This window comes from Hydra vulgaris, chromosome 10, assembly GCF_038396675.1.
Source record: "Hydra vulgaris chromosome 10, alternate assembly HydraT2T_AEP".
NCBI lineage: Eukaryota > Metazoa > Cnidaria > Hydrozoa > Anthoathecata > Hydridae > Hydra > Hydra vulgaris.
In genome coordinates, this window is record NC_088929.1 from 46,815,483 (window position 1) to 46,887,571 (window position 72,089).

At 28.4% G+C, this 72,089-nt stretch overlaps 1 protein-coding gene and 1 long non-coding RNA gene across 2 annotated transcripts; both read left to right on the plus strand.

The window, feature by feature from the left end:
- Positions 1–4,946: 4,946 nt before the first annotated feature.
- On the plus strand, positions 4,947–7,128 carry LOC136086620 (uncharacterized). Its single transcript, XR_010641474.1, has 2 exons — positions 4,947–5,312; positions 5,595–7,128. It is a non-coding gene; the product is annotated as an uncharacterized LOC136086620 (long non-coding RNA).
- A 3,974-nt stretch (positions 7,129–11,102) lies between these two features.
- On the plus strand, positions 11,103–39,257 carry LOC105843104 (uncharacterized). The gene is made up of 7 exons (XM_065808161.1): positions 11,103–11,176; positions 23,272–23,547; positions 27,409–27,438; positions 27,552–27,654; positions 28,385–28,508; positions 28,637–28,766; positions 38,874–39,257. Exons 1-7 carry the CDS (start codon positions 11,148–11,150, stop codon positions 39,112–39,114), a joined length of 933 nt encoding a protein of 310 aa, XP_065664233.1. The 5' UTR covers positions 11,103–11,147; the 3' UTR covers positions 39,115–39,257.
- The last annotated feature ends 32,832 nt before the right edge of the window (positions 39,258–72,089 follow it).

Here is a 72,089-nt window from a genome sequence, read left to right on the forward strand (position 1 = left end):
ACAAACACACAAACATACACACACAAATACACACAAACATACACACACACAGACAAAAACACATAGATATATATATATATATATATATATATATATATATATATATATATATATATATATATATATATATATATATTTATATACACTATAGCATATTTATGTAAGCATTTGCTCACTTTTTTTGCTTATCTAAATTGATACAGTTTTTTTAGAAAAAAAAAGAAAAAAACGAAGAATAATGAATGGAAAGATTGCTGCCCCATGCCAAACCCGATGTAGCACTACGCTGCGAGTCAGACCATTTGTCAGTCGATGTATGCACTGAAGCCCCCGGCAGCAGGCTACTTCACTAACTGCTCACCTAAATCAGTAGTCCTTTTGGTGTTAGGTCTTCCCAAATGGCGATCACGTTTTTTTAACGGTGAAAGAGAAAAAGAAAAGAAAAGATAAATATAAAGATTGAAGGTAAAACCAAATAACTATAACAAGTAAATAATTATTTATTTTATATGCATAAATAATTTGTTAACAATTTTAAAAATCATCTTTAAACCAACGCACATAAAAGTCATACAAAAAGGAAGGAAAGAAAATTAAAAAAAAAAGGAAAAAACAACTTCAAATAAAAAAAAAAAAAGAACGCTTAATAAACTTAAATAAAGATAAAAAAAGAAAAAGAAAATAAAAGAACGAAATTGAAGTAAACAAATAAAAAAATAAAAAGTAAAAAAGTAAAGAAAAGAAAAAAAAAAGAAGAATTAAGTAAACTAAAAAAAAAGAAAGAAGTAAAAGCAATAGTAGAACTAGAAAATTGTAGTGAAATTTAAGAAGAATTTAGTTTGCTTATTTTTTAATACGCTTTTAATTTAACATAATTATTCTTATTTTATTTTTTTTTATAGCTTTGTTTTGTTTATTTTTCAATAATTTTTTGTTTCTTTTTATTTATCGTTTATTATTATATATACTTATTATTATTAATGCTATTATTGTTATTATTATTATTGTTATATATCTATATAGTTTGTAAGTATAAACTCTATAATTTATTGTTGTATATTTTCACCTTTTTCATAAAAAATTCTGTCGTCTGAATGATATGGAATTTAGGATATTGAAAAACTCTAAAACATCTTGATTCTGTAGTTCATGTAGAAAATATATTTTTCCATTTAGTTCTTTATCTGATAAGGAGCTGCGTCTGCAAACAAAAAATAAAGTGATTACTATTAATGAACTCTCAAGTAACATATCATCTTTTCCAAACACCATAGAGTCTAATCTTTATGAACTTAATGACTTTATTTCCCATCAACTTAATAAATACGATGAGAATGACGTAAACCTTGAAGAAAACCCTATTAATTGTAAATATATGGACATAAAATGTTTCAACTCTGCCAACATTGACAAATTAATTTTTCTCTTTTTTATTTTAATATTGCTTCTCTTATTAAAAATTTTGAAGAATTAAACTCACTTTTATCTCTTATTAACCATGAATTCTTATGAATCATGAAAAAGTTATTGGCATAACTGAAACTAAGCTAAAAAATGACATCCTACCAACTATCTCATTAATTTCTTACGGGTTATGTTTATGAGCACACTCCAACAAAATCTTACTTTGGATGAGCTCTACTTTACATATCTAATACATTAACTTACAAACCTCGAAACGATCTTAATATGCTCAAACCAAAGTTTTTAGAATCTGTGGTTATGGAAATCAACTTTCCTAAAAAATCAAACACCATTATTGACTGTATTTATCGCCATCCTATTATGAATATTTCAGAACTTATTAAATCTTATAAACTTATTAAATATGGAAAAAAAAAAATCTACTTTTTTAATGGGCGATTTTAATGTCGATCTTTTATTAGTAAACTCAGATAATTCTGTCTCTGAATTTTTAGACACCATTACTGTAAATAACTTTCTTCTCTTTATTTGATTGCCGACAAGAATCACGAACCACTCCAAACTCTAATTGATAATATATTTTCTAATGCAACTTCTACAAATATTTTTGCTGGTACTTTTACTTTTACGGTATCAGATCATTTGCCCCAATTTTTAATACATCCATTTTATAAAACCAAAGTTAATGCTCGTATAAGCTGCATTTTTCGTTGGAATTTAAAAACATTCAATTCCGAGGAATTATGTATTGTTTTCTCAAAAATTAATCGAACTACCGTAATCAATGTTAACGAAGGTAAGACTAATAAGTTATTTGAAGAGTTTTTCATAAGTTTCAATTCTCTTTTAGATAAACATGCACAAATAAAAAAAAGTCAGCAATTGCTGCTTATCAAGAGGTCTCAAACCTTGGATAACAAGAGGAATCTTGACTTCAATTAAAATACGAAATAAAATATTTTAAAAATTTCTTAAAACAAAGAATCCTAATAACAAACTCAATAGAAAAGTCAAATAAAAAGAAAAATCTTATAAAACTTATAGAAACTTGTTACACCGACCTATCACCTGTCACCTGTCGTAGTAAAAAGAACCATTACTCTAAGTTCTGCTCTAATGCAGAAAATTTGAAATCTACATGGGATGGTATTAGGAGTCTTTTAAAAATTAGTCCGAGACTTTACTTATTTCCTTCCTGCTTATTTTTTTACAACTCCGTGATATACGACCCCATTAAAATTTCGGAACCTTTTAATTCCTTTTTTGTTTCTGTTCCGGAAGTATTATAGAAAAATATTCACTCATCCAATACTGACTTTATTAAATATATTAAAAATCCTAATCTTAAATCAATATTCATAAAACCTACTGACAAAAACAAAGTGTTGTCTATTATTCATTCTCTTAATGACAGCAAGGCTTCGGGACCTAAGAGCATTCCAATACCTATTTTTAAAGCTCATGCAAATGATATTTCTCCTGTACTTTCTGAACTATTTAACCTGTCATTCATCACCGGTGTATTCCCTGATATTTTAAAATCTGCTTCTGTAATCCCAATTCATAAAAAAGACTCAAAACTTGAATGTAATAACTACAGACTAATTTCATTATTATCAGATGTCAGCAAACTTTTAGAAAAATTTATGTATTCTCGTATTTACAACTTTTTGAATAGTTCTGCTTGTTTTCATATTCGACAGTTCGGGTATCGTTTAAATCACTCCACTTCTCATGCTCTCATTAGCATTACTGAAATGATTCGTGGTGCAATTGGCAGTGGTTTCTTTGTGTGTGGTTTATTCTTCAAAAAGCTTTTGACAAGGTTGATCACAACATTCTAATGAAAAAAGTTAAACTACTACGGAATGCGTGGTATTGCTAATCATTGGTTTTCTTCATATATTTGGGATCGCACTCAGTTTCAATTAATGGATTTTAATCCACACATAAAGTTATTAAAATGGCGTTCCACAAGATTTAGTTCTTGGACCGTTATTGTTTTTATTATATATAAATGATTTAACTTGTTTATTAAAAAATTCTATGGTACATCATTTTGCTGATGATACCAATCTTTTATATACCAACAAATCACTAACGACTATTTCTAAAAAAGTCAATCAAGATCTTTCTTGCTTATATAACTGGTTAAATAATAATCGTATTTCCTTGAATGTCAATAAAACTGAATACATTATTTTTCATTCCCTTCAAAAAACTATTGATAATGTTAAAATTAAAATTAAAGCAAAGAAACTTTTTCCGTCAAAATATATAAATTATCTTGGAGTATACCTTGATGAAAACCTATCTTAGTATAATCAACTGTATCATCTTAAAAAAAAACGGTATGCTTTTTCTAATTCGTTATTATGTTCATATCCAAACTCTTCGAATGATTTATTCTTCGTTATTCTCTTCTCCCCCTCGCTATTGCTGTATTGTGTAGGGTCAAAAAAGTAACTTTTTACTTAATAGCATTGCTAGTTTAGAATGCGCATCTATTAGAATAATGACGTTTTCACCGATGAGATCTGATATCCAAAAAAATTTCTGAACTAAAAGTCCTAAAACTCTATGATTTTGTAAAGTTTTACAATTCGTCAGCCCGGAATACAAGTGTCGTATTCAACATTTTAAAAAAAAATGACTTATATATTTGAACTATCTATTTTTTGTGGACTTATTTAAAAAAAATTTATCCGATAGCTCAATACATTTTTTTCCCATATTGCTCAGTAGGGTGGAGTGAATTTTAGTTTTTTTTACAATTCGTTTAGCATGGGTGTGCAAAAGTTGTCTATTCATTTCAGAAATACTCTGGAAAAATATCAATGCTCTAGGAAATTATCTTGAGGTTCCTCAAGACCTTTAAAATTTTAATGGGTCCCTAATATTATGTAAAAAAAAGTTTTTTAAAAGTATGTGATATTGGGTCTCAAAAGAAGCAAAATTTCATAAAAATTTCAAAAATAACAATTATTTTTTAAAAAAAATTGTTATTTTATAGTTTATTGCAGAAAACATGACCTTTTAAACTAAAAATGAAAAAAGTTTATTTTTTTTAATTATAATTTCAAAAAAATCTTAATTAATAATTTTTGTATAAAATAATTGTTATTTTTAAATTTTTATAAAATTTTGCTTCTTTTGAGACCCAACATGACATACTTTTGAAATTTTTTTTTTACGTAATATTAGGGACCCATTAAAATTTTTTTAAGGTCTTGAGGAACCTCAAGATAATTTCCTAGAGCATTGATATTTTTCCAGAGTATTTCTGAAATGAATAGACAACTTTTGCACACCCAGGCTAAACGAATTGTAGAAAAAAATTCACTCCACCCTATTGCTCAGTAGATCATTGTCGTAAATAAACGTGTCTTAAATAAACATGTCTTAAATGAAAAGACCGCTCGAGGTACATTTGTTATACTTAGCGTAGACCAATAGTAGCGTTCTATTTGCTCACGTGACTTTAGACTAACTACGTATATTCATTCACTTGTTTACTTTTTAACATAAAGTTTTTTGTAAATAAAAACTTTTTAACATTAAGCTTTTTGTGAATAAAAAGTAATACATTCCATTTGTTTTTAATATTGAATTGCTTTTTTTTTCTTTGAATTGAATTGAAATTATTACTCGTAATCAAAAGAACTAAACAGTATTTGTAAATATATCGTTTTTTTGTAAAGTTAAGTAACAGATATGGAATATTTTATAACAAATATGGAGTATTTTATGGCTTCTGATGCTGACAATCCGATACCAATTGTATTTGAGCCTAACCACCAAATGGAGGAAGAAACTCTTAGATATATAGTGGAAAACTCTATTAGTTCATCTTTTTCTTTTACTATCATTTCTCCTAACAATGAAAAGTAAATATAAAATATTTGTTTACAAAGATTTGATTACAATACGTCTTGTTGCCGAATAATTTTAAAGAGATCATTATTTTTATATTCAAAATAAGTTCTTGAAATTTCTTTTATTATTATTACCTTTTATTTATTTTTACATCAACTGTATTTATGCATTGTTTTTTTTTTAATATTCTAAATTATAGTTTTAATATCATTAATTTTTCTACTTTTAATAGGCAATTTAATAAATAGTTTCCGATACAATAGATTTATTGTTACTTTAATTATATTTTGCAGAAAACTCACAAGAAAAAGACAAAGAAGTGTTAACAAGTGGAAAATAATGTCAGAAAAAAGTAAAGGCAGTGTGGCAAGGCCTACATAGATAGAAATGGTCAAGAGAGACCAGAGAGAAAAGTAAGAGAAGCTTGTTCTTCAGTGTGTAAACTAAAATGTTTTGAAGTTTTTATTTCTGGAACTTAAGTGACACTAAAAAACTTAACTTTTATACTCAAAATATAGAAAGGTGGGATTGTTAAAGAAAAAGTAAAAGTTTAAGAATTGAAAAACATAAGAAGTGTGTTTATAAATATCATTTTGAAAAGAACGATGTTAGAAGCAGAGTTTGTAAATTATTTTTTCTAAAAACATTAGGTATCAGTGAAAGAAGAATTTACTATAATTTTAATAACGTGGTAAATAAAGTAAGTGGAGTACCAAGGTCCCCGAAGAAAGGAAAAATGGTTTGTAGAAAAACTCCTAATCAAGTCTTAGATAAGATCAGAGAACATATAAATAGTTTTCCAACGGTTGATTCACATTATTGCAGACAGAATACTAACAAAAAATATTTAGAGCTGTCATTAAGTACAATTAAAATGTATGGGTTGTTTACACAAGCCTACCCAGAGTTCAATGTAAAAAAAGATGTTTATTATTCAACTTTTAATACAGAGTTTAATTTGACATTTCATAAACCAAAGAAAGATTTGTGTGATTTATGTCAAGAGTATAAAAACAAAGAAGATGATCAAAAAATACTGCAGCATAGAGAGAGTAAGAAAATTAAATTGCTATAATTTCACAGCCCACTGTTCATTGAATAATAAAAACTTATTGTGCAATATTTGGAATGAATCTATGGCTGGTAGAGGTGCAAATAAACTTGCAAGTTGTCTGTATAAACTATTTAAGTTAATTATTCAAGACTGTCCTAATATATCAATTAATCAAATTATTTTGTGGTCTGATTCTTGTGTTCCCCAGAATAAGAACTCAATTGTGTCTATGGTAATAAAAAATTTTCAGAATGAAAGCGAAATACTCATTGAACAGAAGTATAGTGAACCTGGTCATAGTTCAGTACAGAATATTGAGACTGCGCATAGTGTGATTGTGAAAAAATTAATACATTTTGAGATTTACGGTCCTCCTACCTTATTCAAATTACTGTTATCTATTGAAAAAACTTCTGGAGTAGAATTGAAAGCCATACAAATGTACAAAGATGACTTCATAATTTCAAACTTGCTTCCAAGTCTTTATATTTCCATAAAAAGTCTTTTTCAAAGGTAAAACTAATGTGTCATGAAAAACATCTACCTTTTCATATTAAATTCAAAAAATCGTTCTCTGGTCATTAATGAACAATTAAATATATCACTTTGTAAAATGTTTTAATAAACATTGTATATATTTATTTTTTTATTGTAAAAAAAAGGAACAATAATGGAAATGGTTTTTTATATTTAATGGAAATGGTTGTTTATATTTAAGGTTTAACTTATTTATATCATTTTTCATAGACAAATTAAAAGATATGTGTGATAAATTAGTTATTTTATTTTTAATTATTCGAAAATAAATAATATTAATAAAAATTGCTTAATGTAAAAAAAAGAAGTATAAGAAACTTATTAATTTCTATATAAGAAGCTTGAAGATTAAAAATTGTATAATTCTAAATATAATGCCGATGCGTTGGTTACCGGGAATGAATTAAAGAAAAAAAAATGCGACAGTGACAGTGAAGATAAAATTATACTAAAGTTATAGTCATTGTTAGTTACAACATAAGTAAATTTAACCTTAATTCACCTACTATCAAATTAATTGCATCTATGAAAATTGTATTGTCGACAAAATGTTCTGATTTCGAAATATATCGACAAAATGTTCTGATTTCGAAATATATCGATAAAATTTTCTGATTTCGAAAAACAGTGCTCTAAGTTACGGGCGAAGTTTTTTTTTTTTTAACAATTTAAACAAAAAACTATATTGATTTTAGTCAACTTTACTAAATTTCAACATGTAATTAAATTTACATAAAGAGATTCTGTACTTTAAACTTTGAATGCAAATTTCTCAATTTAAACACAGTGTCGTATACGACACTTGTATTCCGGGCTGACAAATTGTCTTTTTGTGTTTGACTTTCTCTAAAATAAACCGCCGAACTTTTTTTAAAATTTTTTTTATTAAAACAAATGAGATAATCATCACACCAGGAATACAGAAAATAGTTAGCAGTTTTTAAATTTTATAAAATTGGAGGTATAAATTGCATAATAAGTCGTCTTGCCCCGGTCACGTGACCAAATGACAAACCTATGAGCTTTATATTTTAATTTTTATTTCAAATTTTCTAATTTCAAACTAAAAAATCAGGCAATGAATAATTAAAGCAACTTAAACAAAGTATTACTGCATCATGACTGATAGTTTTGCGATAACTCAGGCCTTTCAAAACGTACGCCATTTTCCCCCATCTTCCCCAACATCATATTTCCCATACAAACAAAAAAATCTTTCTTAAATGGTTCGAAAATATTAAAGGAAATAAAAAAAAGGATTCATTTAAAAAATATTCACTTAGAAAATCAAATATAATAATTACAATATTCAAGATACAAGATATTTAAGAGTGGTAATACATTTTTCCATACAATATTTTTTCGAAATTCTAACATTTAGTTTTAGTATACAATAAAAGTTATTTTTTTTAGTGTTGTTACAACTTTTAAATAATTCGACCCTTGACTTAGCCGACTAATATATTTTCCAATGTCGACTTAAATCAAAATAAATTAGCAGCCGTAGCGCAGTACTAGAGATTCGTTCGATTCGTGGTTCGGGTTTTAGAAAATCGGTAAGAAGGAAGGCGTATACTTCCTTTTAAATGCTCTTCCACGGTGCTCTGTGATAAAAGCAGGATTTCATGGGTCACCTAAAACAAACAAAATTAAAAAAAAAAAAATCGACCAATAAATTTTTAAAATCGGAGTTTTAAGTCGACCAAAAGTCGATTTAGTCGAAATATGAGAAACTATTTTTTCGGAGTAAATTGTGAAATAAGTAATGAAGTAATTTTTATTTGCTTTTTATTTTTTTACCACCATATTTACGACCATTTTAATAATAATGGAACAAAACAATATGAGAGTAGGGCCACTCGACAACGGGACATTTTATTCCCAAGCCCCAATGATTTAGGGTTCGTGTTAAATACTTATTATATATCAAAAGTTTATGCAATCATATTTGTAATGAAATTGTATAAATGACATTTAGATTTTAGAGCTTCGCAATTTAATTTCACAATTTAGAAATCGTTAAGCTACAACTTCTTTCACAATTTAGAAATTGTTAAACCACAACTTCTAAATCCTTTTTAAAAATTTTAAAACTTTTGAATAATGAGCTAAAAACCATTTCTTTTTTTATACAGTTTAAAAATATACTTAAGCAAAAACATTTGATAAATGACAATGAATTATACTTTTTCTAAAGCTTTGATTACGTGTAATCACGTTTGTTGTATTCAATTTGTTTGTTTATTTAAAACAAATAAATCGAAAGACTCATTAGCTCTTGGTCTACGGACCAAGAAATAGATTTAGAAATAGAGGATAAAGATAGCGGACAGATATTGCACCGGATGTTAGAATATGCAATTATACATTAATCTTTTACAACTAACAAATATATTTTGTTTTAAGACTTTATTAAAATGATGGTATTGTGGTTTATCCACCTCCGGCTAAATGCTATATAGAGGCAGAATTAAATTAAATGGTTAAAGGTAGAGATAATGATAAAAAGGATTATTTTGTAAGATTCAGAGTGATAAGATATAGTATTTTCTTTGGTTACTTTATGAAATTAAACCTTTATACAGTATATTATTAATATTAGTATTATACATATATTAAATAAAGTATTGAGTTGTTTTCATCCGGAAAACCTAAAAACGCTTTCGTCATACTTGAGTAAATTTTAATATCTTGATGTTGTCTATATTATGTTGCATTTTATTACAACCTTTTATTAGAAACTGATTTTGAAGATATAAATTGTTTATGTGACGCCATAAACGATATGATCATTTTTTTTAGTTTTTTTATATATTTTGTATATATTTTGCTGTTAAAGAATATTTACAATTACAAATTAGGACATACATGAATAATAGATTTACATAACTGAGGCTAAAAGAGGACTATAGTTGTCTTATCACTAAGCCTTTAGTGTTATTAATATTATTATTTTTATTATATATTTACCTTTAATGTAATATAAAGAAAATGTAAATCTCATTGTTGTTAAACTGCATCAAAAGTTTCTCTATACGATTGCGTTTTGTTTGTTGTTGTTGTTTTCTTTCCTTTTTTTTTGAGAAAACTGATATTTATTGGAGCTCTAATTTCATCAGCAAAATTAGAGCTATTTGAAAAACATTAATGACAAATACATATCGTCTCAGCTGATTTTATTATTATCAGATACTTTTATTTTTTCGGTTTTTTTATTATACTAGTTTAAATATCTTTTGTTAACGATAATATTTTAATTTTTATTTAGTTTATTTCATTTGCATTCTTATCACTTTTATAATTTATATGGTTAATGTTGTTGTTATTATATTTTATATGGTTAATGTTGTTGTTATTATATTTTATATGGTTAATGTTGTTGTTATTATATTTTATATGGTTAATGTTGTTGTTATTATATTTTATATGGTTAATGTTGTTGTTATTAAATTTTCATTTTATAGTAAATGAATATCAAAGAAAAGCAAAAAGCTTTTTTTGTTTCTTGCTATTTGATTTTGATTTAATGGGTAGTAGTAACAGTATCAAAAAAAATCAAACTGAATTGATTCAAAAAAGGATTTCTCGGATTAATATCGAAAGAATAAAACAGAAATTGTGAAAAACGGTGTAGTATTGAAAACTCTAAAAGCAAAATAATATCGAAATAGCTCAAAAGAGAATAAGTTCAAAATAATTAAAAAAATTTTACTTTCTAAATTAACAGAAAAAGACTAGTATCAAAATAATTAATAATTGAATCTAGTCAAAAATTAAGAAAATGATTATGATTCAATTCTTTTTTAATTGATAGGCAACCTGCCTAAACTAAACCCTCAGTCAATATAGCAGCACTTCTTGCATGTTTTACCTATTTTTCACTCAATGTAGCAACACTCCTCCTAAGTTAATACATTGATCTGACATCATTTTTTCGAGCAGTCAATTGTCGATACTTTTCTGCTATCCCTGTTTTCTATAATGATCTACATTTGTTAACTTCAAAATAAATGCTTTTGACATTGATCAGAAAATCATAACTTGATTTATTAAAATGAGTTTCAGCAGTTTTTTTGACCCTAAACATTTTTTGGAGCATTTTATTTTCAGTACTATTGTTATGTTACCGCTTTTCCGATTTAATTACCTCCATTTTTAAAACGAGGCTGTTATCGCTTTTTAACAAGGCGCCGTAATCGCTTTTTCTCGGTTTCGATTTGAGGCGGGATAACGAAATTATTAGTAAACAAATAAAATGAAGCTTGCAAATAATGCTAAAAATGTGTAAGCCACTTTTATATTTTCGTTAAATTTTCTTAACTATTAATGATTTTTAAATATAATTTGTTTTTATTATATCAAAAATGGCATAACAAAACTCACATGACTTATGTGGATGTGAGTTAATCAGGATCGTGTACCCTTGTTCTTCTCAGAAATTACGGTAAAGCAGTGTATATTATTATAATTTTTACTTCAATTCTTTTCAGTTATGAACTTTGATCACTACTTTTAATATTACAGAAAATAAATAATTTTTATTTATGCAAAGTAATATGTTTTTGAAAAATGAAGAATTCAGTGGCATAAACTAGCACCACGTTTTCAAGAACTTTTCTTACTCTCTTTACAATAAGTAAAAAAATATTGAATTTAAACAGGAAATATTTTAATTGATTGACAACACATATTTCTTTTTGTACAAAAGAAATTTTATTCAGAAAAATTTCAAGTTGTAGTGAAAAATAAAGCTAAAATGTTACATCTAAAGATGACTTAAATTTTAAAAAATGGAGGCAATAATCAACAAAGCCATGTTTCTCGTAGAAATGCTATCCATTCAAAATATTAAATAGAAATTCAGTATTAAAGTGAATTTTAGGGATATTTATAAACAATCTCTTAGACATTCATCTAACTGCCATTTTACTTTGCTAAAATTTCTACCTTCATTTGCTCTATAAATATCAGTATTTTAACTCATTGATTACATACACAGATAGTTAAAAAGTTAAAAAAATCTATAAGTGCTAATTAAACATCAATGCCATAGAAACGTTTACAAAATGTTAGAATGGTAATAAAAAGTTTCCTTAGTTAGTCTCATTATGTAGAGTCTAATGTCCCTCTCTTTTATACAATAACATTAGATATTTTATAATATGAACTGAAGAAATGGGGCTTAATGCTCCCTGTTATCCTATTAAAATCATTTTGAAATTTTAATTATTAAAAATTTCAAAATTTGAAATTTACTCATTTATATTTAGAATAATTATTAATGCTTTATTTACAGTACTTAGAGTACAATATGAAAAAAATAACTTGTGCCATTATATCTAGTATATTATTAGAAAATAATACAATGAAAAAAGAGATTCATTTGATTAAAATATACTCATAATATATTAGAATTTTTTATTAGATAAATCTCATTTTAATAAAATGATAATAAGTTCATTTAAATGAACTTATTATCATTTTATAAGTAAGTTGTTTTTACACATGTAAAAAATTCTCATGGTTTATTTTCATGAGTAGATGATTAAAACTGTGAGGTAAATAGAACAGTAATTTTGAAAATTTTATGTTCTAAAAATTCTATCATGTCAAAAAATACGTGTTTAAAAAAATTTATGAATGCAATATATTTTTCTTGCACTTTTTTTAAAAGAGTAAGTTAATAAAATGTACTATTGTGAATTTGAAATAAAAAAAAAAAGATTGAAAAAACTGTAATGGTATTTGTCAGGGAATCATGACATTGGGAGAAAGTCCAATGTAGTGATTCCTGGGACATTTTTCAAGCATGAAGGAGTAGTCAAAGTAAAAGAATGCAACTTAGTTGGATGATGAGTCTAGCAAAATTAAGTTTTGGTTGTTGGAACATTTAGTATTTTAGACAGCTTGCTTGAGCAGCTACCATGGTAGTATTTGTAGAAAAGAGAAAGAGGTTTTGAAAGGTGCAAAATTTTTTAAAAAAGAGGAAGAAAAACAATCCCTTACAACCATTGGAAAGTAGTGGAATTGGTTTAATAACATTTACAATTTTTTGGACCAAATAGAGAGAGATCTAGTTAAAAGAAACAATTCAAACATGACAATAATATTGCGTACAAAGGCAGATAAGGTATTTAGAAATTGTAGAAAATGGAATCAAGAGTAAGAATATAATGAGCATAACATAAAATAGAGGACTCTTGTGTTGCCGCCCACAATATATGATTATCAACAGTATTGTGACAATTATTAGCAATTAATAACTGAATTTTATTTTGGTTACAGCAAGCTCAAAGCTGTCACAGAAGAGATATCGGATTTCAAGCCTGTACTAAGCATTCTGGTTGTGATCATCAGCAAATAGAGACACTTAGAGGTAAGATTATCAGGAATGTTGTTAATATAGATGAGAATTAACACATGACCATGGATGAAACCTTGTTGTACCCCAGAAGGTAGGAAGTGAAAAAGAGTGTTGTCCATTAAGGACAACATAAATACTATGATTAGACATCTATGATTCAATAGCTTTAAAAACATTCCTATATATAAGGCAAGCTCATCGAGAAGTCCCGCATGGCAGAATTTATTGAAAGCCTTCAATAATCAAGAGCAATAGCCCTTACCTCATCACTTCCATTAAATGCTAATGACATATATACTAAATTATGAAAGAGTAAGTTGTTAGACTCAATATATAGAATTATAAATATGGACCACAAAGTAACTTTAACAACAGAACCAGGATTGACTTGAATTTCTATCAATGGATTTGTTTCTTTAAGACGATAAATAAAAAGTAGAATGATGATTTAGTGAAGAGGAGTAAAATATAAGTACATAGAAACAAATTTGATTTTGCAACAAATAGGTGAACTTGTAAATAAATGTACAAGCCAAGCATGTGACTATTAGACTCTTTCAGTTTCGAAGACATTTGGGCTCAAAACCAAGACCAAGACTGAATGCTTCAAGACCAAGGGATCAAAAAATCAACCCAAGACTAAGGACCAAAACTTTGAAAATTTTTACAAGACTGCGATCAAGACTCTCATTGAGAGTGGGAAGTTGTGACGATCTACGGTTTGTTGTTAATAACTAATCCATTTATTGAGTTGATATTTTTTGTAAGAATTAAAAAAGTAAAAGACAGTAGAAGACCAAGACCAATAGCTTTCAAGACCAAGACTAAGACCAAGGCGTTAGGCTTCAAGACCAATACCAAGACCAAGACAGTTAAATATGAGTCTCGAGACCAAGACTTTGGTCTTGAGACCTACATCTCTGGTTATGAGCGTAGTGTATTGGTGAGAAAAATCTTCTCCTAGTATGGTGGTTATGAGATTTTTTATTGTCAAGAAAGTTTTACTCTTGATTTTTTAAAATGTTATTTCCCCCCAATACCAGATCCACTACAGTCAAGCAGGCTACTTTAATTGTGGTTACAATTGTCTCTTAACTCATTAACTCCAAAACAGGAACTTTGGAGAACAAGGCCACTGCGTGGAGAAACAAGTTGAGTGTAGTACTACCAGGGATCTGGTAGGAATTGAACTTGTAACTTCTCTCTTATGAAGTGAGTGCTCTACCACTACTCCACTACCGATTATGTACCAAGCATGTCACTGATAACCCAATAAACATAGAAAGTTAGAAAAAATTATGTATGAAAGACATTTGTTATAAAAATAATTTTTATTTTTCCATTCTTAAGGGGTAAACAGATTCTATCTGTTGACCAGCCTCACATACCTTCTTCATCTATTAGGGTGGTGTAGATGTATTTATAATACATTATTTCCAGTTTAGGATGTTAAATGCTGAATGTTCTTGTAATTAAATAATAAATAATATACTGAGTATTAAATAGTGTACTGAGTATTATCTGTGCTTTAAGTCAAGTTTTTTAACAAATTTAAAAATGACTAAAGTACTAAAAACTTTTATACCTCACATGCCTTCTTCATTTAGAAGCACATTAGAATGAAATAATAGTTTTAGAGAGATCACACTGTGATCAAAAGCACCTAAGGGTGAATGGAGAAATTGGGCACTGACTAAGATCAGAAACAAGACATAAGTCAAGTAAAGAAGGTAAATGATTCCGGTTGTTAGGAAAGCGAGTTGGAAAGTTGACTATTTGAGTTAAGGATTGGGAAAGGCAAAAGTTGTGGGCTTTCATGCCTGCAAAATCACTGACACTAGAGCCAAGCCATTCAGAGTGGGGAGCAATAAAATCACCGACAACAACTATATTAGCTGATGGATAAAGAGAGAGGGCTTGGTCAATATGATCAGAAATAACATCAAAAAGAGTGCAATCTTGAGATGAGGGAGAGCGATATAGAATAAAGAGAAAGGTAATAGAGTGAAGTGGTGCTAAATGGAAGCACATGAAAGAATAGTCTGCGGATTCAAACCAAGTTTCCCAACAAATAGGTGAATTCTTATGAATGTAAATGTCTAGGCCAAGCATGTGGCTATTGGAGTCTTTACTAATTAAAGGAAGATAACCATCAACACTAAGATCACAAGATGAGACAGCTGAACTCAAATTAGTCTCACAAAGACCAAGTAGGTCTGGTGAACTTTGGAAGAAATAAGACTCAACAGAAGAAAATTTACTTCATTATGGCCACAAATATTTGTGAATGATAGGTTTAGAGAATTTGGTGATGACAATGGTATTTTGTGTTTTATAGTTTTTGTTACTTCACTAGTCATTTTTAAATTTGTTAAAAACTTGAATCAAAGCAAAGATAGTACTTAGTACACTGTTTAATAACCCAAACAATTGCCTCATTACTAATAATAAACCCTAAGCCATAACAAAGGGCTCCAAATATGGCCTCGGCAATGCACATCAAAAGTGCAAACAGGGACACCATCTAGGCGCAACATGGCACTGTTAATATTTTGATATTTTTCAGCTGTTGATCAGCCTCTCTGAGAGCTACCACAGAGTTAGCAAAACCTGACTACCAGTAGACCTCAGAACCATAAAACTAAGTTTTAGAGCTCTACCCTCATTAGGAGATAAGAGAATGAGTTGCCTAGTCATAAAAACAGATACACAAGCAAAACCCATGCATCGAGTCAAGAAGATCCAGCATTCAACATCCTAAACTGGAAACAATGTATTAAAAATACATCTGCACCAACCTAATAGATGAAGAAGGCATGTGAGGCTGGTCAACAAATAGAATCTGTTTACTCCTTAAATCTTTACCTTGGAGGCCTTCTGTAAAGTATGTTTTCATCATGTGCTGACAGTTTTTTTGGGATGCCCAATACTAGGTTTATCAATGACACTAACAGTTGATAAGTGACTTTATTGTTATACGAGTGCTGAATTCAAATATATTCAAGCGTTTGCCGATTTTTCGATTTTTCATTTTCATTTTATGCATGCCAATGACTTGCCATTTGGTTTTTGATAAGACAGCTCTTTTGTCTATTAGAATATGATCTTTTGACAAGGTTTTGTTAGTTGAAAATTGTTAAAAGTTGGTTGAAATTATAGTCGTAAATAATAATTATATTCTTTACTCAAAATAAAATAAATAAGAAATAAGGAGCAAAGACAATATCCTAATATTAACAGGCTGTTGAGTAATAAAAATAATGAAAAAGACTGCAAGAAAAATCTATCAATTAAAGAGTTTTCTTATCAAAGTGTATTTAAACTGCTCTGTTAATTTTCTCATCACCTCCACCTCCTTTATGATGTCTTTACAATTTTTTTCTTATTTAAATTGTTAAATTATATCCATAGTATAAATAAAAATAAAAATGCAGACTACATCTTATCAGTTAATTGGGTTATCAATTATTAAAAGTACATAAAATATATGTGTTTAAAAACAAGTGCATTTAAAACTTGTCTTTTTACTCTGTACAAAGGTGTATATATATATATATATATATATATATATATATATATATATATATATATATATATATATATATATATATATATATATATATATATATATATATATATATATATATATATAAATATGTATATATATTTTTTTTGTAATTTACCTCCCCAAGGTCGAGAAGACCACTTCAGATAAAGAGGCTACTTTTGGTTATAACCCTCTCTCAATTCTATAACTCTGAAACACGAACCTTGATGAACAAGGCCGCTGCGTGGAGAAACAAGTTGAGCGCGGTACTATATATATATATATATATATATATATATATATATATATATATATATATATATATATATATATATATATATATATATATATATATATATATATGCACACACATATATATATGCACACACACATATATATATGCACACACATATATATATATATATATATATATATATATATATATATATATATATATATATATACACACACATATATACATTAGGGTGTACAAAAAAAACAAAAACAATTGTTAATAACTTTAACTATTAATGGAAGGCTCAAGATTGATGAAAATGAAATATTGGTACATCTCCTAATAATTAAAAGACAACTATTTCACATAGCTTCTTGTAGTCCCTGTGTTAAATATCTCTGTGGTCAATGGCCGCTTGAGGAACTTCAGGGTCTCTCTTTTAATGTTGTTTAAAAACAACCTAACATGTAACCCATTCTAATCAAACCTGATGTGCTCCGTCTTATCGACCTTGTTCTGAGTGACCAGCCTTTATATAATCTTACATATAGTGCTTTCCTGTGCCATTTTATTTTCTCATCAGTAAGATTCTCCACAAAATGAGAAATGTGTACCTCCAACATGTGTTTCCTGCAGATTAATCAGAACAGGGAAGGTTGTGAAGATGGTAAAAACTCCAAAAAAGTACTGTTGTGTACGTACAGTGTTGGAGTGTTTGAAGCAGTCATGTCACAGCATATAGCAAAGATCTGATCAACAATGTTGTAATACTCTCATATATTTAAGATCGCATCTGCCTGGTCAACTCTCTTGGAGCGTTCAGCTTAGATTACTTTAAGATTGATGTCATTTGTGTTGTCAATATCATTGAATGGTGTGTTGAATGATGAATTAAATGATGTTCCTCACATTCATTAAAAAAGTGCGAATCTTTAAATGTTTCACTCTTGCAAGTAAGATATCTGACAGGAAACCTTTGAGAATAAGCTACAGACAGACAAATTTTAAAATAGTCATCAGTATTTATTTATGAAATTTTATATCTAAGATTTTCTATCAATCAGCTGCCAATGACAGCTGGTTGATAGAATACTTTACAAGAAACAGTAGTTTTCTGGTATTAGTGTATGTCTTCCTCTTTTTTCCTTTATTTGTGTCTATTCTGACAAGGCGACCAATGTTAGCCACAAAACTGAACTTTTTAATTGACCAAAGATGGCTTAAATTGGCATGTGACATGTTTTTTTTTTATAAGAGAATTATACGTTTATAAACATATAAGGCTCAGGTTTATATATGTTTAAAAATTAAGCGTATGATAAACATTTTGTTGAGTGTTACTTTAAATCAGGTATGTTTATGAGCAGATTACTGAAATTTTCGTTGGTGTTTATTTGATGCATGAAAACCATTTAATGAAGTTATTGCGTTGGAAAACAAAATATTTATATTGAACTGTAGATGATTTTTTTCTTGCCCACAAGTCTTATTAGAATGCACACAGTTTTGTAAGCTTAAGTATAGTTATGAGCCTCTTAAAATATTTTAAATAAGTCTACCCGAGCCTGTTACAAAAACTCAATATTCATATAAAATGAAAGCATGCATTACACTAATAATAATATTATTCATTATAAAGTAATATTCACCTTACTATTTATCATTTACTTACTATTCATCAATAAATGTTTAAAAAAACAAAAAAATGAGAAAAATGTTTTAAGAAATTAAATAACATTGACAAAAAACTATATTCATTTTCAAAAGATTTCATTTTTTTTAATTTTACAGAAATCACTTTTTGACAATTGATTTTTTTGGTTATTAATAGCCTATTAATGGATAGAGGAGAATGGCAAAAACTTGAGAAATAAAGAAAATAAAAAAAAACCCTATTTCTGGTACACCCTTTTGCTGAGCTCTACTCTAAATTACATGTTTTTGAGCACAAATCTATTAAAACGGGAATTCTTAAAGATTTTACTTGATGCATGAAAACCATTTGATGTAGTTGTTTTTTATTATTGCTAATAAAATTATTTATATATCAGATTCAAAGAAAGTTTATTTGTCTTTTTTACAAGACTTTTTTACAAGACTTTTTTACAAGACTGAGAAAGTGTGTATTTTTGTAAGCTTAAGCATATTTCCAAGCCTGACGATACTTTTTGCCTAAATATACTTGAGCCTATTTCAAAATTCAATATGCTTTTAAAAAGTCATGATAACACTATTCAACTTAGGCATCATTATTAACTTTATTAAAAAATAAAATAAAAGAATAAAATAAATTTCATTACATAATTATTTAACATTGATATAACTAACATTTATTTTCGAGAAAATTAATTTTTTCAAATTTTACAGCTATCACTTGCTGGTTACGAAATTTTTTTTTCTGTTGATTTTTAACCTCAGTGGACTTTAGAGAATGGGAAAAAATTGAGAGGTATCCTAGAGGAAAAAAAGTATGTTTTTGGTATGCCCTAATATACATATGGAGAAAAGATAAAAAATAAAGATAAAAGATAAAAGATTAAGTGAACATGGCAAGCCATGTGAGTTGCTCCACTCAACAGCTTCTTACTTTTTGAGAGCTTTTGATTTTATTAGCTATCTGTTTATTCATTAAAAATATTGCTTATTAAATACCAAATTTGGTTTTATACTTGTTACAAGCATGCGTTTATAAAGTTAAGGTTACAAGAATATATACATAACAAGTGTCATTTATTGCGCTGTGAAAAATTCTTTAGGCGAGCATTGTCTTTAGATTTTCACACTAGCTATCCATTTATTTATTCAATAACATTTCTTATTTAATAAAAAATTTGACAAAGAGCTATAAAAGTTTTTACTGCTTATAAAAAATGCTTTATATACTTTTTGTAGCCTCCTTCGCTGCTCATTCCACTATTTGTGTGTAACAATTAAATTTTGGTACACAAAAAGGTTCTGCCACTGCAACGAATGTTTATTATTTGTCGTGTTCCTAATAAATAGAGGTCCTCTTAATCATTAATAGCCACTTAGCTGCTTTAAAATCCGATTCAAGTACCTGAAATAGACATAGAGAAACTTTATTTTTGTGAGTAGCTCTGTCTTTAATGATTATTTTAAAAGCATTTGTGGAGTCTGGTTTATGGGGTGAAACTAATTTAGCGAGCCAAATATTCTTGAATTTGCAAAATAAAAAGTTTTGTTGAATGCACCACTTTATGATTTCTCTTTACTTTCAATTAACTTAAATCTTTTAGCATTAAGAAAAATTGATTTTGAGGACTATAAATTGCAAGGTTATGAGTTTTTAGTAAACCACATTAGCCCACAAACATTTACAATAAATCTTGTCAAAATGTTTAGAGTAGTTGGTAGTTTTATTGTGCATTTGATAGCTGATAAAGCCTTGATATACAGTTGTCAGCTGTCTTAAGATTTGGCATGCAGTTGTGAGCTGCCTACTGTGTTTACAATATTTATGCGCTCCAAATTCTTATCAAAGATTAACTCCACCTTCTGCTCCAACATTAGTGCTTCAGTGACTTCAGTTCTGTCATCAATATTTTTTTCTTTAAGAAACAGGCTGCAGAAACAGTTTTAGCTTTTTAACATCAGTTAATCTACATGACCAATGAACTTACCATCAGGCAGTGAAACAATTGAGGCATGTTCCTCAGTTTTCCTTGATTTATAATATTCCTCACCTGTTTTATTCACCTATTCCGTCTTGGGGACATTCTCATTATCAACAGCTTTAAACAAACCTGAAATATTGCAAAACTTATTTATGTATTTATGAAAACTTATTATACTATTCGTAAAGATGCATGTTTGTACTTTTATTAATTATCAATTAATACACTTTAAACTTGTGACACAGCAGTTTCTGCAATAATAGAATTATCTGATTCTTTCTTTGCAAAGGTCTATATCATTCATTTTTAAATTTAAAAAAATGTTATTTAACTGCAAGAAGGACCTGCTATAACTTCTGTTGAATAATAAGAATCTGTTGTTTAGAGAGAAATAGTGAGAACTTACAACATTAAATTATTTTTTCATTAATAACAGTAAAATTGAAGTATATAAATTCATAAGTTTCATGATAAATGATTACAAAATTTTACTTAATTTAGTTTAATTTAGTTTAACAATTAGCAGCAGAATATGGTTTGGCATAATTAGCGTCAAGTTTAAAAATTATTTAATAATAAAAATAATTATAATTTTTATAGAACAATAAAAGATGCTTTTAATACCTTATACTTTTTAAAAAGTTAGTAAAAAAGTAATAAAAATAAAAATTGAAACTATAATTTTTGTTTGTTGATATGAAATATTAAAATAGTATTTATTTCACAAAATTAACTGTAATTATATATTTTAAAAATAAATAAAAATTTTGTGTATAAAATATATTTTTCATTTGTTTTTAAGTTAAAATTGGATCTGGATTTGGATCTGGATTCTAATTTCAAAAATCCAATTTTAATGTATCCATTCTTTGTTGTTAGTTTCACTCATAACCTTTAAATTTTGTTATAATAAATACTACAAGTAAAACATACATCAAAGTAAATTAAAACATTAGTGTCATAAAATAAAGGCAAGTGGTTGACATAAACATACTTCCTCAAGTATGTTTATGTCAACCTCAAATTTAGGAGGTTGACATTAACATTAACATATTTAAGTATCAACCCTTGGAATTAGGGTCGGTATTCGGCAATGCCAACCTGAAAGTATTTGAGGTCAGCAGTTTTTTGCTGACCTTGTTTCTACATTTTATGATAAGACCTTTGTATCAAATAATTTTTTTGATACAAAGGTCTTTTGGAGGTCGGCATCAGGCCGACCTGATGCCGACCTCCAAAAGATTGAGGTCAGCAAATTATCGCCGACCTCATTTTTCCTAATTCCAAGGGTTGAAATATGGAGCACAATATCTAAAAGAGCCATAACTAAAACAGCAAAAATCTATCTAAGATCTATCTAACCCATAGATATTTCTTAGATAGAAACTTTGATCAACCTTCAACAAATTCAACAAAGGAATTTAACAACTAAGAATGATTCATCTTACATCAGATAAAGCTTATATACATCAAAATATTTTTTGCATCTTTTATTGTTTTATAAAAATATTGAATTTGTGATTTATGTTTATGATTTTTGGAATCATTTTCTTTATAAGTGAAAACTAAGAATTTCAATATGATGGAGGAGGGTACCTTTAGAGCAGATATTTAAAAAAAAAATTTTTTTTATGAACTACCTTTTATATACACAATAAAATTTTGTATATACAATAAAGTTTTACTTATATTTAACATCCAATTGCCAAGAAACATGAAATCTTAAAATCATGTATCAAAATTTTTTACAAACCTTAGTTAACTAGCACTGGGCTTGATGATGCTGCAATGGATTTCAGCATTGAATGATATAAAAAATTTATTATTAGTGTAATTATTTAACTATTTAATTTTTTATGTTGTTTTAGTTCTTAATAAATTGTTACCTTATTTATTCCTTTGTTGATATTTTATAAATATGGCATTATTTTAAAGAAAATCAGTTTAATTCATACAGGATATTGTGTTTTTATTCTGTCACCTTCATATCTATCTATAATTAAATAATCATCAATTCAGTCATTTGTTTTTATAAAATGTTTTTTTTAGAGTTAGTTTTTTATAATGTTCTTTTAGTTTTAGGTTATTTCATGGTTGTTTTTTATCTGTTATTTAAAAGTGTGTGTATGTTTGTGTGTCTTTGTTTTTGTGTGTGTGTGTGTGTGTGTTATCAACCCATCAGTGCTCTGTGTTATTTTGTAGGTTTATCCTACTGTGAAAATGTAAATTAAAATTCTCCAACAAATTTTAAACATTTAAAGATTACAGAACCTAATGCCTTTTCTTTGTGTTTATGTTATATACTTGCAACAATGTAATTTTTTGAATTGATATTATTTTTAATTTCATTCCAAAAGTTTTTATAAGAAAGGGATCAAAAGGCATAGGATACTGTTATTTAAATTACTGTTCTAGAATAGTATCTGTATGTATGTATATATGTATTTATGTATATATTGCACTTAAAGTGTGCAATATATATGTATATATATGGATTAAAGTTAGTATTTTGTATTTTTATAATAAATTTTAATCGTATTTTATACTAATAGTTTATATAATATATTTAAACAAATATAATTGTATAATTTATTATAGAGTGCCACTTAACAAAAATATCAAAACTCCGCACTATTTATTAAATAGAAAAAGATCTTTATCAAAAACTGTTGCTAGTCCTACATTTTCTCTCCCAAATGATGTCAGAAAAGCTTTAACTGAAGTAAAACAACATCAACAAGTTTATAAAAGCTCCATTGCTCACCTCAAAACATCAAAAGCAGTCTCATCTTGCAACGTTAAAGAAAACTCAAGTAAAGATTCTAATTTAAACTCTAAAAACACCCCATGGAGAGATAAAACTCTTGGAAGAAAGTAAGAATATTTTCATTTTATTTTCATTCAATTATTTAAATTAATCTTTAGAAATAATTACTTTTATATTAATTATTAAAAAAATAATATTGAAAAAATAGAAATGGTTAACAAGTGGTTACACAGAAATAACAAGTATTAATAACTAGCAGTAAATAACCGTAAAATGTATCACTTAAAATGGTAAAATGTATCATGTAAAATGTATCACTTAAAATGGTAAAATGTATCACTTAAAATGGTAAAATGTATCATGTAAAATGTATCACTTAAAATGGTAAAATGTATCACTTAAAATGGTAAAATGTATCATGTAAAATGTATCACTTAAAATGGTAAAAGCAGGCTTGGTCAGTTGTGACAACTTGGCGACGGCTTTTTAGATGTTTTAACACACTAAAACATTTAAATTTGTAAATAATCATTTGTAATTAAATGTTTTTATATTTAAGCGCTTTTAAGCTAAGTGATGATTACTTTTATTGGTCATTTATAAAAAGAAAATTTTTAATTTTATTTTTTAAGTTATATAAAGTGAATAAGTTTTATTAAAAATTATATATATAATTACAAAAACATAGATTAATTTTTTATTCTTTAAGTGGAAATTTTTTTTTAATATTTGTACGATCGATTTTATAAAAAATAAGACTTTCAACAACAATTTCATTTTCAATAAAATTTAAAAAGTAATAATCATCAAAGTTAATAAAATTAATAATCAAATAAATAGGAACAGTACAGAAACTTGCAGGCGACTGAACATAAGCATACATGCATAGTGAATTACGAGTAGATGAACAGAGCGCTAGAGGTCAGAACAAAATGCAAGCATGCATTTATATAAAGTGACTTACAGGTGAACCACTACCGCGTCAGAGGTCCATACAAAATACAAACATACAAAAATATTGAAAAGCCCACTCACTAAACATTATCAGCAGTATTGTGAAGCAGTTCTGCTTTCTTTTCATAATTATGTTTTACTTTTGTTTAACCATAAGTTTGCTTTCTAATAATGCTAAAAAAAACGTGCTTTTAGTTTGCAAAAGACAAAATATCATAGAATGTAATATGCTCCTTATATATTAATTTAAATATATATTATAGTATAATAAACCGGTGGATTTAAGTAAAATATAAAGTTATTAAATGTATACATAGTTTTGATGCTGATCATTATACACCGCGGTTTCAGGGTTCTGGTGCAATGCAGAATTTTTTATAGGCACTACTAAAAGAAAAGATTGTTATAATTTTTTTAGTAACACAACAATTTAATCTTTTCTTTTGTTTCTCTTGCTTAAGAAGAGTTGTTTGAAATATTTTAAATTTTGCAAACTACGCAAAGCATAAAATGGTTATAAAAATATATTTACTTTTTTATTTAGTATATAGTTCAACTATTGTTAGGTTTTATTAGAATCTTGTTGAAATAAAATAGAAGTACTTAAATAAGGAATTATATTATACTCTTTGATAAATTGAAGAATGTTTGTTTCTAAATGATCATTAATAGTAAAGGCAGTTTTCCACAAGACGAAATATTCTCGCAAAGCAAATTTTTTTGCTTTGACAAAGCATCATTTTTATTTCCATTTACTTTCTTTTGCGCTACTTTTTTTTCGTTGTCAACAATAAAAATGGCAACAATAAGTTTACGCTGTATGTTGAACTAAAAGCAATTATTATTTTTGAAGCATGTGGAAATTTCTTTCCAAGCATCAATTTTAACATTTCTGTCTTTGTATGTAAGATGTGATATCATTTTGTAATATAATAATTTAAGTATAAGGAAATAAATGCTAAACTCTGATATGAACATTTCTGTTAAGAACTGTTACTGCAAGAACAAACAGCGGTAACTTCATGTAGGGTTTTTTACAAAAAGGTTTATCTTTGTGTAGCCACACTTTTTTTAATGTTGGTATCAAGTGATATATTATTCCAAACTTGATTGGTTTTCGCTTATGGCGATTTGCAAAAAGTTGAAATGAATCCAACTTTTTTTTCTCTGCAGGGAAACATTCCTAACTATTGTCTGATCAGTTTTTGTTTTCTTATTATCAAGCTATATAAATTTTCTAAAGTTTCAGAATGTGCATTTGATAAAAGCAGCTAGGCAAGAGCTCAAGCTGCTAAACTTTTGTTTTCTACAAATGCCATCATAGTCTTACTGTATCTGTATCACATTTGTTACTTCATGGTCTAAAAAATAATTTTTTCCGAACACATCAATCCTTTAGAATGCACTCCTATCTTTATGCTTTTCTGACTTGTACAAGTTTTAGTTTTTCTAGTCTTCTGTCAATCCTTTTCTTACTCTTGAGCAATAATCCTTGTTTTCTCCCATAAACAAGCAACCATTATTTAAGTTGGGAGGTAACTCCCAACTCAAATAGTGGTTGCTTGTCAATAGTTGAAATGTTAAAGGTGTTGTCATTCGTAAACAAATGACAACACCTCTAACATTTTTGTGAATGATATTTATCTATCAACCCTTGGAATTAGGGTCGGCATTCGGCAATGCTGACCTAACTACTGACCTTAATGTGTTTGAGGTGGGCAAAAAATTGCCGACCTCGTTTCTATGATTTTTGATGCTAACATTTTTTTTTGCCTACCTCAAACTTTTGATGGTAGGCAAAAAAAATGTTGATGTTTTGATTTTCAAAATTTAATTCATAGTAACATTGTTTTTAAAAAGGTGGTGGATATTAGTTTTAGTTGAATTTTCTAACTTTGCTCAGATTAGAGATCTTTCAGTTGATTTTCAGGCCTATTTTTTCTTCTATGTTTTTGATAATAAAAACAGAAAATATGTTTTTATATTCAGTCAGAAACAGAAGTTACAATATTAAAAACAAGGGGTTATTATTAAAAAGCAAATTAAATTTCAATTCAATAATTCCAAATTTCAAAAAATTATTTCAATTATTTATAAATAATTCCAAAGATAATTGTGCTGCTAAGACTTAACAATTAAGATAAAAAATGAACATAATAGATTCTCCATAACATGTTAAACTAAGCAACAAATCAAAATTGATAAAAAAGTTATTTTTTTGAGATGGTTGATAATAAAACCAAAAGTTGAGTTTGGTGAATTAAAAACAAATTGGCTGATGTTGGAAGTGCAGAAATTAACAGTTCTAACATCATGATGATGGTGGAATTTGGTAATGGCTCAGAGATCTACTTTTGACTTAAATTTGATGAGGAGGAACAAAATCTCTGCAAGGGTTGGTGTCTTTCATCTCTACAAGTTTTCAGTGAGAGATGAAAGACACTTTCATCTCTCACTGAATACAATCTGTAATTTCTTTCATTGAAACATAACTATAATGGTGTAAATTAAATGTATATACTTTAGAATTAAATAAAGAAAAGTTGCCTTAACTCAAACTAATATCTCATATCAGCCAAAGTTTTACTTAACTGGAATTCGCTTTAGTCAAACATTCATTAAGTCAAACCATTTTTCTTTGTCCTTTGGAAGTTTGAGTTATCAGGAATTGATTATAATTGGTATTTTGCACTTTCTTCACTTTTATTTATTGAATATTTATTTATTTTTTATTAAGTTTTCATCTAATTTTTCTGCCAATAGTTTGTTACCTTTTTCAAATATAAGAGTACTGTTAACTTCTTTCCTCAAGAAATAAAGAAAAAAAAGAAAAGGAAGACCTTTCTTTTCTTAATACATACTGTATATGTTTACTGATTATCTTATTAAAATGTGTAAAGTGAGTAATCTTTTGGTATATTTTATCTCTTATTGAATATGTTGAGTGTTTATGTCCTATTCTATTATAACTCTTAACACAAAAATTTATTTGATTTATGTTTTTTTTAATTTAGAGAAAGATTGCAGTTATGGTTATCTTCAGGGTTAGCTTTACTACTTGCTTATTTTTAGTTCATTTGAATTCTGTAAATAAACTAATAAAATAGTAATAATAAATTTTTTATTATAATTTTTTTAGCAAGTTAATTATGTTTAGGCCACGCTCCTTAGATTTGGTTAAAAAACAGCAAGTACATAAAAATCAATCAAAAACAAACGCAAAACCCTCTAAGAAAAAATTGAGTTTCTTAAGCAGTAAGGTATAAATTTTTCTTAATTCCAGCATTGTGTCTGCTTTATTATTCAATTTGTGTCTGCCTTATTATTCAATTCATGATTTTTGAGCATGTGTACATTTAAGGTTTTATTCATTTATAAGGCTTTACGTAACATGAATAATACCTGATGTTTTTAACTCAATACATCAGGCTGAAAATGTCTTCACAATTCTTGCAATTGTCTAAGCCTGTCTTTAGATGTGTTATCAATATTTTTCTCTCTTTAGAATTAGGAAGTTAAGGCATCTCAACTTCCTGATTCAAAAAAGAGAAAAGATGAGCTTTACACAGCAACATCGATTCAGAACCAGGTTTCTTTATTATTAGATCTTATAGTTTAACTTTTATCAATTTTAAACATTTTCTTATAAAAAAACATGGGTGGCACAACGTCAACAATGTTACATCAGCTCCATTTAACATGAATATATTGGCTGATATAACATGGAAGGATTGTTTTTAAAGCAACTTATGAAAGTTTTCACAATTTCACTAAAAATCAATTTATACGATTGTGGGTTATTAAATACCAAAAGAAGTGGGAAAAGCCTTTACCTGATAATGTTTTTTTGCTAAAAACAGAATTGTTATATTTAAATATATATAAAAATATAAAAAAATAAAAAAGTTGTGCTTTCTTAACTTAAACACTTTTGTTAATTCAGTATTTTTTGTTTAATGTTATTTATACAAATATTATATGCTTGTTTAGTTTGAAGCAGTGAGTAATGGTGCAGCAGCCAATATCAGAACAGATTACAAAACAGCATGTGATGAAGTTTCTGGTGACTTATTAGAACTAAATTGTTCAATTAATGCTTTTGCAAATGAATTAGGTAAAAATTTTTGAATACTGTTTAGTTTCACAAGATCTGATCAGTCTCTAAATTGAAATGATCATTGAATTTCTGATTTTCAATGCTTTGTTTCAGAATTTATTTAAATTTTGTTTCTCTTTACGTAGACGTATCTCCTGAGCATAAAGTAGACATATCTCCTGAGCGAAAAGTTCACTTTGAAGATTTTAGTCCAGTAAATTTTGAAGCATCTACAATAAATTTATGTATTATGGAATCTTCAGCTTTTAAAAGAAAGTTAGTTCAATTACTTAATTTTGATTTTTCAAACTTGTGTATCATATACTTATTCATATACATGTGAAACTTGTGTTGCTTGATACTACTACTTGTCTGCATGGCACATATATACCTTTGCATAACAATAATTTTTGAAAATATATGTTTTAATTCAGACACTTTTTTCAGAAGAAAAAAGTAAAAAAGCAAGATTATAAAATACAAAAACAAAAACAAAAACTGGTTCTTGCTTCCGTTGTTAGGGTTAGGATTTTTTGATGAGCTGTTCTTAAAAAAAAAAAAATGGTCTAGGGGAGGGGTACCTGTACATAAATTGGCTGAGCTCATTTTATATATGTACAGATACTTCCTTTTTTAATCATCATCAGTGAAATTATTTTTAGGGGCAGCTCATGACCCTTGAACATTAAATGAGTCTTTAATACTATCAAAAAATTTTTTAGTTAATTCATAATTATATATATATATATATATATATATATATATATATATATATATATATATATATATATATATATATATATATATATATATATATATATATATATATATATATATATATATATATATGTATATATATATATATATATATATATATATATATATATATATATATATATATATATATATATATATATGTATATATATATATATATATATATATATATATATATATATATATATATATATATATATATATATATATATATATATATATATATATATATATATTGAAAGTATGAAAAAATTTCCAGTAAACGTTCTCAATGAATAGTCCTTTTCTATTTATTTATTTTTTCCTTTTATTTCACCATAAAATATGGAAATTTACAATAATAAATTATAAACTACGGTCATTAGGACCTTTACAGTCAATGAGGCTGCTTTATTGTTGTTACAACCCTCGTTTATTTCTTTAACTCTGAAACACAAACTTTGACAAACAAGGTTGCTTCACAGAGAAACAAGTTATGCACGGTACTATCAGGGACATGGTGGGGGTCAAACTTGAAACTTCTCACTTATAAAGCAAGCGCCTTACCACTATACCGCTACCAACTAAAAATAATAATATGAAGAAGAAAAAAACATTATTAATAATAACTATAGTATGATAACTTTAATAAAAGTTATACCTAATGATAAAAATAATGGTTAAAATAATTATAGTAAAATTTGTAACTATGACAACAATTATAAAAATAAACATTAACTATTAATAAAAATTATAACAATGAAACTATAACTTCAATGGAATCACTACCACTATCATTATAAATAATATTAATAAGGCATGCGGTAGTGGTGTAGTGGTAAAGCGCTCGCTTCATAAGCAAGAGGTTTTAAGTTCGATCCCCACCATGTCCCTGGTAGTACCGCGCTCAACTTGTTTCTCCGCGCAGCAACATTGTTTGTCAAGGTTCATGTTTCAGAGTTATAGAGTCAAGAGAGGGTTATAACCACTATTAAGTAGTCTCCTCATCTGTAGTGGCCTTCTCAGCCTTTAGGAGGTGAATATCAACAAAAAAAAAAAATCTAAAACAAAGAATAATGATAATAATGTCAATAAAGTTAAAAAAAATAGTATAAAATAAAAATAATTATAGTTTTATTAATACAGTAATATATTAAAGCAATAATAATAATGTTTAAAAAGAATAAGGGTTAAAAGGAGAAAAGGATATTTAGTTAAAATCTTTATTTTTATAAATGGTATTAATTGGTTCCAGTGAGAAATACATTGATATTTTATGGAGAGCTTGTTATTATCATCATATACCATTTTTTTCAACATGGTTGAAAAAAATGGAATTATTATTGCCTTTTTTTTCAATCATGTTGAAAAAGGAAAGGTGCAAATTAAAATTTTCAGTATTTGAGTTGATATTTATGTTTTTATAGAAAAATTATTAAATAATTATGTTGTATAATATATATGTATGTTGTATAATAGGTAGAATAAATATTATAGGGAAAACTAAGTAACTTGTTAGATATATTTATAACCATAACAAAAAAATGTAAGGACAAAAAATTATATACTAAAAAATTGTAGCATTTTTTTAATCTGCTTTTAATGAAGTTTTTAGTTGGAAATTTTATTTTAATTTGACCTTATTTTGTTTATTAGGCAAGTTAAATGGTGATGTAATAATGGAGCCATTCAAAACTGATGGTAAATATTTACTACTAACACCAGTTACCACCAGTAGTGATTTTACTTTTATAAAGAAAAAGTTTTTATGCTTATGGCATTTATCTTTGATATTTTTCTCAGTTTTATGTAATAGTATCTAACCTCTTTGTGAGTTTTTATATTGAAAATATAAGGCTGTATCACCAGCAACTGTTTCAATGACTTCATTCTGTACTTGACACAGTTTTTGCGCAGTGTGGTGCTAGACCACTTTTGCATTGAGATTTTACCATAATAATCAATTATTTCTATTTTATTTGAATATCAAGATAGTTTTTTTCTCATAGATATATTTCGATGTAGTTGATATCCATATTTGGTCATATTTGTGTCTAAATTTAAAGGTAGATCCTCATTGCCAAGAGTGTTTGGGATACTTTGTCACTATTGTCAAAAACATTCTTTACAGAATAAACCTTATCAAGTTTATTCTTTTTTTTTAAGCACAACTTTTGCTGCAAGTAGTAATTCATTAGATGAATGCCCTTGATTTAGAGATTTAACACACCTGTACTTTGTTTGAAGTGAACAGTCATCAAAATTCTCAATTGAAGGCCTGCCACGTGTATCCTGTTTTACAGGCAAATCAGGAAAAACATCAATCTCTGTCTGTAGCCACTTCTCATGCTTTTTTTCAAAACAAGTACGATTATATTTCAAGTCTTGCCATCTCTTTCGCATATGTATTAGTTATGTTTCCAGCTTATGGTTAGTGTTCACCAGATTCATACCATTAATAACATCTTTTAAAACACCATGGTCAGAGATTCTTAATTTGTTTTCTAACATATATTTATCAACATACTTCATTTTATCAACGTATTTCATTTTATCAACATATTTCATTTAACCTATAAATTCAAAAATGCACTTATTAGGAATCATTTGAATGACAGTATTTTAAATCTTACTGTTCAAAGATGATGTGTTTTATTTTTTAATTTAAAATAATTTACCTGAGATAAGGGAGAGGGGGGCACGTTGATACACTTTTTACATTTTCTGACATTAAAAGCTAAATCTTATATTTAGAGTGGAAATAATAACTTGTATATGTTACACTAAGTATCCTGCATATTTTAGTACCACAATTTTATTGATTAGAACATAATTAAAATAAATTCAGCACAAAAAGTAAGGTAAAAGATTTGTGTATCAACCTGCCCCATGCTGGGGCAAGTTGATTCACTTAATAAGACTTGAAAATGAAGCTTTAAAAAACTAATTAAGTAATCAAACACAATAGATTAGGTAAACAGGTAAACAAACACAAAAGATTAAGTAAACAAATACAAAAGATTAAGTAAACAAACTAAAAAAAGATGTTTTTTTTAATCGCTCTAAACAATTTTCACAAATAAAAGCAGGAGTACCATCTGTACATTCTTCATGGGCCCAAAATTTGCAGTCTACACACTGAACCCAAGTTTCCCTTGATCTACTATTTGAATAGGGCTCGCCACACACAAGACAGAAAGTATCATCAATGTTTTCATTTAAATTCGAAAATGAAGTCCTTACAAATTTATTTTTTGATATGGCTGCAACCGATTTAGACTTTGGTTCTCCTTTTTTCTTTTCCTTTAGTTCTGCCAGGTCAAGACCCAGTTTTTCTGGTGTATCAGTCAAAATATGTGTTTTGCCCTATTTTCTCCCGCGTTTACTCTGGCTGCGTGGACCGGCTTTAGGAAGTGGCCGTACCACATAGGGCGAGGCTATAACTTGACTATTGGCACAAAAAATAGTTCCAGCAGATGTGAAAGCTACTGGACTTTCCTTACATATCGCTAACAAATCTGAAAGAGCTGATGTTGACAGTTGAAATTCAGATGAAGCTAAGTTCATAGTGACGTCTACTTGAAGATGACCATTGTTTTCAGCAGTAGCAATTTCCTCCACGTTCAAAGCAGAATCGATACCTCCAGAAACTGCATCTGGCCTATCATTAACAGACAGCATTAATCCAAAAACAATTGAAAGAAAAAATCCCTGTAGATTCGAAGCCTGACTGTATGTTAGCAAGTGACATGGCAAGCTTGAATGCATTACAACATTTCGAACTACACAACAAATGTTGTGTAGTTCAAAATGGAAACGAGTGTACAGGCTCTCTAATTTGTTGTTAAACAAATCAACATTTGTCCTGTTAAAACTTGTCATTCTACTTTAAGAAGTGGCCTCGGGCATTCTGATAGACAGGACATTTTCATGTCTTTTCATGAGCCCTTTAAACCAGTCCACTCCTGCAGATTGAATGGCATGCCAGGAACAAGGAGTTATTTTTTGTAGACTCTTAGCATACTGATATGCAAGCTTTCTTGTATCTTTTAGCGAAACGGTCATATTTTTTGAACGCTAAAATATTTTACTATGAAATATAAAATTTATCAATGAATATAAGTCTAGTTGAAAATAGTCCAAAAAATATTTCATCAACTTGTTGCAGGAAAAATTTTAGTTATTTAAATTATCATATATATACTTAATAAAGATTTTAAAGTCTTTTCAAACTGGAGGATTTTGAAGGTTTTTTTAATTAACTAAAGAAAGTAAAAATTTGCACTAAAAAAACATACAAAAACACATCAACTTCAAAGTTGAATAAATTTTTTTACTTACAAGCAAAAAACTTGCAGCGAAGTTCTGTTGTTTAAAAAAAGATAAGTCTATCAATATATAAAAAAAGATAACGCATATAGTTTTTCATAAAAAAATTTACAATTTGTGTAAAATTTTGATCCACTGTGTGCACATTTTAATCCACTGTGTGCTGAGGGATGTTTTAAGTTTCTTAGAATTCATTCAAGAAGTGTGTGGAATAGCAGCAAAAATCTACTTTTACCTAAAGATGAACTCAAGCGTGCAATTCAACATTCAGGCAAATAACAGTGCCACAATTTAAAAGACTAATTCAATGCTAAAGAAGTGTTGGTCTATGAAGCTACTGGAAAGAGAACTGCTAATTTTAAACTTTTGTTCAATGCCTTGGAGACTATCTTTCTAACAAGTATTGAGTCTGAGCAAACCATTTCTTATGCTGAATTATTCGTGACAAAAATTGGATCCAGCATGAATGACAACTTACTTGATACGCTTTGTTTCTTCAAAGTTCATATTTTATCAACATAAGAATTTATTTTATCATCATATTTATAATTATCAATAAAAATATTGATAATTATAAATATGATGAGAAATAGAACCTTACGAAAATATGGTGAACCTAGAAAACCTAGCCCTTCCAGATCTAAACCATCACCGTTTGACTCTCAATAAGAGAATTTTGTGTATATGGTGGGACATTCAAGGATTAATTTATTATGAGCTCTTAAAACCAAACGAAAAGCTTAATTTGGACAATTATTGTCAGCAACTGGATAATTTAAAGACAAAAATCCAAGAAAAATAGCCGACAAAGTTTAATAGAAAGGACATCATACGACATCATAATAATGCCAGTCTGCATGCTGCTTTAGGTACTCGTAAAAAAAGTTGCAGAACGGGAAATTATGTTGCATCCACCATTTTCCCTGGACTTAGTGCCCTCCGACTATCACTTGTTTTTGTCCTAACAAAGTTTTTTGAATGGCAAGGAATTCGAAAATGAAGAAGATATCAAAAAGCATTGGTTCAATTTTTTGAATCAAAGGATAAAAGATTTTTTAAAAATAGAATACACAAATTACCATCTCACTAGTAAGAAGTCATTGAAAATAATGGCAATAATGTTATTCAATTAAGTTTATAGGTGATATAAAAAATATGTATTTTATTTTGTTCCGATAGCAGACAGATCTTTCCGGTAAACCTAATATATATATATATATATATATATATATATATATATATATATATATATATATATATATATATATATATATATATATATATATATATATATATATATATGTATATATATATATATATATATATATATATTATATATATATATATATATATATATATATATATATATATATATATATATATATATATATATATATATATATATATATATATATATATATATATATATATATATATATATATATATATATATATATATATATATATATATATAATATATATATATATATACACATGACCTTCTTAAATACACAGTTTTCTATTCCGCTTAAATCGAAAAAAGATAAAAAGGCAGTTGAAAAAACATATATTCCATTATATGGACAAACTTTCTCAAAATAGTTTAATTATTGTGCTATAAATTTTAAGTAAGTAAATCCCGAACAGGATAAAAGTTTTTGCGTTAGATTAATAGACATCTCTACTAAACTTCACCAATATTGTTATTTGTGGCTGCTTTTTAGTTATTAATAATAACAATGGTTAATAAATGCTGTGTTGTTGGTTGTACCTTTATAATGTTGTGTTGTTGGTTGTACCTCTAATTATAATGGTGGTGAAGTAATTACAGTTTTTGGTTTTCCAAAAGATGATTACTTGAGGTAGTTAGATTTGTAAATAGAAATTTCTGGACTGTCACTAAATCATCTGTGATCTGTTTAAAACATTTTAATAAAAATTTAATACACAAAGGGGCATCAGCAAAATGATTTGGTTTGTTGTATAATTTGAAGCCTGTTCCTATAATCTACCTGGCCAGCATAGCAACAGCTTCACTTCCTGTTATGTCTATACCAGAAAAAAATTTTCAAGAAGATGAATATCAGAAGTTTTTATCAAATTAAGTTATTTAAGATCTTAATTTTCTTACAGTTGCTGATTCACCAACAGTAGTTCATTTTCCAAATTTGATGATTGTCTCGTGTTGAACTACATATTGCTGAATGAATTCCTATTGACAAAAATCTTAATTTCAAACCTTTTTATAAAAATCTTCCAGTTTCTTTACCACCTTGGCTTAGAATAACCCAACAATGTATGTTAAAGAGGAGTATGCTAGAAAGCTTCAATTAGCATTTTAGCATCGAAAAAGAAAAGTTCACTTCTATTCTTGAAGAACTTAAAAGTCACCAAATAAAAAAAAATCAAATTTATTCTTCAAATATGCTTGAATTTGCCTTGATATTGTGTTACACATCATTGCCAACTTATCATTTACTGCTGAAGGAATTCCCACTTCCATCTATATCACTGTTAGGCAAGCTTAAAGCAGGTAAAATTGATTCTATGAAAGTTTTAAAATTGTTACATGAAAATGGGAGCTTATCAAATGATCTAACAATAATTTTTGATGAAATTTATTTGCAAAAATGTGCTGAATATTCTGGTGGAGATGTAATTGGGATTAGTGATGAAAATGAATGTTATAGAAGCATTCTTTCTTTCATGGTAGTTGTTTCAAAAGAAAATATATCTTGTGTCATCAAAGCAGTTCCAATTATAAAATTAAACAGTGATTGGTTAAAGACTGAAATTCTTAACTTGACTCAATCTTTATTAAAAAATAGTTTTAATGTTCGAGGTGTTGTTTGTGACAATCATGCTTCAAATGTTTCCTCTTTTACAAAGTTGTTTGATGCACATTACACTTGATGCACATCATCATCTGTGATCTGTTGATGGTAAAAAAACAAATTATTTGTTTATTAATGTACAAAAATGTTTTGTTTATTAATCACAAAAAATTTACCCATTCTTTGACACTGATTAAAAACATTTGAAACAACTAAATAAAAAAAGGTTTATTTTTCCAGAATTTCTTTTTTCAGCTTTTTAAGATGAAGTTCATGTTCAACAAGGAGAAATATCATGGAAAATATTTCATGATTTATTAGAAAAGGACAGCCTGTTGGATGCAAGTTTAAAAAAAATACCAAAAATAAATAGCAAAGTTGTCCATTCAAAGATCAGTTTTCTAATAACTGTCTTGGAAATGCTTCTATTATTAATGATAAAAAAACCTGAGTTTTTTCGAGCTTTCCCTGAATGGTTAAATAAAAAGAAAAACACCAAAATTCTAAATTTTGAGACATACATTATCTTCTCAAACACCATCAGCACTACAAATAACTTTATTATGTCAAGCTTCATTAATAGAAGATCTGATGGAAGATAATTATAAATTTATATTGACTTCTCATTTTCAAAGTGATCCGTTAGAAAAAGGATTTAGACAATACTGCCAAATGAGTGGCGGCAGGTTCCTTGTCAGTTTGATAAACCAAATAAAAAGCAAAATCCAAATAAAAAGTTTAATAATGGAAGGAATTCAAAGTTTTGAAAATGATATTTGTGCTGTTGAAGATACACAACATGCTAGATCCTTGATGGATCAGATCAAAAAAAGAGATTTAGATTGTGTGACTTTATCAGATGATTCTCATGAAGTTGCTAGTTATATTGCTGTTTCTATTGCCAAAAAACTGATTAAGAAGTTAAAAATATGTTCCAATTTGCTTTAGAGCTGATGGAACCATTTCTAAATAAAGGTCATATAGTCTTTACTGATAATTACTATACAAGCCCTTCTCTTGCCAGCTTCCTCTTAAACACTACAGCAAAGAGATATTAAATGAGCAACTTGCAAAAGGGACTGCTAATTTTTACAAAACTCACAGCGAAAACAATAAAATGTTAGCCTGCAAATATCATGCGACTAAAGATAAATCAGGTAACAAACAAATAGTTGTTTACATGCTGTCAACATATCACAATCAAGTGATGGTGGGAATAGAAAAATCTGATAAAGATGGTAACATACATAAACCGTTAATGGTCAACTCATACAATGTGCATATGGGTGGTGTTGACTGGGTAGACCAGCAATTACATGGAATTAAGGCCCTTCAAAAATCCTATAAATGGCACAAAAAGTTAGCTTTTCGTCTAATTCTTCAATGTGCTTTAAATTCATAAAAGATTTATACGCATAGTACTGGCAGGCACATTTCATACTTGGATTTTTTGCTGAGTAACATAAAGCTGATATTTTCACTAACATCTGAGATCCCTCACAACCCTTGTGTTGTGGTTAGAGAGGATTTGGATCGACTTACCAGCAGACACTTTCCTTCAATGTTGCCACCAGGCAAGGCAGGCAATAATGATAGGCACCACAAAAGATGTCATGTTTGTTATGCAAAAGGGAAACTGTTTTTGTTTATAATTTCTGTTCATCACAATCCGGGTTACATCCTGATGAGTGCTTTCAAATTTATCATAATGTTTTGGACTATTCCTAAAAAGTTTGGACTATTCCTAAAAAGACATCATTATATCTTTTGATTAAATTATCAAGTTTGTTTAATTTTTTTTTTTTTTTTTTTTTTTGATCACCACTATAAATGCATATCTTATTTAATATTAAAAACTGTATGTTTATGAATTAATCTATTAATATTTTAAGATTAAATGAAGAAATTATATATTTTTGTTTATTCAATATGGTATATTTTTGATCACGTGACTAAGACATTTAAAAAAAAAAAAAGTTATATGAAAGTCTGTTCTCTAACAAAAAAAACTCATTTGTAATATTCTGACTAGTAGTTTTTATTTTATACCCTTTCAATTGTTCATGATCCAAATTCGTTATTTTACACTCATTATAGATGTTTTTAACTCGCGAAAGGGTTAACAGTTTGAGGTGTAGTAGAGTTAAGCATTTTGACATAAATTTAACAAAAATGTTAACCAGTCATTTTCTTGAATAATGCAAATTTCAAAACTAATTAATGGAAGTATTAAGTAATAATTGCGATGATAATTAAATAATTGCTATGATAACACATAATTTTATGTTTGTCTCAGCAATATGATGTCTACATAAATATCAAAGGAAGAGTTACATGTATTTCTCAAAATTACTTTAAATTTTTGTTTAATTTACCAAAGTTTGATAGACATACTCTTTTGAATTAGTTCTATATGAATCTGATGTTGTTAGGCGATTCTATATGTGTTAAATATATTATATATAGAATGAAAAAAAGTTCCTGCAAAAAAGTAGTGACTCCAGTTCGTAGGTCGATTCGACTATCCAGTGCAAGCATACCCGTAAACTTGCGTACTGATGAAAGAATACTTAAATCACCATCTGAAGTAAAAGTACATTTATTAGAAAATAAAATAGCATTCATGCCAAATAAAAATCTTCGAACTCCGCTAAATAAGATATGGAAAGAAGATGAGGACAATTTGAATCTTTCTTTTTTATCATAAGAGCTTTATTAAAAGTTTATTGTTCTTATGGAATACTTTTTATTACTTTATTTGTAAACAGGTTTTTTATGTACACGGTGATCTGTTTTCTGATATTTAACAGTAGTTAGTGGAAGTGCATTTCCGACTATTTTCAGTTTTTATTCTGTTCTGTTTACTAACAAAAAACTCTTTACATTTTTTTCTTTTTTTTAATGGTTTACTGTTTTATATTTTTTAATTAATTATGTACGTAGAAGTTGGAAAAAAAAAAACAGATCGCCGTGGAAGTATTTTAAAAAACTAATTTGGTAAATCCAAAGTGGTAATTAAAAAAATTCTGTTCTGATTGACTCCTAGATTTTGATTCAAAAAAAATGTGGCAATAAAATCCGTTTATAAAGTTTTTACATTTAAAAAAATTTTATTTATACTTTTATTAAATTTAGAAAAATTCTTTATTTAAAAATTATTTCTAAATTTTATCTTTACATTTCTACCAAAATTTTATTTAAAATTGTATTGGCTAATATTTTAAAAATATATTTATTATAATTAATGTGAATTTTATTAAATATTTGTAAAATTACATTGGTGACTTACTTTATTTGTAAATATTAAATTGGTTATTTCCTAGAAACGCTTGTTTAATAATTTTTTTTTTTTTGATGCTTTGCGGTTTTAATATTTTTATTTAACAATGCAACAACTTGAAGTAAATATTTCTACTTTATTATCTGAATAATCTAGAGTGTCGATATTTTCTCTGGAACATATTCTCGCTTAAGAATATTTTTCTATTATTGATCAAAATAACGAAAAATTTCGCGGTAATCACATGACGTATTTTTAAGAAAAACAATATTTTTGTTCTTGACATGTTTTGTTGTTACATTATGGCCGCCATTGTCTCGTTTTTTCCGTACGAGAACGCAATGAAATTTGTAATTTTAATTACAGCGTTTCCCACCTCATTTCGACAATGTTGATTGTCTATTTTAAATTTGTTGCATTTGATTTTGACTGCGTTACATTCAATTTCGACAACGCTATAAGAACACTGTAATTAATATAAAACAAAACAGATTATTTCTAAATTCATTAAGATAATATAAATTTTTGGTTAGTATGGAAACTAAAGTTTAAACAAAAATATATCAAGTTAAAATTACTACAATTGCAAATAATCGCATATTAAAAAATGACAATACAAATGTAAGTTTATTCATCAATAATTGATTCTCTTATTGAACACGGAATCATAAACATGAGCAATAATATAAAACAGCCTAAGCAATAGTTATTGCAATTTGTGCTAGTAATATTCAATGCACCAATTTTAAATATTTTCAAGTTGTTCATTTTCAGTTCTTAGACCTTTTCAGACGAACATCTTCTAATAAGTTGTTTCCATTCAGAAAACATATTTTCAATAGGATTTATTATGGGAAAATATGGAGGTAAAAATATCAAAAAATGCCCAGCACTTACTATCTCGTCTTGAATAACATCAGCCTTATGAAAACAAACATTTTCTAAAATTAAATAGTTCTTGCGATTTCATTAGCAGTTGTGCAAATACTAGATTAATTAAATATTAAAAATTTTTAAAAATTTCTGTATTAAATACTCTTGTTTGCGCTGCATGTTTCGAAATTCCATTTTAGTTCATTGCACAACAGACGGAAATATTTCTTGACCGTATATTGGCCACTGTTTGCTTGCCATTCTTTCCAGTTATTCCCATTAAAAGACTGCATCCTACTTCATCAATAAAAAATATTTTAGTGTCATTCACAGAAGACAAAATATTTATGAATCTTTCTATTTAAATAGCTCTTTCATCAATTATTTCTCCGAAATTTTTTCTTGCTGGAATATTTTGAATACGTTTTAAAGTATAATTCAAACAATTATTGCATCTTGCTATAGTAGAACCGTGTCAGATAGTTATTTCTACAAAAACCTCGACCTACTAGTTTGTTCTAAAAAACGAACATCTACTAAAAAGTGGAACTAGTTTTCAGATGTCTTACTGAGACCTAAATTGTTATCAACCGAATGTAGTATTTTTTTATTTTCAACCAATTTATTATGTTTTCATTTTCGACCGATTTTAGATAAATTAATTTTCAACCGATTATAGACGATGTTTATTTCAACCAACCAGTCTGTGCTTTTTTAATGTTTTTTTTTAATAAAAAAGTTTTTTTTTAATAAAAAAACATTAACAACAAATCAATAATAGGCAAATCTGACATCTAACTGAAATAGCCTGCTGGTGAAAGCTTCAGTATATACTTTGACTATCCTATAGCCAGTAGGAGAGTGCCGCTAAATACATTATAGGCTGGAGCAGCAATCTTTTTTTTTGTTGAAAAAACTGTATGCTTTAAAGGTAAGCAAAAAGAGTAAGCAATTGCTGATCTATACGATGTAATATATATATATATATATATATATATATATATATATATTATATATATATATATATATATATATATATATATATATATATATATATATATACATATATATTCATATATATATTTGTATTATGCTGCATGTTTTATATTAATTTCGTCAAGAGTTATTCTATAATTATCAAAAATCAAGTTTTTTGATTTGTATCTTGAATTCGTCAGTTCATTTTTTGTTTTAAGAACCGTCTTTTAATTGCCGTTCTATCGGTAGACCATTTTTATATTTTTTTAATAATGGAACAAACAGTAGCTCGTTTAAATCTTGTTGGAATTGAATTTTTAAATTGATTTAAATTTTAATAGATTAATGTAGACTCAGCAGTGTAATCAACCGCGATCGAATAGTGACGTCCACGAAACTACACTAACTTATTACTAATGAAGTTATTTAAATTATATTTTTATCAAAAGTTAAATGTCTTCGGAGGTTGTATCTCCGTTAAGTCACTGTTAATGTACACTTCACTTCCCTTATATCTACTTTTCAGTCAATATACCTACACTGCGACTACGCCTTTATCAGTCATTTTATGTAGGCATTGATGCACTTATTCTGTAAACTTTGAAAAATATAAACAATAAATAAATATAATTAATACCAAACAACAATAATAGTGAAAACAAATAAAACTTCTTCGAAATAAAACATCAAAAAAAAAAAAAAAAACTGTTAATGAATTAAAATTTTTTTGCGTATATAATATTCTTACTGAAGATCATTATTTATGGGCGCGTACAAATAATATTTTTACTGAAATTTTTTTACGTATATAATATTTTTATTGAAGATCATTATTTGTAGGCGCGTACAAACAATTTTTTTTTAACGTCTTGGTTACATTTGACGTACTGAGATAAATGAAAATAAATTGTAACAAGTATAAAACAAAACTTGAACATACATGACTATAAAAATTATTTTTTATCACAAGATAAATTAAAAATATTCTAAGATATTTTCAATAGAGAGAATGAGATCTTTTAATTTATTTTCAAAAACAGGATAAGTTAATTTATTTTCAAAAACAGGATAAGGGGTAAGCCGAAGTTAGGCAAAATAATTTTGTTCCAGAGATGAGCTGCACGATAATTAGTTAATTAAAAGCAGCTAAGAAAACTTAAAATGTTATGGTATTTAAAAAGGATAAAAAAATCCTTAAAAAGGATAAAAAAATCAAACAGGATAAGTTAATTTATTTTCAAAAACAGGATAAGGGGTAAGCCGAAGTTAGGCAAAATAATTTTGTTCCAGAGATGAGCTGCACGATAGTTAGTTAATTAAAAGCAGCTAAGAAAACTTAATATGTTATGGTATTTAAAAAGTACATGATTACATTTTTATGGAACTACCATTTACCTGTACTTGAGTAAAATTTCACTCAAGTAAAAGTTTTTTTAACTTTTTTCTCTACTTCTAAAAGAATTTGAAAATTGTGGAGAAAAAAATATTCCTAAGAAAAAGCAATGGAAAAACAAGTACTGCTTAGCAATTTGTTAAAAAGAATCTTTAAATGAAAAACCGAGCATGGAATCAAGTATTAACTTATTCGATATGTTTGAAATGTATGATGGGACTTGATGCAGTTGTGTGGATACAAAGAAAGCGCATACGAGCTTTCCACGAAACAAAAATTAGAATAAGGAGAGAAAACAAATGAATTTTTGGCTGATTTGAAACAATTGGTTAATTTTGTCAATTTGGGTAAAGAGTCAGTGCGTTTGGCGTTATGGACCCGATTGATATAATGTTACCCAAAGAGAGAGCTGCTTTAGACAGCGTGAGAAAAGATAACAATAATGCAATTGGCGTTTTTCGTTGGTGTGTTACACCTGTAGAGGGCTACACCAAATCGCAAAGAATTTTTTATTCGTAAAGAGCTTATCACAGAAGAAAATCTTTCGGTGGTTCAAATGCGGTGACAAAGGACATTTGGCTTCGAGATGGCTAAAGATAGAGGAAAACGAGTGCAGAAGCGAGAAATTAGCGTGACCTCGCTTATGAACTCGATTCAGTGGATTTAGCGCATTTTCTATTATTCATTTTAAAGTTAGTGATATGGTGGTGACAGCTAAGACAGATACGGGATGTTCAAAGACGGTTTTAAACAACATTTTTTGTCCCAAAATCAAAATAAAAGTTTAAATTTTTCAAACTTTTGAAGAAAAGGTTTATCAATGTATGGGATCTGCAACTGTGACCATTGAGGTTAATGTTATCAAAATACGCGATGAAGTTATTTTGGTAGATTTTCGACCATTTGGAGTTGATATGATGCTCGGAATGAGTTTTACTAAGTTATTGTGAGGAGTTTTTATTACTTATTCATTTGGAATGACGAAGTTTAGAACCAGCTGTTGCAGAATGGTAGTTTGAAACAGAAATGAAGTTAATAAAATTAAAAATAAAAAGAACGATCATTGAGCAGTGTTTGGTTGTTTTAAATGTAAATTCAAATGAAAACGGAGGGATACAGACGGAACCAAACGGCTGTTTAATAAAGCTGCTCAATACTACATACTAAAATATGCTAAAGCGAAGTATGAAGATAAAATTTAGGATTGGATTAAGCGGAAATAGTTACTTGAAGTATAATAAAAATGGGATGGGAACGCTCAAAGGACAAACTCCTTTAAAGGCTGTGATTTAAAGAAATAAGGATAATAAAGTTCGACCTGTTTTGAATTGTAGACAAGCTAACAATTTTATTGAGGTGTATCCAAGAGACGCCGATGTGTGCGTTGATAAGTTGATACATTAAGAGAAAAAAAAACAGTAAACATACGCAAGGTTTATTTTCGGTTGAAAACTGAGGAGTACCTTCGGCCGTTATAAACTCTGTAATACAACTGTGAAAGACGCATTATGGATGCAAAAAAAAAGATCCGACGTTCATATAAACATAGTATAGAGTTAGACGCGGTGATGTGAGGATCAAATATGGTTTTATAATGGAAACTAAAAAAAGTGGAAATTTTTACAGATTCTACGTAGTTTTCCACTGGATTTCTGACGCACTTACTGGTAAATCATGATTGAAGTCTAAAGCGACTGGTGAAATGTTGATACGGAGAAGAATAACCGTGTTGAACAACTAATTGAAAAATACGATATTAAAGTTGATGTAAATCTTTTCGCGTCAAAAGATAACTTAGCTAACGCATTAACAAGAGTTCTCTACAGATAGTTAAATAAGTTATATATAAAAATTGTATCAGAGCAATAGATGCGGATTCTGATTCCATTTTGAGTATACATATGAAAACTGGACATTTTGGAGCAAGTTGAACATTGATCTTTGTTCGTGAAGTGATTCCAAATGCTACTAAAAAGGTAGTGCAAATGGTAATAAAATGTTGCAAACCGTGTAAGTCAATAAATCCAGCACATGTACGGTAGGTAAGCGGTGGTTACACCGCTTACCTACATGTACATGTGCTGGATCTTGTTGCCACACATGTACCTACCGTACATGTGTGGCGACAAGTTCCGACGGAAATGTTGCCATAGTTTGTATATCCGTCTTGTCTTTTGTGAAAAGGAGCACCGTCTGAAATATTAACAAACAGTGAGACGACATTTAAGACTGAAAAAAAAACGTACTTCCCAAATATCTGTTCTAGATATTTGGGAAGTACGTATTGTGTTTCGAGCTACCTATTACCCTGAATGAAATAAAATTGTAGAAAGAAACGTGTTAAAGAATAGCAGAGGTACCGAAAATACCAATACCTGAAGCAGTATATTGGTAAAACGTTGCTTTCGAAAAAAATGACATAATGTTAATAATAAAAAAAAAAGTTATCAAATTGGTAGCATGCGATTTCACAGTGGGACAGAGATCGGCATAAATACCGAAAATGAGTATTTGTCGAAACTTTTTTTTTGCAAAATTTTAAAAGTAAATACCCCACAATAAAAAAATCTGTGGTTTAAATATTTTAATTTTTGTTTTAGGAGTCCTGGGAAAGTTTTCGAGCTTGTCCATTTAAAAAACTTTTTTTTCCATTCATAAAATTAAATTTCACCTCGTAACCGCAATTTTTTTTTTTTAATTTAAATTTTATAATCTTAATATCATGGTAAATGCTCTATTTTAGAAAACTTAACAAATAAAAATAATCTTGTATTTTAGTACTTTTTTCTAAACTTTAAATATGATAGTTAAAAGTATTACAAAATATAATAAAAAGTTACCATAAATGGCTCAAGATCTTTAATCCCCCACGTTTCCCCACTATGGGATTAACTTTTGTTACAGTGCACACTGGGCCAGTGACTGGACAAAAGTATAAAAACCAAAGTCAGAATTTTAATGTCATAATGGTTTTAAACAATTAAATAGATATTATAAAACAATTTAAAACCGTTTATATACACTTAAAATTTTAATGAATATACTTATGATGTGGTTGAAGTAGACGCGAATGTAAATTAGAAAAAATATATATATAAATAGAAAAATGTTGTTGATTGAAATTGATGGAAATAAATAACATTTACATAGAATATTGCGCTTTTTAAAATATTATATTATAACTCTATATATTATCTGGATTTTAAATTTGACAAAGTTTTTTTTTTTATTGCTACATCTTGCTTTTATACTTAGATATTTTGAAGCTTATATATGTTTTCTTTAATAATTTCATAAATATGGCTGCCACTAGACGCCACCTTGGTTTTCTTTCACATTTGAACATCTCTTACCTGACAAAAAATCTGTAATTGCGCTCAAAAACTTTTATTTGCACAAAATTTTCAAAAACGCGGAAAACATACAATACGATCTTACTCATACTAAGTGTAGTACTGAACAATAATATATATATATATCGTAATTCAAATTTTGTTCTTATTAGTTTAGCGCTTGTCAAACCAAATGGATTTAATAATCTGTTTCAATTGGTTTGGTTGGGGTTACTCATTTTAGATGTTGAACTGCTGTTTTTATTTAGGTTTCACGAGTGTCACAAGAAACGAAATTCACCAGTTTATCAGACTCAACAGTCTGTCAATACATAAAAAAGAAGACAGTATACTTATATACAACTTTATTAAAGAACATGATTTGAAGTTTCAAGGTAAAAAGTTTGAGAGTCAATTTTATTTATTTATTTTTGAATATGTTAAAAGATGGACTCGAAGTAAACGAACCGATGCAATGTTTATTAGGAAGAATTCAGCTTGGCTTGAAAATGATTTTAATACCACATTAATGAAGGAGAGTAAAAATAAACAACTCGGCAGACCTACATTACCATTTGAAGATTCGTCTACAAAAACAAAGAAAAGAAAAGTTGCAACTTTGTCAGCTTCAAATTCTTGTGAGCTGTTGTTTGCTAGTGGCACACACCTGTGGAAAGAAGGTAGAAGAAAAGATGCTCAGATAGCAATAAAGTTGGTTGATAACAAAGATGCTGAACTAAATCATTCTGATTATACATCTGAAGAAGCGTTGGCTCTTTTGTTAGATAATGAGATGAGCAAATCTCAATATCAGCGCTTAATAAATAATGCGAAAAGCAAAAAAAGTAATTTATATCCACCATACAATGATGTACGTGAGGCAAAAGACAGGTGTTTGCCTAGTCATGAATCATGGGCAGCAACAGATTACTCTGCAGGCATCAATTTCCAAGCATTGGTATATCATACTGTGCTGCGGTTGTTGGAAGTACAACATGATGTTATCAATTTGTTTGTTTTTGATAGGCTAACTCTGCGCTCAAAGGTAAGTTTTGATGGGTCAACTGGGCAAAGCATTTATACACAAGTTGCTGATGAGCTGGAAAACAGAAGCTTTTCCAAGAAGCAAGTTTGTTTCTTACCTGTTTTGTACTACTTGAATTGACAGGATTCTCTGGTCAAGTGGGGAAGATTGTTTGGAGAAATCCACATCCGTCATCAACATTGTACTGCCGAATCGTGCGGTTTAGGTTTGTAAAGGAGACAACTGATGTAACGAATGCAGAGCATTAATTTTTTGAAAATGCTATTGGAAACTTAACTACAACTCCTGTACCTAAGTATGAAAACTTAACTGTTCTTCACAAAGTTGATGTTACCATGATAGATGGAAAAGTAGCCACTGCATTATCTACAGTTACTAATTCAAGTCAGTGCTGCTCAGTTTGTGGTTCAATGCCAAATCAAATGAACCAACTTAATATTGTTTGCAATTCGCCATTAACTCCGACCGGATTGAAGTATGGCTTGTCAACACTTCATGCATGGATTCGTAGCATGGAGTGTTTGTTAAAAGTCGGCTACAAAGCTGAAGTGAATAAATGGGCATTAAGGTCAGATGCAAACAAAGAAAAAGTTAAAGCTAAAAAGAATTTAATTTAATCTTGGTTCAGAAATGAAGTTGGGCTGGTGATTGATATCCCTAGGTCTAGTGGTTCTGGATCATTAAATAATGGCAATACTGCCCAACGTTTCTTCAGAAACGCTGAACAAACAGCAGCAATTATAAATGTTGATGTGCATTTAATTAAAAGGATACATGTTGTGCTGTGCACTTTTTCATCTAGTTTCATGATTGATGCTGATATATTAAAAGACTATTGCTTAGAAACAGCACAGCTTTTTATACAACTTTATCCCTGGTACTACAAGCCACAGAGCTTGCACAAAATCTTGATACATGGGTGGCAGGTTGTTGATGAGATGGTGTTGCCGATTGGGATGAAATAAAGACTTTAAAAAATTCCGTGAATTTTTTTCAAGGAAGTGTTCGCGTTTAAAGACAAACGAAGACCTTTTACCAAAAAAAAGAAAATTTTCCAGATGGTGTTGTGCAACTCTAAAAAGAAAGCCATTCTTTTATTTTGTAATTTCGCCTGAATTATATTGTACATAATTGTTTTGTATTTTTAAATATATAAACCTACCACTTACTAAGCTTGTACTACTTGTAGCATACATTGTCAAAAAATTTCGTGAATGCATGGGTACAATAATACCCATACAAATTTGAAAAATTCTGTAGACGCTTGTAAAACCTGCTAATTAGAAAAACTAATTAACTAAGCTAGAGTATAATTTTTTTACAGGGAACCAAGTTTATCTAGCAACGTGTAATAGCAAGTGTAATAACACTAGTTAATCATATTAAACTGAAAAAAGTTTTGCTTTCCGCGAGCGAGAATAAAAGGGAGGATTTTATAATAAAACACGTGCTAAATAGTGTACATAGCACAAATAAAACATATACAACTAATAAAATTTAGCTGTTGCTAAGCAAAATTAGGTATCCAAAGCAACTAAATAAAAAATATATTTACTTTTTTAAAAAGCGTGACCTCATATTGGTACTTATGTAAAATTTGGTGAACATAGCACTTGTAAAAATATCTGAAAAAAAAAACTATGTTTTTGCTACCCAAAATTAGGTATCCATAGCAACGAATTAAAAAATAACACCTTTGTAAGAAACGTAGACATCATATTATTACTCACCCTAATTTTAGTCAATATAGCCCTAATATTAAATAATTTATGAATTTTGTCCAGTAAAAGTGAATTCTGGCCCACTGTGCAGTGTCTTAACATTGTAGAAGGTTTCTCATTAAAAATATCTTGCGCCAATTAATATTTAGCAAGTTTTAAACAAACAAATTGTTTTTCTTTTTTAATTGTTCAAAGCACATTGTTGTTCAGTAAGTATAGGAACTTTAAATTGCGGAAAATTACAAGAAAACTTTAAAAATTACGGAATTCCGGAAACTACAAGAAACAATAAAATTTAATGCTATTCCACTTTATTAAGTAATGTTTTTTTATTTTATTTATAAACACAAACTTATTTCAGTTAATTATCGATTACGTTTTTAATTAAGTAAAAAACAAAAAAGAGGAGATCAGAAAAAATAAATATTGCTGTCGAAAGAGAGGAATTATTATACTCACTTATTTTGAAACTGAAATAGGAAAAAAGGCTTAGCGATGCTAAGGTACATTAACCTCAATAACATAGTCATTTTTAATTTATCTTATTAAAAAAAAATCTCCAAAATATTGCGGTGGATAAATTTTCTTAGTGGATTGTATTCACCTCAATCTTCAAATTTACATTTTTACACTTAAGGTTGTGAAGCAAATATTAAAATCAGAGAAAGATGGTGCAGTTAATTCAACAACAATGTATACTACAAATTGTATCCAACTTATAATAAAGTAAGGGAAGAAAAATATTTATGCATACCTCGTTGTGAACAACATACAAACTACTAATTATTCAGCCTCAGTTGATTTACAGAGCCTAATCGACCATACTACGCACAGGTTATTAAAAATACTCAAATAATCTGTAAAGGCTCCTCAGAAATCCATTCTTTTCTTTATACACAAAGTAGATTCAACCGGTCAATCATTATACAAACAAAGTAAGAAGACAAGATAAGTATCAGTTATGTTGAGAAACAATCTTTATTTCTATCCTGCATTGTTCCAATTAAACTTTATTTTGAAGAATTTGGCGAATCACAATGGGCTAATCAAAAACCATCCTCTACACTTTACTACCGTCCAGTACGACTTCAATATGTAAAAGAAAGTACTGAGGTTATTACACAAGAATATATTTCCTTCATTGACAGTAATTTGAAACCAACAATCTTTAAATCCTTTGTTATCAAACAAAAGCTAGAATGCACAATTATTGATGGAAAAGTGGCCACTATAGTTTCGCCTTTAATTCTTTTCAAGTATGTAGTATTTGCGGACTGACCCCTTCAAATATGAACTATCTTAATGTTGCTTCTTCAAAAATCTATAATACAGTTTCCACTGAGCACGGATTGAGCACATTACTTGCAATGATTAGGTGCTTTGAATTCTGCCTTCATATAAGTTATAGAATTGAATTAGGAAAGTGGTAAGTTAGGAGAGAGGATGATAAAAAAATTGTTATAAAAAATAAAAATATTGTTCAACAAAAGATGAAAGATCACTTAGGTTTAATTGTAGCAAAAAGCAGCGGTTCAGGTACAACAAATGATGGAAACACGGCACAAAAACTAATCCGAAACTATAAATTGTCTGCTGAAATACCTGGCTTCGATAAAAAATCTCATGAAACGTTTTTACGTAATTCTTTGTGTTTTATCGTGCAAACATCAAATTAACGCTGATGAACTTGAAAAATATACCAAAGAAACCGCAGAACTCTACGTTTCTCTGTACCCATGGTTTCCAATGCCTAAAATTGTCCATAAAATTCTAATTCATAGTTCATAAGTTGTAAGAGACAAACCAGTACCAGTAGGTCTTCTTGCTGAGAAAGCTCGGAAATGTCGAAATAGAGACACTAAAATTTATAGAGAACACTATACGAGAAAATATTCAAGAAAAGTCACAAATGAAGATGTTATGCGAAGATTATTGTGCAGTTCAGATCCAATTATTAGCTTTCTATGAAGAAGTTTGAGATGTATTAAGAAGGAGTTCGAGATGTATTAAGAAGGAGTTCGAGATGTATTAAAAAATGTGAAACAAAGATTGTATTAAACTTTCAATGTAACTTTTTTTTTATTTTAAGTTTTGTATATTTTTACTCTGATTTCTGATAAAATACCTAATAAATAAATGTTTTTTTGTTTATAAAAAGGAGTCTGACACGTAACAAACGTTTTTATAAATTAATGCTTCGAATCTGGGAAAAACTAATTTTAAAAACAACCAAAAGTTATGTTTAAAATCCCTAACGCCCTGTACACCCTCTTCTATTAGTGTGTTTAGGCTGCAAAAAGAAAAAAAAAAAGATTGTCACGATGATTAGAGTCACTGATAAAAATTTCAATTTTACAACTTAAAAAACAAAGGAGTTATAATTATTTTATCCATTTTATGTCGATCTTGGCCCACTGTGGATTGAGAGAAAGATATCTTTTGGTAGAAAATGGCAAAAATGTAGCATTTAAACTGGTGATAAAGTTTGGTTAAAACAACCTAGTGCAAAGTGCAATATCAGGTAAAAGCCGGTGTTGATAATCAAATATGTTTCATAACAAGTTGTGGAGTTCCGCGTCGCGTGAAACACATCAGAACTTGAAATGAAATTCAGCCATTATTACTTTATTCCTTTTTTTTATTTATTTTTTTTAATTTTTGCCGTTAAAGAATGTTTACATTGCATATACATATATCGAAATAAATGGCTGGAGCAAGAAGAAGACACAGTTTGCCTTATCGCCGAGCCCCATATAAAAAAAAATTCTACATAAATCGTAACATACAAATATATATAAAAACTTAAATCAGTATTAAAACAGAAAATAACAAAGAAAATAAAGAAAATTCAAAATAGCAAATAATTAAGAAGTGTTGAAATGCCATTAAAATGTTAAGAATCACTTAAAGAAAAATTTTCAAATAAAAAAATAATAATATAAAATTTCATAATTAACATAATCACTAGATGAATTTTTAATATCATCACTTAAATTTCATTGATATAAATAAATTTGTTTTTATTTGAATAAGCTTACTTTAAAAGAAACATTTGAAGTCGGATAAATTAAGATCCCTGAACAGTAATAATCGTTTTGATTCATTTTTAAATTGCTCTATGTAGTCTTGTTTTTGTTGACAATATCTGGGAATTTTTTCCACAGATAAGGTATTTAATCAGCGGTATTTAATTGAGTAGGAGGTTAATTTTAAATCATGTTTGAGAAGAACAAAGTTGTTATCTGAAAACTTTGTTGAATATTTATGATTAACATTATTAAAATAAGTTTGAAAAATTTTGGGGGACAATCCCATTTTTATTTTAAACACAAACAGTAAAACTTGGTGTAAATTGAGTTTATACTCATTTAAAGCATCGAGCGCACGTAAAAGTGGCTCGCAAGGAGTATTTCTGAATGCTCCAAAAAAAACTATTCTGCACGCATGTTTTTGTTTGTTGTAGATTTTCATAAGTTTTGTATGTCCAGTACTAGCCCACTCAATATAACAGTAAGACAAATTACTGTGAATAAAGTTAAAATACACTTTTTTCAGGGATATTACATTTACAAAAAGGTTTAGCCTTAAACATCATTGCGATATTTTTTGAGAGTGTTGTTTCAGTAATTTTTATATGAGTGAGTACCACAGTTAATTTTCATCCAGTTTTACGCCTAAAAAGTTTACGTATGTTTCCCTTTTAATATAAGTATTATTGATTGTAAGATCCGGTAATTTTAGAGGAATGTTTTCAAACTTATTTACTTTATGGAAAAGTATATATTTTGTTTTATCCACATTTAGCGAAAGTTTGTTACTTACGAACTATTCATTAAATTTACATAACTGTTCATTAACTATTAATTCAAATTAGATTGGCTTCACTATTTTTTGGTTTAACAAGTTTTATATGTATAAATGCTTAATTTTATGGCTAGTTGATACCTGTTTACATTTTTTTTAGGTGATTTAGTGAAGCACATTAATAAGTTAAATGAATGTTATTTGTCTAATTAAGAGTTTGTTGATTTTTCAGATTTTTCTTTTTTAACTGCAACACTTGTAGGGTAGCAATAGAAGGTAGAAGGGTAGCAATAAAAAATTATGTAACTTTCGATAATTATTAGAGAATGTTTACCAATACTAAGATGCATTTCTTTGTTATTGACACTTATTTTTGTAATTTTAGTGCCACCTTTAACTGCTGCTGATGGTAATTTATGAACTATAACTTATAACATAGACTGTGATTCTTTTTATGTGTTTGTAGCACTTTTTTTTTGTGACGTGTTTACACTTTGTATCTTTAGTGACGTGTGATGCAGCTACCGCTGGAAGTTATTAAATGATATATAAATAATAATTTGTAAATTATGCATCAATTTTAATACGATTTTTATTTGCTTGTAACACTTTTTATTATGTCTCTTTTAGTAACATCTTCATCGACAACTACAGGTACGTTTTTGAGATTATAACTTTTTAAAATGATTGTAAATTACGTACAATATATGATATATGTAATATGATTATTATTTGTTTATAAGACTTTTTGCTTTGTCTCTTTTAGTGACATTCTTATCTGCTTCTGTTGGTAGTTTTGTAAATTATAAAATTTTAACATGTTCTTAAATTATGCAAGGATTTTAATGATTTTTAATTCTTTGTTACACTTAATGTTGTAATCTTTAGGGGCATCTTCATTGGCTTCTGCTGGTATTTTCGAATATACTAAAACTTTTTAATATATGATTTATGTACCAATTTTAAGAATTTTATTTGATTGCAACATTTTCTTTTTGTAACATTTAGAGCTATCTACGTCTACTATTGCTGGTAATTTTGTAAATTATAACTTTTAAAAATTTATTAATATTTATTGATTGGTAACACTTTCCTTTGCAATCTTTAGTGCAAACAACACCTGTTGTGTCTGGTCAGAAATCAGAAGTGTTTTAATTTTCAAAAATTATCATAGACTATATACTAATTTTGAGGTGTTTCTTTATTTGAAGTTATTCCTCAATCATCTTCTGGCTACTTTAGTGCTTCAGGAGATCTTGTTAAAAATTAATTAGTTTTAACTTTTTTAAACGATAATCATTTATCTTTTAACTATTATTTATTACTTTGTTTAATAGGCCAATCTTATAAAAATAAAATTTAGTTGTAATTTTTCCATTGCTTATTTGATATTAACCTTCTTTCTCAATATGTATTTCTACTTTACTTTTAGATCTAACATATGCTGCATATCAAGAATATAGATCCTAGCACCACGGTCCTTACTCCAACAAATCCTATCTGCGCTGGGTAAGGAATAGGGGTATTGATTCCCCTCGCTTTAGATGGACACATATGCCCTAAAATCCTGGTGCTAGGACAAGAAGAAGGAATTACTGCAGAGAGTGTGGTCAGAGGAGAGGCGGTAGCGGTGGGGGATTTGGAAACATTTATGTCTGCAATTCTTAGTAGCAAGCGCACGCCTCCACCCCTCGAATAAAATTATACCCTACTAACCACTAGATGTATTGTAGTAAGATACTTATTTTTTTATGTAGGGGAAGGAGAGGGGGGAGGAGTGGTGCCACGCGGGGACACGCCCTTATCTTGACTTGAGTTATATACCACTAACTACTAGTTGTAAAGTACTGAAATTTAAATTTTATTTTTTGTTCTAGATTTACTTATTTAATTGGAGATAAAAATATTTTAAAAAGGAATCATTTCTGTTAATAGTACACATTAAACAAACACCACCACATCCACCCCTAATTCAAAGGTACACATCTTATATACGGTGGTGATCTAGGAGCAAAATATTGGAACTTCTGTTTGATAAAAAAGACAATTTTTAGTAATAAAATACTTTTTTATAATAGAATTTTGTATTTATTGGTAATAAAAGAGGTAGCTCGGGGCCCCCTCTAGCCACCCACCCACGCCTTATAGCAAGATGCTAGTATAAAATTGTAGCCAACTCTTACATCTATCTTTTGATACCAAATTATTGACATTCGACAAGAATTGGCAAAGTTATATCATTGGCCGGTGGCCAACACTGATAATTGCTTCATTCCGTTGGACACATCTAATAACTGAAATTTCTATATTAATACAAGCGCTTCTTAGAATAAAAATTATAAAAATATAAACTTGCCCCTTTTTTACTCAGCAGTTTTTTCACAATCGATCATTATACTTTCCTGTATTGTGCATTATCGTTTTCTAACGATTACCGTTGATAATTAGTAATTTACGGAACAGGTAAAGCAACCGAATGTTTATCAAAACTTTTAAACAAATATTTTCGTAAAAAATCTGTCACGTTTAGTAAAAATTATTAACAAACAAATTTGTTTAATTCATTTTGATGATATACCGAATAAATGCATTAAAAATTCAAGTACTAAAGCTATAAAAAAATATTTAGCACACGAAAAAGATAGTGCAAGCTTCGAAATAAAAATGGAGATGTGGCAAGACTTTCTTTTAGAACTATTAATGCTAAAACAGAAGAGGAGTTCAACTCAATGACAGATATTGTAGAAATGGAAAGCTTTACCATGGGTTATTTTTACCATCAAAAATGTTACGAACGTATTTGTAACGTTTTCAAACTTGAAAGAGCAGAAAATAATAAGCAGATAGAAAAAAATGACTGGGATGAACACCGACAAACTGAGATAAAAGAATGTAAGAGAACTAATATAGATGATGAAATGCAACAATCGACATCTATAAATGCAAGCATTGACGAAGTTCAGCCAAAAAGAAAGAGATTTTGGTGTAGAAAATTGGGTGAGTGTAGTTATTTGTGGCCAGATATATGTATAATATGTCAAAAAATAAATTTAAAAAAAAGGAATAATAACAAGGTAAAATTGTACATTATTAACTATTTTTATTTAATAAACTATAGCTAATGCATACTTTATACCATAGTTTTTCTCGAAAATCTCTCTTTATTTTAATTTTAATTTGTTTGATTTGGTTGATGTCAATGGTTGATCTCAATGGTTGATGTCAATAGTGCTAAAATAAGTATTATTAAAATTAAAAAAATAATTTTTTGTTTGTATAGCAAACAGTTTAACAGAAAAATTATATTTTTACAATATAACTAAATTTTATTTTTTATATTGCATTAGAGTTACTTTTTTATAATAACTGTTGGGAGGGTAATAACTGTTTTGAAATATTAATTTTAAATGCTGGTTTCAGGTATCTTTAAAACAAACGCTTGAATCGCTCTCAAGATCAGAAACATTAGATTGTGGGAGGTTAAGAGAAGCAGCCAACTATAAATCAGATGAAAATATTCATCTGATTTATAGTTGGTATAAATCAGATGAACATTTTGTATATAAATGTTGCTCTTGAAGTTAAATATCATCGAACATAAGTTATACAAAGTGTTTAGCAAATCAACACAAAGGTCAGCCTAAATTTCAATATTACAGTAAATCTTTTCATATATTTTCAAATGAAATAATAAAAGAAAAGTTAATTAAAAAGAAGAAAATCATGTTTATGTCAAAGTTTTTTAGTCTGTTTGTTTCAATCGTTTATCGTGAAGAAAATAGTGATGCCAGTAAATATAAAGTGTCCCGTTCAAAGTCAAGGATTCAAGCGGCTTTTCCACTATTAGTTTTTCACACATCTGGTAAAAGAAATTCAAGTGAAATAGTTTTGATTGAAAATCTATCAAGTGGCTATTTTGCTGAAAAGAGTCTTGCCTATGATAATGAATCATCTGTTTGAAAAGACTCACTAAGCAAGCAAAGTGAGTCTTCTCAAACAGAACCCTTGTAGAATACTGATAAACCTCAAAATATCAATTTTGAATTTGTTGACATGAGTAGCGTATATAGAACAGTGTTGCATTTCAGAAATATAAGAAATACAACTCCTGATTTCTTTTCAACATGGCCTCCATTATCTTTTAAAAATATAGAGAACATTGTACCACATGGGTTATTTAATTTTTTGGTTTGGCTGTTGGGTATTGATGAACCAAAATTTGAATCCCGCATATGTATAGAGGAAACCATTAAAAAAAGTTTTATCTTTAATTCAAGATTGCATATATATAAGTTCAAATGGGCGCAAACAAACACCTAAACCTGTGGCATTGTCAATGGCAACAAGGTACATAACTGGATTAAAAGAGTTTATAAAAATATTGAGTGGTTTTGGTCATTGTATATCATATTCGGCAACAATGAGATATGAAATAGCATTAGCATCTATCAATCTAAAAGAAGATGTAGTTTTCCCACAAGGTAAGATTAAACAATATCTACGATGAAAAATAATTTTAATTATAAAGTGATCAAAACGCATATAAGTGTTATCACTATAATATAAACCATAATATATTCAAAAAATCAAATTAAGTATATAATTTATCATAATAATAGCTTAATTTTTTTATCGGGTTTTTACAATAAATTCCTGGTCTTCTGAATCAAATTTTTAATCAGGAACTAAAGACACATTACTGTCTATTTTGGTTTAGGACAACATCAATTTTGGTGAGGAAACAAGATCTGGAAAAGGAACTACTTATATGGCTAATGGAATCATTGTTCAACTTTTAAATATTGGACTAACCCAAGAAAAAAGAGAGGTATAAACAGTGCGCAAAGTAAGAGGAAAAACGAAGGGGATAGTTTTCACTAATTTGTAAATACCATTTTTCTTGTCTAATCTTTGCTATATCAGGAAAGATATAGAAAGGAATGGACTATAGTTTTTAAAAAGGTGGCTGGATGACATCCAGCCACCTTTTTAAAAAACTATTATCTAAAACTAAAAGCCATCACTTGGAGCACTGCATATCAATTATACTAAATTAAAATTAGAAACTTTATGATCTTTTTTGAAACGATTATTTTTTTTGTTAAAGCTACATAGCTTTATAGCTAACGATTCTTTGTTTTTAGTAGGTGTTCATTCATTTATGTTTCTTGATAGGATTTAGCTATTTTCTATAAAAAAAAATCTTCATTCTTTTAGTAACCCACTTTATATCATTTGACTTTTTTTTATTAGATAATAGTTTCAAAACGACCTCGATTTATTCAAGAGCTACTTTCTAGCATATTACCTTATCAGATTAGGAAAAAAGAATCATCCAAGCTTAAAAAATTAATTGAAAAAGTAAAATTGATCTTGTCATTTCATCTATATCAATAGAGAAAGTCAAGGATCAAGATAGGGCTTATGTATTATGCAAAAGTAAAATTAAAGAAAATTCCTTTCCAAGTTGGACTGTTTTCAATATTGGTCAAAACAAAGCTGCCTACCATGTCTCAGGCATTGGATATTTACCAGTTATTGATGCTCCTGTTACTGATATCGCAACAATATACACAATATTACGTAGAAGTGTTGGTATTATAAATAAACTAAATTTGAAGTATAGAGTAATTGTCTGTGATGAAACTATGTATTTAAAAATTCAAATGGTTCGGTGGAAGGAACCTGAGTTTTTGAATAGATTTGTTGTAAGACTTGGCAAATTTCATACTATGATCTCATTTATGACTGCTATTACTAAAAGGTTTGATGGATCCGGTTTTTAAGTATTTAATTAGTTTTAAACATAAGGATGAAAATGTTAGAAGATAGCTATTTCTATTTGGAGATAAAAAATATTTTGACAAATTTTGATTTTTTGTGTTAAAGTTTTTGATAAAATCATAAACTTTAATTCTATTTAAATATTTGCAAGCTATCATAGCCCACCTTTTATTGGTTTATTAAAACTGTAAAATTTGGGCATTAATATATCAGTGTCAATTTAAGGATATTGTCATTGAATCTGGTCTAGTGGCAGAGGAAGCAATTAAAGGTATTCTCACAGGTAAACACTATAACAGAAGCATAATGGTGCATAAAATCATGTTTGAGGCTTTAAGTCTCCTTAGATTTGAATCATTCTTGAACTCCTTGGATGTTGACAACCGAAAGGATGTAGAGAATTTCTACTTGTTATTAATGGAACTACATGGAACTTCTGAATTCCAATGGTATATTGAAAGTGGTTTGTTTGTTGAAATTAGAGAAAGGTATCTAAATTTTCTTTATTTCTTTTAATTAATAAAGTAATTTATATAATTAATTTAATGTTGTTTTTTTTGAGAATTTTTTGTAAAAAATAAAGATAGGTATAAAAATAAAGATAGGTAATAAAGATAGTGATATTTTTACAATTAGTGAGTTTATTTTTTGAAACAGTCTCAAATATTATTTTATTTACTCTGGTATGACGAATTTATAAAAATCTCTTCAGAAAGATGAAGCACTTTTAGATTTTGTAGCTCTTATATTGATATGGTTTGGCTGATGCTGTTAATCCTTCGTGCTACTAGAACAACGAATTAGAAGCTTCATTTAGAATGTGTGACAATGATGTTACCCTGGTATTTTGCATACGACAGAGTCAATTATGCAAGATATCTCTGTCCTTACTGGTTAGAGATGAAAGCAATAGATAGCACGCATCAAGGTGTATTTAAGTTGTTTTTTTTGCACTAAAAAAATATTCTGTATTGAAACATTGTGCTACATCTGCATGAAATTAATATATATTTTTGTATATATTATATATATATATATATATATATATATATATATATATATATATATATATATATATATATATATATATATATATATATATTTATAACTATAAATGTTTATATTGTACTTATAACTACATTAATCTTTTATAACAATTTAAAATGCCTTTTGATTGTTTAGAAGATGTATTTAAAATCCTATTATTACACAATGTGCAGTTGTTTTAAATTACAAACATTTTGCGGTTAAATTTACTGTCGTTTTTACAATATTTCTTACATTTAAGGCCTACTGACGGAGTTTAAAAATAACTGGACAGTTCAAGGTCAAGACAGTTTTTTCTCAGCTATTGCATGTGATCAGGCAATAGAACAAATGTGTAATAGAGATTGTAAAACCAACGGAGGCATAATTAGCAGTACCCTCAATCGAGGAGCTGCGCAGAGATGGAATTTGTCACAACCAGAAAGATCATTAATTACCCAACACTGTAAATTACTTAGTGGCTATGTTGAGTAATCTATGTATTTTTCAGTATTTTTATTGGGTTTTTTTTTACTTGCATACATGTATCAATGTTGTAAATCATTTTTTGCAATCATTGTAATCATTCTCTAGTTGCAACCCTGCTCTAATCTGCTCCAGTTTATAAAGAAATTGGGTGACCGTAACAGAACGTCTGATGAGTTTTATTCTGAACCTAATGTTATTATATTGTTATACTGTTGTATTCCATTTTTACTAGTTAATATGATCTTATAAGACAAGTATTGATTCCTGATTTTAAGGGTTCGTAAAGATTTGGATATAACAAGAATTCGGAAAGATGAAAAATCAGTTATTGATGTAACGGAAACAATTTCTTCAATGATTCATCCATTTGAAAACATCACAAATGATCTTGTAAATATTGTTACTGGGGTTGTTGCAAATAAAGAAACTACAAAAGATCTAGATCGAGCTTACCAAATAGGAGATAAAAACTGTGTTGAATTTATAAGGGATACCCTCAATAATGATGATCCGGAAATTTTTCTGAGAAGAAAAATTTTAAAACTCAAGACATTTGCAAGCTACAAAAATATAGCTAAACTGTCCACAGAAAAAAACTTTAGTTTTAAAAAACGACTGTAACTTTTGGGTTCGTTGTTTGCTTATTGCACGTAACCGTGACGTAAATATGGAAGAAGTACTAAAGTATTCGTTGAGAGTATTCCCGCCTCATTTGGCATCTTTCGACGGATCTAAAAACAACGTAATCGAAACTTATGAATAAACTCAAAGATAAATATATTGATAAGTTATCATTGGATATTCCTCAAAACAATGCATTAATTTTGGATGGTATGGCTATATTGCAAATAGTTAAACCTTTACCCAAAAATTTTAGGAAACTCAGTCGACTTATATTCACAATGGTAATGAATTTTGCTCTCAAGTATAAGTCAAATAGAGTTGACTTTGTTACAGACAGGTATCGAACTATTAGTATCTAACAAGACGAGCTGAATCTGGTCTCCAGAATGTTACTATATTTGGGCGTGATCAAAAAGTACCGAAACAATTGAAAATGTTTATGAGTATTGGCAGCAATAAAGAGGAATTGGTTAAGTTTCTCTTGAAAGAATGGAAAGATTATGCAATAAATGAAATAGAGATATTTATTACACATGGTGATAACACATACTGCTTCAGAAAATCGATTTGTACGGAGTCCCCCGAACTTCGTTGCGACAACGAAAAACCTGATACTCGGTTATTGTTACATTGTAAGCATGCTTCGGTTTCATATGCTCATTTTATACTTGCAAGCCCCGATACAGATGTGTTCGTAAATGCATTATACCATAGTTGGTTCATCACTGCAACTCTTCATTTTGAAACAGGATGTGGAAACAAGCAATGTATCCTTAATGTAAATAAAATCTCAAAAGAGATTGGTTACGATTGGTATGATGCAATGATCGGATTTCATTCTTTTACAGGTAGATTCAAATTAAATTGTATAAGTGAAAGCATTATCTTTCCTGCAAAAAATTCAATTCATGCACTATTTTGCTACTTTATCAAAAATAATATATTAAATTATGCTGCTTATCTAAACTAATTTTGTATTTGAAAACGTAAATGTTTGAAGTGTTTTTACTTATTACTTATGTTGTGATGCTTTTCAATGAAAAGGTATATTATCTGCCCTAAAGACGGCAGAAAAGAGAACAGAAAATTGTACAGCATTCCGAGGTATCGGAATGTCACTAGATGTATCAGATGAGGTTGTTAGTGGCATACAGAAATTTGTTTGTCCCTTCCATGGTTCAAGTAAAGAAGATGTTAAACAAAGCACGGTGTTACTTGTTTAAAATGAGCAAATCTAAAGAAGAGATGCTCCCTCCAAATTATGATTCTCTTATTTTACACATTAAACGTGCCAATTATGATGCTTACATCCGAAAAAATGCATTGAAAGGTGTAATAAATGTTCCTTCGCCTGATGGCTTTGGTTGGCCTTTAAATGGAGACCAGGTAAACCTGGTTTGGACAACAATTCCACCTGCACCTAATTCACTTCTTGAATTTGTTAAATGTTTTTGCAAACTTGGTTGCGTCACAAAGTAATGTTCTTGAAAACAAAACGGACTCACATGCACTGATCTATCTGCATGCGGTGAAGCGTGTGAAAACACCTCGTTTGACGAAAGACTCTATGATGATGATAATGATGATGATGATCATGATCATGATTATGATGATAATGAGCGATCTTGATGAATAAAAAAATAGCTGACATTTCTAGTATTTTTTCTTTTTTTAAACTTTAGGTGTTCTACTTTTTGTTACGCTTACGCAATATATGAGTACGAGAGAGTTCAATTGTAGCGACGAAAGCAAAACTTCTTATCTTGAGACGGCGAGAATAGATATCAAGAAAAGGCCGTAAGTCTAAAAAGAGTACTAGTCCAAATTTAAAAACTGACACGACAAAAAAATTCAAGCTTGCAGACTAAATGAACTAAAAGGTCAACATTTGCCAACTGAATGAACAGAAAGTCATTGTCACCCCCCTTCCCCAACCACAATTAGCGTCGGGTGTATCTTGAGAACAATGCATTTTAAGGTCAATGTTCTTAGGAAAAATGTATTCAGTGTTTAATTTATTACCAGGAAAATATCACTAGCACAAAATTTGACCTTAATTTTTTTTTCCATTGCCCTTTCGGTGTAAAAGACCCGAGCCCTAGTTTCTCAAAAACTGCAAGTTTTTGAGAAACTAGAAAAGTTTTAAAAAAATGGGGTAAGTTTCTGTTTTTCGTATTTCCATACCATGCTCTAACAATATCAAAACAAAAACTTAGTAATTACAAGTGTCCAACGAAAACTCATTTTTAGTCACATTTTTGCTATATGGCCACCGGCCTAACAATTCTCGGTACAAAAAAAATTATTTTGACCACAGTTTCTTTAACAATTTTATATATTCAAAAATCGACACTCGGAACCTAATAACTTTTTTTTGAAATGTTCAATTTTGATAATTTTTTTTACCGTTAAAATACTGTATTAGTGCTCTTTTTAACGATATATAACAATATAATATTTTGTAAATTTAAAAATTTCAAGACACATTCCTAATTTGAGTATATATATATATATATATATATATATATATATATATATATATATATATATATATATATATATATATATATATATATATATATATATATATATATATATATATATATATATATATATATATATTATACATTTAGTTATCAAATGTAATCATAAATAAAAACAAACATGTTAAATATCTATTTTTCAATCTCTCTAGTGTTATGTATATATTATATACATAACATTGTTATTTTAAAAGCCATTCATATTGCAAAGAATTTATGCTCAAAGGATGTAAAACAATAATAAAAATCAAAATATCAACTTTTTATTGTGTGGGTTTCCTCGTTTTATAAAACTTAATAAACGTGAATGCTGTTACTGATACAATTCTATGAAAAAATAACAATTCTTATATATAAAATAAAAACCAAATAAAAGAAAAACTTTTTTAAAGTGAACAAATTAACTTTTCTTAAATTATAACTAAAATTTATACACATCATATTGTTTATATTTATACAAGTTTTCTACGTAAAGTTTGAATTTTAAATGGCGATCACTTAACGCATTTTATTGAAGTTTTGTTTTACCCCAAATGGGCCTCAAACGGAAAAAACCCATCAAAATCCCAGATTTTCTAGCCCATATCATTACCAGATGCAAAGTTTTTCGTGATTTTTAAACCATTCGGGACCCATCGAGGAACCAGAACTCGCGCCCATCTAAATTACGTTCTCGTAAGCCCAAATAAACACCGTACCTGGCCCGTTTGCTATTGCTGGTTGGGAAAAGTATGTATAAAATTATAATATATAAATAATTATACATTTTTTTCTAGCCCCGGCTGTCAACCCTTGCTAAATCTTATAATTTTGCCGAGGCCGGGGGACTGGTTTGCAGAAAGTCTCATTTTTAGCCGGGGCCCCGGTCACTTCCTAATTTCAGGTGGGTTTTCTCAAAAAGCTACCAACAAATGGTTTAAATTTTGATAGTTTTGAGATGTGCAATTTGACATTCAAAACCAAAAAAAAGTTCACGGGATAAGACATAAGGCCTTAGGCTACCCGTTTTATAATTATGAAATAAAAGAATTTCTTAAGCATGATAAATTTAATTTATTTTATATAAATATAAATTTTAAAAAAAGTTTTGAAAATCTTAACAATAGTTTTGAGGAAGAACTAACTATTTTTTGTATAATATGCCTGGTGTAGTTCTAATTATTCAAACTTAGATAATAATTTTAAAAAACCGGGCTATAATTTGATTTCATTAGGGCGGACAAAAAATAAGCGCCATAGTGGTTTAATTATTTGTGTAAAAGAAAACTCACGAGCAGGGGCGCACAGAGACTTCATGATGCCTGGGGTGTATTATCAAATAAGTTTACTATTTGCTCCCACCCCCACCCGCACTCTCCTAGCCACTAAAATGAAAATAATAAGAAAAACAATGCAATTGTTTCTAGTATTCACAAAATATTTTAAAAATTCTATATTTAAGACAATTTATGAATCAAACAATTAAACACTACAAAGAGAAAAAGTATTTCTGGATACCTACCATACCTTTTATGTCAGTTTTTATAACTTTTTAGACTATCTATTTTTGGAAATTTACATAGCAACGCCCTTAGTTACCGTTCAAAATGATTATGGTCTAATATAATTCCTTCATGTAGTTCTTTTAACTCTTTTTTTTTCAGGTAAAAAATCTACTTTGCTCTACTTAAATATAGTTCTAAAAAGTATATTTTAAACCTACAAACAGGGTGTGGAAGTTACATTGAAATTCATTATATTGTAGTCATACTTTTATAGCTTCATATATATGTTTACTATTTTATTTGGTGCATCCTTTATGTATTTATTAGTATATGCATGTATACATATATAAAATATTTTTTAGATTTTAAATAATAATAGAATGCCAAATAAACAAAATTCCATAGTTAAAAAAAAGAGAAAGTAGAATGGTGCAATTGCAAATAAAAAAAATGTTGGGAATTCATCTGTTCTTGGTACTTGTTCAAGTCAAAGGAAATTAAATATGAATAATGAAATGTCTGCATCTGTTGTAAAAAATCCTCTTGATAATGACTTTTTTATGTTGGTACATTTTGCAATGCTTCAAAATATATTTTTTGAATTGATGTGTCCGAATTGTGGTAGTAACATCATATTATATGACGAAAACTTAAAACGACGAGGGTATTCACACTTTATTAGTGTCAAATGTTCCAATTGTGACTGGATTAAAGCCTCGTATACTTCTCCTGAAAAAAAACCAAAGGAAAATAAAAAGATTTAGGGTCACAGAGCCTTTGACATAAATGAACAAGCTGTTTTTGCATTTCGTGAAATTAGATGTGGTTAAAGTGCAATGGATACCTTTTCTTCGGTAATGAACTTAAAATGTTAAACTAAAAGTCAATTCAAGGAATCAATTAGTAGATATTCCCATGATATTACTGAATACTTCCTAGAGAAAATTTCAAAATATTAATTAGTGCACGCGTTTTAAAGTGTTAAATTATTAGCGCTCAAAGGCCACTTAAAGATAAACATAAGTTTGTAAAAAAAAATAGCTGCAATTTTGCTGTGTAACAATAACGTATAACTAATTTATTGTGAATGATCATTAACTCTGCTGTGATGAATTTTACATTAGAGAGTACCCAGGAAAAAAAGTTTTATAAAATTTCTATAAACTTTTGGAACATATGGTCTTTAGAAATTCTATAGAATTTCTATAGAACCCTTGTTAATTTCTATAGAAATTCCAGTAAAACTTTTTTTTCTACTTTTTTTTCTATAGAAAAAAAGTTTTATAGCAATTTCTATAGAAACTAATAGACATTCTATAAAAATTCTATAGAATTTTATAGAATTTCTATAGACCATATGTTCCAAAAGTTTATAGAAATTCTATGAAACTTTTTTTCCTGGGTATGTACTTTGTATTTTATAATTTTATAAGGTGTCTACATATAAAAATTTGGCTGCCCGCGTCTGCCCGTTTCATTTTATTTAAATTTTTTCAGACCGAGTGTATTCTGTTACAAAATTGGATTTATTTGAAGAATAGCAAAAACATTCAAAAGAAGAACACAATTTTCTTTTGTGTGACTTTTTTGAAAGACTATACTAAAGAAAATGTTACTAGTGATTCCAAAAAAAGTACAGTTAAAAATGGTAAGCATATCCGCTAAATATGCGCAAAAGTGGAATGCAGCCAATAGAAATATGCGCAAAAGTGGAATGCAGCCAATAGAAATATGCGCAAAAGTGGAATGCAGCCAATAGAAATATGCGCAAAAGTGGAATGCAGCCAATAGAAATATGCGCAAATGTGGAATGCAGCCAATAGAAATATGCGCAAAAGTGGAATGTAGCCAATAGAAATCATTTTTTAAATAAAAATAAAAGTTAGTTAGAGTGCAATAATTTAGAATTTAAAATAAGTTTACATCGGTCCTGTGCTTCCACAACATCTGAAGGAAGTCGGCCCAAAGGTCGGCCAATGAAAAAACTTTGAAAACTCATCTTTAAAAACCAAAAGACCTAGAGTTGAAGACTTATTGCAATTGCAAGTGCCAATGAATTAACAACAGCTTTTGAAATAGCACACCGTTTGTCTACTTCTATTAAAAAAAATACAGAAACCTTAGAGCGATGAAAATCTACTGATTTTATTTGTCGTACCAGGCAGTTGAGTAGCGATGAGGCACTTGCTTATTATGTAGATTCCAGTGTACTAGTCACTCTTATAAACAAACAAGAAAGTGGTCGATGAAAGCAGAGCATGAAGTGTTTCCGTCTTACTATAATTTATATAAATCCAAAAGGTTGTGTTACCCTCCAGAAGAACTTATTTCTATCTCAAAAACATGAGCTAAAATTAAACTTCAAGCCATATTGAATAAAACAACTGAATGTTTAATTGAAACACGAAGTCAATTTCCCAAAAATGCATCCTAATTTGTGGCTAACATTAATAAGCAAATGGGGATGTGACGGAAGCTCTGGTCACAGTACCTATAAAAAAGGATTTGAGAACTCCGATGCTAATGATGATTCTCTGTTTGTGTTTGCGTTTGTCCCGTTGAAATTGAGCGATGACTCTAATACTATTATTTGGCCATCGTCAACACTTTATTGCAGGCCAATTAAATTCATATTTTCAAAAGAAACAAAGGAATTTACTGTAATAGAAACTGACAAAGTTTTAGAAGAAACATCTGAACTTCTTCCAACACTGTGTACTGTTGGTGAATTTAACTTTTTTGTTAAACACAATCTGTTACTTACAATGACAGACGGAAAAGTATGCAATACTTTAACCGATACGCGCTCTACGCAAAAATATTATATTTGTGGTGCTACTCCAAAAATGATGAATGGTGAATTAAAAGGTGTGGTTGATAAAAAAGAAAATTAAAATTTTGGTCTGTCTACCTTGCATGCTTGTATACGTACTTTTGCTACACATTAGCTACCGTTTAGACATTAAAATGTGGCAAGTTAGAGGCAATGAGGATAAATGTTGTATCAGAGAACGTTCGGAAGAAATCAGGCAAAAGTTTAGAAAACAAATGGAACTTATTGTAGATAGACCGAAACCTCATTATGGCAATACAAATGATGGCAACACAGCTCGCAGGTTTTTTTTTAAATCCAGAAAAGAGCGGAGAGATTACAGGATTAGACGTCAAATTAATTTAAAAATTTAGTGTTTTATTAAGAACGCTATCTTCTGGCCATTAGATTGATTGTGTCAAATTTGAAGAACTTTGTTTTGAAACAAGGACTTTATATTTACATTTATATTCGTGGTATTACATGCCTGTTACAGTAAATAAAATTTTAATGCATAGTACGGAAGTTATAAAGTCGTGTATTCTTTCGATTGGCCAGCTCTCAGAAGAATCTCAAAAAGCACGAAACAAAGATTGTAAGAGATTTCGAGAAAATCGTACTAGGAAAAAGTCATGTATTTTTCAAATATGGATTTGTTGGCTATGCACTCAATAACCTCTGACCCTGTTATCAATTCACATAGAGAACTGCCTGGAAAAAGAAGCAAAAAATTGCCAGTAGAGGTTTTGAATTTGATTGATCCGGCTCCAAAAATAAGAAATTGTAACTTGTCCGATGAATCAAATAATGAGTCATCTGAAGATTCAGTGATGAGTGTTTGGTGGATACAAACGACGAGTTTTCTGACTAAATATAAAATTTATTGTATAATATTATGTATCCTTGTTTCATAAATGTTTTCATATTTTTTCTTTTTTACCTCATTTTTTTTATTATAAAAGTGGCTGTTGCAATGAGGGGGTAATGGGGGGGGGGTGTAGGCGAGGGGTTTTCCCCCTATTCTCCGCAAAAAAACTTTTAAGTTATTAAAACCAAGGTAATTATTCAACAAAATACAACAACAACAAAATACAAAAACCACAACAATTACAACAAAAACAACAAAATATTATTTATTTCAACTTTCATGACTAGAACAATGGAATTCGTGAAGAAAATATTTTTGTCCAGCTAGATTGTATTAAACGATTCACTGTGCGGCGGTCGCGTTTTTTTAACGGTAAAAGAGAAAAAGAAAAGAAAAAATAAATATAAAGCTTAAAGATAAAACCAAATTATAATAACAAGTAAATAATTATTTATTTTATATGCATAAATAATTCGTTAACAATCTTAAAATAATCCCTAAAACGCTCATAAAAAGTCATCCAAAAAGGAAGGAAAGAAAAAAAAGTAAAAAAAAAGAACTTCGAATTAAAAATAAAAAAAATAACATTTTATAATAATTTTACTTATAGTCATTAATAATTTTTATTAGTCTAATATAATTTATTGTATTTTATACTTATAACTTATAATTTAACTAATTATAACTTATTTTTAATATAAATTTACGTTATTCTTCCCTAAATTTATTATAGTACTTTTTTCATTATTTATTTTAATTGTTAAATAAATGTTATTTTTATTTTATTATTTTATTAATTGAATTATATTTATGTTATTAATAAATACTATTATTATTTTTAATATTTTTGGTATTATTGCTTTTCATATTACTGTTTGTTTCCTTACTTCACTTCATTCAATCATTTCATTATAAACTGTACTACTTAAATGTCTACTCACCGCAAAGATTGTTTCAAGAAAATTAATACAAATCATCACTACCTTCAATGTAATCATTGCCTAAACCTTTTTCATAAAAAATGCTGTCGTCTGATTGATATGGAATTTAGGATACTTAAAAACTCTAAAACCTCTTGGTTTTGTATTTCATGTAGAAAATATATTTTTCAATTTAGTTCTTTATCTGATAAGGAGATGCGTCTGCAAACAATAAATAATAAAGTGATTCATATTAATAAACTCTCAAACAACATATCAGCTTTCCAAACACCATAGAGTCTAATCTTTATATTGAACTTAATGATTTTATTTCCCATCAACTTAATAACAACAATGACAATGACAAGGTTTACTCGAAGAAAACCCTATTAATTGTAAATATATGGATATAGAATGTCTCACTCTGCCAACATCAACAAAAAAAATTTTCATTATAAATATCGCTTCTCTTATAAAAAACTTTAACGAATTAAACCCACGATTATCTCTTATTAACCATGAATTCAGTATTATTAGCGTAACTGAAACTAAATTAAAAAAATGATATCCTACCAACTATCCCATTAAATCTTACCGGTTATGTTTATGAGCACACTCTAACAAAATCTTATTTTGGAGGAGCTTTTCTTTATATATCTATCACATTAATTTACAAACCTCGAGCGATTTTAATGTCGATCTTTTATTAGCAAACTCAGATAATTCTGTCTCTGAAGTTTTAGACACCATTGCTTTAAATAACTTTCTTCCCTTTATTTGATTGCCAATAAAAATCACGAACCACTCCAAACTCTAATTGATAACATATTTTCTAATGCAACTTTTACAAATATTTTTGCCGGTACTTTTACTTTTACGGTATCAGATCAGATCAGATTTGCCCCAATTTTTAATACATCCATTTTATAGAACCAAAATTAATCCTCGTATAAGCTGCATTTTTCGTCGGAATTTAAAAACAGTCAATTCCGAGGAATTACGTAGTAATTTCTCAAAAATTAGCTGGACTACTGTAATCATTGTAGACGAAATTAAGACTAATAAGTCATTTGAAGAGTTTTTCATAAGTTTTAACTCTCTTTTAGATAAACATGCACCATTAAAAAAAGTCAGCAATCGCTGCTTATCAAGGGGTCTCAAACCTTCGATAACACAAGGATTTTCGACTTCAATTAAAATACAAAATAAAATATTTAAAAAAGTTTTTAAAACAAAGATTCCTAATAACAAACTCAATTAAGAAAAAGCTTATAAAGCTTATAGAAAGTTACTTGTTACACTGTCGTGTTTTTACCTGTCGTGGTAAAAAGAACCACTCTAAGTTCTGCTCTGATAATGACAAAAATTTGAAATCTACATTGGATGGTATTAGGAATCTTTTAAACATTAGTTCTAAAGTTAACTCATTTCCTTCCTGCTTATTTTTTAACAACTCCTTGATATACGACCCCATTAAATTTCGGAATCTTTTAATTCATTCTTCTGTTCCGGAAGTATTACAAAAAAATATTCACTCATCCAATACTGACTTTATTAAATATCTTAAAAATCCTAATCTTTAATCAATATTCATAAAACCTACAGACAGAAACGAAGTATTATCTATTATTTATTATCTTAATGACAACAAGGCTTCGGGACCTAAGACCATTCCAGTACCTATTTTTAAAGCTCTTGCAAAGGATATTTCTCTTGTAGTTTCTGAACCTGTCATTCATCACCGGTGTATTCCCTGATAGTTTAAAAATTGCTTCTGTTATCCCAATTCATAAAAAAAAACTCAAAATTTGAATGTAATAACTACATCCAGTTCCGGAAGAATTACAGAAAAAGATTCACTTATCTTATTCTGACTTTAAAAAATATCTTAAAAATTCTAATCTTAAATCAATTTTCATTATTATCAAGTTTCACCAGACTTTTAGAAATCTTTTATACATCAACAAACCACTTACGACTCTTTGATGAAAAATCTACGAATCTTGATGAAAACTTGGTATAATCAAAATCCATTTACGAATCTTGATGAAAACCTATCTTGGTATAATCAACTGTATGATCTTAAAAAAAAACTAACACGAGCTAACAGTTGTTACTATCCAAACTCTTCGAATAATTTATTCTTCTTTATTCTCTTCTCACCTTTGCTATTGTTGTATTGTTTGGGGTCAAACAAGTAACTTTTTTACTTAAGCACTTAGTGTACTACGCGCATCTATTAGAATAATGACGTTTTCACCAATGATATCTGATATCCAAAAAAGTATTTCTGAACTAAACATCCTAAAACTCCATGATGTTGTAAAGTTTTACAATTGTCTTTTGTGTTTGACTTTCTTCAAAATAAACTACCAAACTCTTTTTTAAATTTTTTTATTAAAACAAATAAAATTCATAATCAGCACACTAGTAATACAGAAAATAGTAAACTATACTCTTCCTTTTTTCAACACTATTAAATATGGTGAGTTTTTCATAAAACAACATTGTGTTTCCCAATGAAACCAGTGTATTCCAGCATTAATAAAAAAGACTCAAAAAAATGTCTCCTTGTTACGGATTATTTACTGCTCAACAGAATTCAATTTAAAAATATATTGCTTCAGTGTATTTCTTTATAATTTCTTTCTGTACTGTAGTTGTCCTTGACATATAATTTCTTAAACGAACGAGTGGTTTGATTTT

Bases quoted from the DNA above. Each gene is read 5' to 3' on its own strand.
- LOC105843104 (XM_065808161.1), top strand. From the start codon at position 11,148: ATGAAGCTTGCAAATAATGCTAAAAATGT. The intron at 27,655-28,384 runs GTATAAATTTTT...ATGCTTGTTTAG, and splicing joins TGAGTTTCTTAAGCAGTAAG to TTTGAAGCAGTGAGTAATGG. The intron at 28,767-38,873 runs GTTAGTTCAATT...TATTATATATAG, and splicing joins TCTTCAGCTTTTAAAAGAAA to AATGAAAAAAAGTTCCTGCA.